Source organism: Argopecten irradians, chromosome 6, assembly GCF_041381155.1.
Source record: "Argopecten irradians isolate NY chromosome 6, Ai_NY, whole genome shotgun sequence".
NCBI lineage: Eukaryota > Metazoa > Mollusca > Bivalvia > Pectinida > Pectinidae > Argopecten > Argopecten irradians.
The window spans coordinates 18865237-18937325 of NC_091139.1; the positions used below are offsets into that span (position 1 = coordinate 18865237).

At 34.1% G+C, this 72089-nt stretch overlaps 4 protein-coding genes across 5 annotated transcripts; 2 read left to right on the top strand and 2 right to left on the bottom strand.

The window, feature by feature from the left end:
* The first annotated feature begins 6237 nt into the window (after window positions 1–6237).
* LOC138326299 (galanin receptor 2a-like) lies at window positions 6238–17305 on the top strand. The gene is made up of 3 exons (XM_069272417.1): window positions 6238–6719; window positions 15235–15330; window positions 15775–17305. Exons 1-3 carry the CDS (start codon window positions 6458–6460, stop codon window positions 16917–16919), a joined length of 1503 nt encoding a protein of 500 aa, XP_069128518.1. The 5' UTR covers window positions 6238–6457; the 3' UTR covers window positions 16920–17305.
* Window positions 17306–19442: 2137 nt separating this feature from the next.
* On the top strand, window positions 19443–26066 carry LOC138326384 (fibrinogen-like protein A). The gene is made up of 5 exons (XM_069272493.1): window positions 19443–19728; window positions 23391–23515; window positions 24392–24488; window positions 25218–25382; window positions 25810–26066. The coding sequence occupies exons 1-5, from the start codon at window positions 19443–19445 to the stop codon at window positions 26064–26066; spliced, it is 930 nt and encodes a 309-aa protein (XP_069128594.1).
* A 5045-nt stretch (window positions 26067–31111) lies between these two features.
* On the bottom strand, window positions 31112–58250 carry LOC138325229 (uncharacterized). 2 transcript variants are annotated; one of them, XM_069270729.1, is made up of 17 exons: window positions 58003–58250; window positions 55367–56048; window positions 45005–45268; window positions 42525–42660; window positions 41860–42053; window positions 40384–40532; window positions 39669–39825; window positions 39286–39386; window positions 38581–38821; window positions 37919–38070; window positions 37427–37616; window positions 35831–36001; window positions 35192–35353; window positions 34804–34882; window positions 34133–34226; window positions 33802–33874; window positions 31112–32966 (listed from the first exon to the last, which is right to left on the bottom strand). In XM_069270729.1, exons 2-17 carry the CDS (start codon window positions 55440–55442, stop codon window positions 31612–31614), a joined length of 3594 nt encoding a protein of 1197 aa, XP_069126830.1. In that variant the 5' UTR covers window positions 55443–56048; window positions 58003–58250; the 3' UTR covers window positions 31112–31611. The 2 variants fall into 2 exon arrangements, with proteins under 2 accessions (XP_069126830.1, XP_069126829.1); XM_069270728.1 differs by having other exon boundaries at window positions 35831–36004; window positions 58003–58248.
* Window positions 58251–64862: 6612 nt separating this feature from the next.
* LOC138325230 (uncharacterized) lies at window positions 64863–69521 on the bottom strand. The gene is made up of 7 exons (XM_069270730.1): window positions 69311–69521; window positions 68917–69090; window positions 68425–68586; window positions 67777–67855; window positions 67463–67565; window positions 66490–66556; window positions 64863–65785 (listed from the first exon to the last, which is right to left on the bottom strand). Exons 1-7 carry the CDS (start codon window positions 69435–69437, stop codon window positions 65688–65690), a joined length of 810 nt encoding a protein of 269 aa, XP_069126831.1. The 5' UTR covers window positions 69438–69521; the 3' UTR covers window positions 64863–65687.
* Between the last annotated feature and the right edge of the window lie 2568 nt (window positions 69522–72089).

Below are 72089 nucleotides of genomic sequence, written 5' to 3' on the forward strand. Positions count from 1 at the left end.
ACAATGATGTCAATGCAGTCTGAGTGCAAGCAAACGGAAAGTACATATAAACACCGAATCCATAACGATGGCAAAATTCAAACTGCGTGCGAAGATTGAAATATCAGTAGATTGTATTTAGTAGATTGAATCACGGAGATTAACTTGAATATATCTTTATCGTGAACTTGAACCATAAGCAAAATAAAAAAGTGACTCTCGTTCGCGTCAGTTATCCAAAAAATATACAATAATGACCGAAAATAAGAGTAGAAAAATGATGTTTTCTTTCTTTCCTTTCTAAATTATATTCCTGACTCTTATATTCTGTTTAAAAAAATATAAATCTCCCAGAGGACATTTTAACCTTTTGATTTTTGTGATTTTTTGTCCAGTTATGTTAATTTAATTTCATTTGTTACCTTTTCATAAACTTAATCCAAAATTACAATATCATGGCATCAGTTTTACTCTGGTATATAGCTTTTAGTACTTTCAAAAGGAAACGACAAAAAATCTATATAAGTATTGGCTAGACTGGCTCTTAGATTGCTTTTCGTAAATGGATTTTTTTTTTAATTTGGGAAATTCAATTTCAACTGGGAAGTTATATAATGCGCTATCTTGAAAGCTTGGCATCCTGGGGTATTATTGAGTGAACTTGAGATGATATGTAAGAAACGTTTTCCAAGTTATTCAACTCGTCTAACTATTTCATACAATCTATATAAAGCAAGTAAAAAGCCAATGTAAATGCTATCAAGCAGTTTCTTAGCTGACAAATGCATGTGTATTCATCCTTTGCGACTCTATTATGACATTAGAATAAAATATTTCTTAGACATTTAAACTATATTCAAGACGACGAACAAAATCCATTTATTTGTTCAGACAGCCCCAGGAATATACATTTTTAATACCCTAAAATCTCGTTGATATGCATTTTTACTAACAGAGTGCGTTGATGTTGCAATATACTGTGCACGTAGGTATTTTTGGGATGTGAAAACTTTGCATGCTGTTCATCTCTAGTCTTATTATCCGCATCAAGTGATCGGGTGGTGTAGTTGGTGGTTAAGCAGCTCGCCTTTCACCTAGCCGGCCGGACGTGAAAAGGTTAAGGGTCACCTGCCCGATGACATTAGTTTTATCCGGGCACTCCGGTTTCCTTTCACACTAAGACCTCTCGCGCGCTTACATCCGAGCCATCGAGAGTGATTTTCATAAGATTTATAACTTGTTTTTTGTAATCGATATAAAAGAGATAAATTTTATATTTATAGTTTAATAATCCGCATTTAAAATTAAAGCTTTTTGAAATGTTTGCGCGTGGGTACATCCGCGAGAATTACATCAAAGTAGAATAATCGAAAAAGTCCACCTTGTAAATAATTCCTCATTTACAGTAGTCATATTAAATAAGTTTATAAATTTTATCTACTTAAAATGTTTTATTCTTTTATAATTGTGTGCGATGTAATTTTCAAACAAATGGTTAAATATTATTTGTAGTTGACCAAAGGAAAAAATATGAGTCAATGACTCAATTTTATATTTATAGTTTAATAATCCGCATTTAAAATTAAAGCTTTTTGAAATGTTTGCGCGTGGGTACATCCGCGAGAATTACATGAAAGTGGAATAATCGAAAAAGTCCACCTTGTAAATAATTCCTCATTTACAGTAGTCATATTAAATAAGTTTATAAATTTTATCTACTTAAAATATTTTATTCTTTTATAATTGTGTGCGATGTACTTTTTAAACAAATGGTTAAAATATTATTTGTAGTTGACCAAAGGAAAAAATATGAGTCAATGACTCAATTTTTTTATCATTTGCACGTAAAAATTACATTTATTTTAAGCATTGTTACTCCAATTCTCCAACATATTTTTTTCTCATTTAAAATAACCTAGTATTGAAAACCCTTAAAACATATGAATCATCTCGATAATTTTGACTCTCTTGAAAAACGATACAATAATGATGAATATCGAACCCTTATTTGATAATACACTATTTGTCCTTTAACCTCAGGTTATCCTTATTTTCGGTCTAAATATAGGCATGACCTCCTGGCCTCCCCAACGTTGACTTGTGTCACTTTAACTAATGTATTGGTTTGGCATATATTTTGAGTATGTGATAATAGCCCACACACTTCACTTGTAGTAACAACTGCCAAAATTTCAAAGTCATTTCTTAATTGTAATTTGGATGGAGGTCAAAAGAGCTATAGAAGTAGTCGATAGTGATAGCCAATACAAATCAGTTTCTGTCGTCCTTATGTGTTATACGTAAGGTCACCAAAGAAGATTAAATTGTAATTTAGAACATATTTCTAGGTACGCTGTATTTGTCATACTAAAACGCTAGTAAGTCGTACATTTACGTCACGGCTGTACCACATGACCACAGATATCGTTACTCTCCGGTAATCATTTATTGGTTTTGTGCGCCAGAAGGCAGCTGTTTATTGCTTCAACGTTTCCTTCTACAGCGGATTTTCACACAGGGAAGTCCGTTATAAAGGGCATTAGTAGTCCTGATAAAGCACTGAAACAAAACTCACCGAAGTAAAAAAAAAAAAAAAAAACTAATATTTTTTTTCAACCATAAAGGTATGGAAATTCGGGGCCTGAAATTGATATGTTAATTAGCGTACTTTTTCAATAACATTAGTTTGAATTTTAAAGTTACTTTCAGATCTCTGGTAAAATTTGAAACCCAATTTTGACAATGAAGTGGGCCATGAGTTTCCTGTAATGGTTTCTTGGACTTGATTGATAAGACTTGTTATTTAATGAAAAGATACCTCATAAACAGACAGAACCTGATTTTTTTCATTTTTTTATATTTGTATGATTAAGACAACGTAGGCGAGATATGCGATATTGATGACGTATCAATCATTTACCATCTAAAAATAGCCCTCGAGCTCCTTCAGCTTGCAGTATGAATCCTTTTTTACTAAGACCTTAGTAACCCGAGTGAAGATCATTCCTGTCTGGTACTTGTCAGATTACCAGTGGACTATTTTACCACGAGAGAAGACAGCCCACTGATTACAAAATGTAATGACGGAGATTTCGGATATCTTCTTACTGCCAACTATAATTAGATGTCGGGTCAACTTTCATGAAAAACCGCTATTTCAAGGACCGTATTAACTTATTCACCCCCAAAGGCGCATTTGGACTCCTCTTAATCAAAGACTAGACTAGTCCATTGTGAAATTTCAGAGGTGAAATGAGGAATTAATAACAGATGTTAACAGAACATTGTCCAGAAGACCATCGATAGCCTTCTTTTCTGACTGGTTTGTAATTATCTTCATCAAGGTGTAGAGTATCGCCGCGATGACGTCAATATATGTTCCAAGCATCCGGTGTCTCCATATCACCGACCTTACGAACTTCATATTTATAAAGGTTCTATATCAAAACTAGTTATGGAAATTAACAAAGCCAACTGACGCGCAGTTCTAATATAATAACCCAAACAGTCTTAATGAGAAAAAAATATTTTGAAAGAAATAATAATACCAGTACAAGGTCAATACACTGGGTCAAGTCTGATGCATTATTTATAAATCAGAATAAAACCTAACTATTTCCGGATGGAAGTACAGCATTCTGTCGTGATTGACGTCAATGAATGATATCTTACAAATCAACGAAGTCATATAGTAAGAGTATCTCTTAATCATAATATCATGTCAGGTTTTAGTATCTTAAATTGCAAGACAAAGAATACTGTTTTAGCGATATTCGCGCTGGAATCGTTGCGCTTTCTGTATATCATTCATAAAGCCATTGCACGATAACACATAGCTAAAACTTGATTACGCTAAAGTTGGTAAGTTAGCATTAGATCATCATGCTGAAGATATTACCCTGCCCAATCACGCTACTTTTAGTGCAGTTTGTCCTATTAACGGAAAGGGTAATTATTTTAAAATGTCTCGGGTGTCATGGTGCTATGGAAACCGAATTATTCGAATGAAGACCACCGCCCTACGATCAGAACTTTGCAAAATAAAAACTGTCTGAAATTGGTTTCGAGATCGCAAACAAGTATTTTGGGGGCTTTAAGTAATATATCGAGACACCCTAATCACTCAGCCACGATGTGAATATTTATTTATAGCAATACGTTAGAAGGTCGAATGTTATCAAATATTTTCCTGTCGTTCTTATACATTGAATATAAAAATAATGTAACAACAAAAAATAAAAATGATGATGATAATAAATCCTTTCTCTTTGATCAGGCTCACGGCTGCTGTTAGGAATAGATCACTCTAAGAGTATCATCCAAAAATGTTGTTGCTAATGAATTGTCGTAAGTCTACATCTCTTACTGACGTAGAGTTAGCTGTACTCTAACAAACTTCTAATGCAACATAAATCGCACATGAAATTCGTGAAAACAAACTTATAGGAGAAATACATGTAACACATGCCAGAGGTTTGATGTTAGTAATGGATTTACCATTACCCCAAACATACTCCTGGTCCGACCGTATCTGTCATCGCCCTGAGAGGTGAAACACTTTATTGTGTGCCAAAAAATCTTTCTATTTCTTGTTATTTAAAACGCTCTCTTTTTGCTGTAACTATGAAATTCAAATCGGCCTCTACGACCTGTTTGCATTATTGTGTTTATCACAAACACTTCGTATCGTCTACATTGAAAATGTATCGAATTTTTCTGTCCAACGTCGATTTATTACGCTCGCTGCTGAAGATATTTACACTAGAGGTTAGTTGTTTGATATCGGCACGCTGTTTGTGAACTTTCTGTAGGAAATATGTTTTAACGGCGGATGCTCCATTAAGCTTGTAGGCATGTTTCATGGTGCATGTTGTTTTCTTAAACTGTAAATAAGCAGAAGAATACATCAAATTACCGTTAATGGACACATTGGCAGCTGGCAAGAGAATAGAAACCATAAAATTCTCTCACAATGTATGCATAGCACAGGCGTACCAAGGTATGTTGGTCAATGTGTATAGGGAATATAGGTCGAGGTTAAAAGCCTTTCGTATGAACCCAATATTGAAATTGACATAAATAACGTCAGTTTTCAAAATAAATGCATGATAAGATGTTCGACTGCAACAGGTTGATGTTGATGAGAAGTGAAATGGAAACAAAATGCCGACTGAATTGTTGATAAATATAGTTAAACTCTGTCGTATAACGCGAAGATGTTGTAGTACACATGATAGGAATCAACATTAGAGATGTGTAAGGTGAAGACTGATTTGTATAAACAAAACGTACCGCTCTAACGATTCTGTTTTAATGCATATCAACTTTTACTAGCACCGGTAAAATACTCATGTACCTTCTGAATGACGCAATACACTGAAACATACATATGTCTTTGGTGATTACAAGTATTTAACTATCCAATCCTACTGACGTTATTACAGATAGACTTTTGCCCAAAGATTATTTCTACCAGTTTTGTTAGAGCATTGATTTTCGTAGCTTCGTTTTCCCAGGTCTTATATACGTTCGTGATCTAAAGTATGTATGATAACACAGCCGTTTGGCTCACAGGATATGTTGGCTCGCTCAGGGACCGGTGTGCTTGTGACAATAGGGGATACTAGCTGTGATATACCATCCGATATAGGGAGCGCCAAGCAAGCGATACAGATACTTTAAGTTCGAATACTAACGTATGTAACATTATGATATTGTAGTTGTTGGTTTCTTGACACTTGGCCTTTTGCTACATACTACCTTTGAATGTCTACTACCCTAATGAAGGTACCCATTTGGGACAGTCTGCATACTACCTGCATAGACGCTACTTTGATGGGTTTGAGGACTATTTTCGCATAGAACGACTATAATGCTATCTAAAGCTATACGGTGATGTGTTCACGTACAGTATGGCTAAAAAAACCTAATGAGTTTTGTGCTTTTGAATGTTTGAGGATAATACCTATTCAGAGCGTCTACAAAAACGTCTTAAGCTCTCAAGTGATGTTTTCGAGTAAAGTCTGCCTAAAACTACCTGTTAATCTTACCCGGTCACGTTTCCGGTGCGATAAAGTAAGGTTTATCTATAACTACAATAACATCTATCTATAAAGAAGATGAGTTACAACATGACCATCAACATGGCTCCAATCTTTGCTTCACTGTTGACCAGTCTCTACCTGTGGGTGTGACCGTTAAGAAGGATCGTCTCCCAAGTGACAGCATATGCAATATGCCAGCCAATCGGATTGCAGCATCCCGGTGAGTTCGATGACAATCTGCTTTGAAAACAATGATTTTTTTCTAGGAAAGCATAAATACCTGACGGTATGGCAGTGTGTGAATGGAATGCTAGACAGATGTATTTAACATTTGCGATGTTAACGCACAAAAGATACAAAGGTGCTTAGCCAACAAATAGGTGGCTGTTCATACATTTGTGTTGCAAGTGCATTGCTCGGATACGGACTACGGAATGGAGGCTCAATGGATACGAATGTTGTTAACTTTTAATACTTCTACCAACATTACTGAGTTCCTTGGGATGTTGGACGAGTTTGGATTACATGAAACTCGTTTGGAAGCGGACACCATTACCCTAACATTGTTATACATTCCGGTATTTCTACTAGGAATAGCTGGAAACATCTTCATCGCTCTAATTATCGCATCTAATAGACATCTAAGGAACTCGACCAATTTATATCTTAGTAACATGGCTTTAGCAGACCTGTGTGGTAAGTATTTATATCATCATGGCCATACACAAGCCTTCTGCATGACATGAAATATTCGTGTGTTTCTTTTGTGGTTCAGAACTTTGATATAATTTCGCGGATAGAAACATTAGTAGTTAGTCAATGGAGCAATAGTGCTAAGAACACAAAAACACAAAAAAAAAATGTGTTGTGTTTAAATTCGTGGTTTCACAGTAATATCAAACAAACGAAAGTATGAACATAACAATAACATGTTATATAGTAAACAATAAGAGATGCGTTGTTTCGTAAAAGGTAAAACGATATAATGTTTGTATTGTCTGATATTAAGCAAAATTAAATGGCGTTGTTGAGACAGCAGACGACCATGAATGCATCTAAATACATTTGGTCTACAAACGTTATGGGGAGGTGAAGTATTTAGTCGTGCAGGCAACAATAAAAAAAACTAGAGTGGTAATTCCATGGAATTATTGTCCAAAAGCAACAAAAAATAAATAATCGCTGTCCAAACTCCGTCTCGCTGTCTGCAGATTACACATATCTGTCCATAAGCTTACTTTTTACGACTTGATGAAACATTCCAAATATGTATTTGTTTGTAACTGATGAGATTTTCATCAATGGAAACTTACAATAAAATGACCCCTTAAAAGATTGTATAGCACGAACTATTCGCTGTGTTGACATTTTCGTTGTTAGTGTCGTGTTTGCTATGAAAACATGCATATGGAAACACTTATTTTGTCTTTATATTATGATCACAATATCACCGTTAGTGAATCCTGATTATTTCTATCTACATGTATAATATTATATCAAAGATCTTTAACATGAGAGAGTACACACAAATATATCACGTTGTACATTATTGATATAACGCTCTTTCGTAGCTAACAAAGCATAAATATATTTGCTTAAAACAATTCTTTAAAGGAGCATGGAGTTTAATAGGACCAAGCGTCTAATGATTTAGACTTAAAAATACAAATCATTTATGTGAGTGACTATCTTTGAGCGTTTTTATAATGCATTGATAGTAAAAGAAGCTGTTCGAATTCTTAAGTTGCAAACCCTATAAAATGTTAGTTCACATGCGATTAGTCAATTGGTATCATGCATACACAGATGTAAACGCTATTCTTGAAAATCAATGTTAACTGTTACTAAAGCAATAATGTAGCATTAAAATAGAATCAAGGGTGTCGAAATCAGATATTCTTGAAAATGTGCCAGTAAACAGAATCCGAAGTATCATACTTTCTAATTACAGATATATTCCATATATATATATATGTACCATATATTCGAATTACTGATTTACAAATTTATGTGTGGAATACATATGCCTGATATTTCGAGATTCGGTAAATTGAAATTGTATACGTGCTTCGAAGAACTTGTAATATCAACCCTGTTATTGACTACAAATGAACTTAACGCTATCATTTAAAGTTTAACAATTGTCTTACCAATCTTGAAAGGCTAGTGTATCTTTCAGCAGACCAAATGACGTAATTACTTCTATAATGACGAAATCGATATTGTAAAGACAACGATATTAGACGTTGTTTATTAATTTGATGTGTAATGCCGCCTACGTGATGGAAGCTACATTGTTATTCTGCATGGCATACCTAATATACGTACGTAAAGCATTGGTTAGGGTCTTCCCGCCAGCTCATTAATGTAGACCGATATTACCAGGTATGCTGACATATTGACACAGGCGTTTGTGTTGTAGGATTCCAAAGTGCAATACTTCTGTACAATTAGCGATGATGGCTTATGAAAATTTGAGGCCTACTAGGATGGTTGACCAGGTCAGTGTGTTGGCTTTAAGTACAAACGACCTGGGGAAAGCCTCACTGATACAAATACGATGGAGAATAAATCCCTTGAGTCTACAGGGGGAAATAGATTGAAAACAAAATGGATCGTTCAATCGCAATAATGAATTGGTCAGACGGCCAATCTTTGCTTCGGTACAGTAATGACCGTTAAACATTTGGATATATATAGAGGTCTAGAGAGTTTTCAAGCAAATTGATTGATATCGATGCCTAATGTATATTACTATGATAGATCGGTGGATCCTGATATCAATTCTTGTACTGTGTTGCGTTTTCATGCATGCACCACGCACTGTTCTCAATGATACTAATATTCGGCAGTAGTATAAAAAAATAATTTAAACTAAACACGAATATATCATATTATCGGTGTAGTTCCTCTGTGGTTATCGCCGGAAGCGGAAGTGATGTCATCTCCATTTTCACCATCCTGGGAATGTTAGACAGCAATCATGGGGGAGATTAACTGGAGTGTAGTCCTTAATCGGAGGGGAAAGTGCTGAGACGGGTTATAATAGCCACTAAAGATAATAGGTATATAATCAGAGAAAATTATTAGATGATCAATAAAATGCAACTTAGGCTTCGTCAAAGATACAGGTATATAAATCTAGGTCAAGTAACACTTAACGTTAAAATTAGATTAATTACCATTACAAATCATTAAATAAGTGACACATAAAATCTCCAAAACGGAACATTTGTAATGTCATCCATGTTATTTCTGTAACACTCTATTCATTTATTTACATGCAAATAAACTTTTGTCAAAACTCCTTTATTGTTTTCTATGAAGAAAAAGATAGTGGAAGGTGAATGGTACATTTTGTATTAAGGTTGACCTGAAATTGTCATAAGATTTAATTCTCACATTCGCACATTTTGCCTTTGGCGGCTGGCTGCCCTAGAATAAGTGTTTTATCGAACCGGACATAACGAGAATTTCAGATGGGCAGATGACACTATCAAACAGATTTTCCAAATATAAAAGGATGTTGACAACCTTTTAGACAAATCGATAAGAATAAGACTTAACGGTGTCAAAAACCACCAGACAGTTCCCATCTTCGCTTGTCATAAGGGTACTTTGTTCAATCCTTTGTAAGGGATCATTGGTCAGTAACTTGTTTACGAGTGAATGTTGGCCCGTTGAAGAATCAGATGACAGAAACTGTGATAGTAACATGCTGTAAAACAACCAGGTATAAAATAAAACAATAATTGGTTTAATTAGTTTAACGTCTTATTGATAGCCAGTGTCATTTAAAGACGTACCAGGTTAAGGTGATGGATGAAAGCCGGATTACTCGAGGAAAACCCACGGACCAATGGTCAGCCCCGCATTGGATTCGAACTCGCGACCTAGAAGTGGATGGCTTGTGGTAATATGTCAACGATTAGGCCACCGCGACCCCTTAACCAATTTAAGCAAACAAACTGTGTAAAGTATAAATGTCTTTAGTTATTAGTTATGTCAATTAAGGTTTACTAATTTTGAATAAAATCATTTAGGATTCTTGTTGTTGTATAAATACCGTACGCTATCTAATTTAGTAATGAAATTGCGCAATCCATAGTGATTAGTAATTGTATGATTGATTAGCTGTCAGTATAACATTGCTCAACAATGGCGTTACAAGTTGCTAAACATAGTCATTATAAAAATGAGTTTATTTCAATAATGCATTTTGCAGTATACTTCCGTTTACTACTATTGCACTGATTTTCATTCGGACATCATAAGTGTAGATGTCAATGGAATACATTATTTATTCAGGACAAAATCTATTCCTATTAAAGAATATTGTTAGATTTCTAAGTGAATTTTTTTTTCTTTTTGACAAAAAAAAGGTCAATGTTTTGGTTCCATGTTTTTATTTACGTACTCCTGCATTCGTGGCAAAGCAGATTCTGTTTTCGAAGTCCGATGCCATTTAACCGACCGAACTTATATTAGGCCTTTTTAGACTACGATGTCGTTAACAGAGATATCACATTGGCTTGAAAGCTGTATGCGGTAGAAGAAATATCGGTCACAGGCGCTCTTCTGTCTTTATGAATAACGAGACACCTTCAGATGAGAAGACTCAATAAGCAGAAACATTTGTTGTGAATTGCTCCTTTTTTCGATGTTATACAAGATACAAGATTCACAATTAATATCATTCACAATTTTCAGTCATATCATCAACAAATTGCACATTCATAGCGCTGTGCATGCAAGTATTGTAAAGATATCGATCGATAATTGTGATTCGTATCCTGTAGCGATAAGATTTTGAAGTACAGATTCCTCGAGCTTTTATTTACATATTTTTCCCTGAAGATATGTTTGAACTTTTCTGATTCTTAGATTGGCACAATTCATTCTGAAATTTCAGGGTTGAATGGGCTAACAAACTCAATTACATGTAATGAAGAGAGTGTCGTTGATTTGAGCACAAATTGATATAGCGTCAGTACCCATGTTCTTTAGTTGGTATAAAATTAAGGAGAATTACTAGTATGACGTCATCTATTTGTACGTATCGGATGTTATTGTCATATACCCGTTTAAATTCGTCTGCGTATTACGTCACACACATCGTCTTGAAGGACAACAGGAAATGTCATGTGACATACTCCCCCGTAAGTCTCCGGAAAAGATGATTCGTCTGAAATGTTACTATCTAATTGTCTTTTTTTCTAAAAATACAACTGTACGTGTTCTTTGAATAAACATCGGAACACTTAAACTTGTGACAAAAGTCTTTAAGTTATTTTTGTTATTTTACACAATTCAAAACTTTAGCGATTTCAACCAAAATTAAAGAAAATTGAAAAAGGTTTAAAAATTGCCCCTGTCTGGCAATGAAGCATGTATGATTAAACCATTTGTTTTCATTTCGCAGATTAATTTTTCGCGATCATAGCAAAATGCGTCGAAATCGCAAAAATAACTGTCAATTCCTAATATACTAAGGTTAAACAAACTTTCAAGGCTTAAACATTCATATGAGTATAATTATGAAAAATAAACCCAATATGTTAGCTTTGATAAAATAATGCAATGAATGTTTTGCGATAAGCGCAGCTCTACTACTGAAGCAACCTTAGTTAAAAATTTATGGGAAAATAAGTGCTTCTCGCCAATTTGACATTACAGTGGTCACATTTTTTAACGGGAAGAATACATACTATTTACCAGGAGTTCTGTACCGTCTGCTGTATACCGAAACTAATATATCAGTATTTCGCGCATTGCCTAAAGTATCGATAACTGATTTTTTTCATCTAGAACAAATCTAGAACCGGTAAACTCGCACCAGATGATGGATTTTAAAGATCTCTCTTTGGAATGTTGATCTCTTGTCGGACCATGCCTGTGATGGATGTGGAGGGTCATTCATTAATTTTATGTTCTTATTCACAAATAAGCTAATATTGAAAGAGGTGTTTTTGTCTTTTAGCATTCAATTCGTGAGTGTTTCCTTCTTGTATTTTGTTTTCATAAAAACATTGATCATAATAAGTACATTAGTTGAGGATATTTGCGAATCATTTCTATCATTTTTCATTTGTTATAAGCAAATTCAAAAATGTGTTGATATAATTATCGCCAAATGTTATTTTAAGTGACTAGATTAAACATCATTTTATGAATAAAAAAAAAATAGTAAACGATATCAAGCCAGGGCCAAGTCATTTTTCCATTCAAGAATCATATGGTAAAAACGAAATTAACCGGGGGTAATACAAAACACTGAACGGTTTAAACAAGGGAGTATTTTCCTTTCAGGGCATGATGTCGACCGTAAAACTATCCTATAATATTCATAATTATACATAGAACGACTATACGTACCAGGCCTACTATACCTTTCGGCCGGGTACGAAATGGTGCCTTTGTGTCCTAGTGGAGAACTGCCTCAGAAAATCACTCGGGCACAATTTTCTATACTCTTCTTGTAGGTTTCCAATAATTTCATGCGTATACATGCATATGAATTTTGTCAAAACAAACATAACGCCCATTCATAATATCTACCGTACCGTTCACAAGACGTCAAGTTCACAGTTTGTTGACTTGCCGTATAATTTTCCTTCGAAAAGACTTTTTATATGTGAAAAAAAATCATCTTGTGAATTTTATAGTTTTGCGGTTCAGTTTTATTTCCTAATAGGTAAGTGATATAAAATAAGTACGATAAAATGCATACATAAGTTTTAATAATGGTTTACTAAATCATTACTTTGCTCCATTAGCTGTAAAAGGCACCAGTTGTAGCTCTAAAGACGACACAGTGATCTGTCTTTTGAGCTACTTTAACAATATTGCAACTAAATTATACATAATTTGTAGAAAATCTCCTACCTAAATAAATCAGAGGTTAATATACGATTTTTGCCGCATATGCTTTATACCGACATTTCCTGGGAGGAAAAGTTGGCCACAATATCTCTTTTTTTCCAACAAAATAATCCCTTTACCCAGGTATATATAATCAACATGTAACTGTCTATACAGATGTAGCAGTCTACTACTGCATTACCTAACCTTACTTACTATCTATTTTTACTTAACCATTGTTGTATTCATTATTCATATGGAATATATTATACTTTGGAAGTCTTCGCATTGGGAGAAATTAAAAAGATATAATAGAAGTAGTATATATATGAAAGATTAGCGTCTTCGTGTGAAATCAAACACCATTCACATGCAGGATAACAAGGATAGCGTGTATACAACGTTTACATTTCACCAGCAACAACGGAAGCAGTGCTAACGACTCATAACAGGCATCCATAGAATCAATAGTCACTAGCAAAGATACACAACTCTTACTTACTTGTGTATACTTTAGCTGATTCATAGTTCAGCAACACGATCAAGCCTTATTTTCAAAAGAGATTGGAAACAAGCGTATAACTTCTATAAATTAATGTTATTAGCAGTTCTTGAGAAGATAAGATTGTATGGCTGTCTAGTTAGGGGCGTACATCTGATGCTTACTTGTTTGCGTAATACACCCTTGTTTTTTTTAAGAAGAAAAAACACCAACTTACATTGGGTACCTGGCAAATGCCCCATGTGAGATTCGAACTTAAAACAGTTTTGAATGGCTAGTGTCAATATGTTCATTTGGACATTGGCAGAATAAGCACCCTCTTCCTTTTTTTTGTTGAATACCGGTTGACCAACCTCTTCATGTATATTTTTTTCCAATTGACTTTTATTTCCTTACCTTCAAATTGTCCTCTACTGTATCTGTGCATTTGTCTTTGAGATGATTATTTCTTTATAAGTTGTTTCCGTCTGGTTGTCTATATGCTCTAATAACTATAAGTAATCTTTATACTGCGGTATTGAGTTAACACACTGTAAGAGAGAACAAACAATCGAGACGAAGACAATACCTTGGTGTTGTTGTAATTGTATCATACAAATATCCACGTATGCATTTCTTCCATTTTTCGAAACAAATTTAAGTCAAAAACTGACTTAAGTCATAAATTTTCATATAGGTTACATAAGGAGGAAAACTTAAGATTAAACTTAAGTCTGCACTTTTGTTTCGAGAAACCGGGGCCTGGTCACCTTACTTTTATTGGTGACACCCTTATATCTCTACGGTCTAATAGTCCGAAGGCCCGTTAGTCGGAAAATTAGTAAATAATTAGCGTACAGTTGTATTTTCAGAAAACATTTTTCTACACTGCTGATCTGACAATATCTGTGGACGAAAAGTTGTCATTCCTTCATGGGGTATTGCAAGGTCAAAATTACATCAAAATAAAAAAAAATTAAAAAAAAGTTTGAAATATGTTATATTCGATAAGATATCTCACAAGGATAAGTTCTATGAATTATCTAACAAAAAAATGAAATATATTATATTTGATAAGATATCTCACAAGCATACGTTCTATGAATTATCTTACAAACATACAAGCTTTCAGGTTACAGATTGTAAGCCTTATGTACACTGTAATTTGATTGCATTAGGATTAACGTTTCTCCGTGAATAAATCATGTATATAATCAAATTTACCGAAAAATGACATTTATTATACCTGTAAACGTCGTTATATTGTACAATATGTACATGTATTTAACGACTTATTTTTGCGATTCCTTCTCCTTTCTTTGACTTGTGTATTCTACCCTTAATGACGGAAATGGTTCGCATCATGATTTTTTTTTTTTTTTTTTGGGGGGGGGGGGGGTGGGGGGGGGAGATGTTACACAGGATTTCCAAATTATACTCTTTTTTAACATTTGAAACATTTCGTTGTTTATTATCATTTTTCGTATCAAATCAACACAGGCACATACATGTAAGTTTACCTTAGCAAATTTACAACATATCTTTTGCATCGAAAACTGTAATAAACGTTTGTTTCATTTCGAGTGCAATACTGTTCGCATATAAATTCCAGCTATATTATCTGTTTTCGGACAATCAGGCCTTCGGACTATTGGGCATTTGGACTAACGGACCTTAGGAATAATGGGCCTTCGGACTAACAAGTCTTAGAACTAAAGGGCCTTCCGACTATTGGGCCGTTGGAATATAAGGCGGTCATCCTTTTTTTCTATGTTCCCCTCTGTTATCCAAAAAATGTTTCAATTTGATATAAGCACACAGTGAAATATACGAGGTTCAGTTACCTTTAAACGTTTCGTTTTGTTACAGTGAGTCTAATATGTGTCCCTATGGCCGTAGGACAAGCTCTCTACAGAGTATGGATATATGGGGAGTTCATGTGTAAAATCACGGTCTATCTACAGGGTAAGTATGTAAGGCATTAGTTCTGCCGCAGTGGCTTTATTAATACATTGCCTTCCAATACCGGTTTTTTTCTGTATTTAAACCAGAGGCGTGTGTAATCACAGAGAAAAACCACACATTTACAGTATTGATTTAACGAGATTCCGATCGATGTATTTTGTAGTAAAACATATGGCATTTTCTGACTTTGTTGATATCGTTTGATATCATTAAAATTCCTATTTTAATTCCCACTCTAGAAGTTGATATAAATAATATGTCAATATGGAAGATGCAGAAACATATTCTGACATTTTGTAATAACCAATCAAAAGATATATCCATATATCCTTTCTAAGAATAAAATTGAATTGTCTAAGGTACAAAGAAATATTTGTGATATTTGTATTAATTACGAACTTAAATATGAACCTATGTTGCATTATGTAAATTTAATGTCCATAGGTGTGACTGTAGCGGCCAGTATCTACACTATCGCGGTTCTCAGCGTGGATCGGTTCCTTGCTATCAGACATCCTATGATATTCCGGAGAGTGAGCAACACAAAATCGGCCATGAAGCTGATCAGTGCAATCTGGGGCTTGTCTATAACTATAATGTGCCCATTATTGTTTATGAGGCGCGTGGACGTGGTTTCGGTCATACCAGGTGAGCCGCTATACCTGTGTAATGAGGTGTGGCCACAGACTGGACACAGACAAGTGTATGACCTTCTATTGTTCGCCATCTTGTACGCGGTACCTGGTGTCATCATAGGAACCTCCTACAGCCTTATAGGGAAAGAGTTGTGGACAGAGGATAAAGATTTACAACGAACTGAATCAGAGACTAGTCGGGGTCTAGGTAAACACGTAATGAACGGACGCAAGAGGGTAGCCAAGATGTTGATAGCACTAGCTGTGTTGTTCGCTGTGTGTTGGCTGCCCTACCACATCGTTAGCCTCTACCTGGACTTCCACAGACGGCACGTGCAACCATTCCTCACAGTGCTTCCGTTCACAATCCTTTTGGGTCATGCTAACAGCGCTTTCAATCCAGTTCTATATTTTTATTCAAGTAAAAGTTTTCGAAAATATTTATTTAGATTTTTAAAATGTAAGAAACGAAGTGCCAAAAGAAATTTTGCAGTCCGATACACACCGCCTAACGGTGCCATGGAAGTGCGAACAACTAATCGACCACGCATGCGCGTGATATCGTCCAGTACGTTAACAAGAACACGATCTACAGATAGTTTCCGGTTTTCACGATCGTCAAATACAAGTTTTAAATCGACAAACACAGGGACACGATCCCGAGACACAGGTAGTTCATCTAGAGACAGGTGTATATCTCGAGAAAAGTGTTATTTCAGAATGGACACCAAAGCCTTCAACCTTAGTGTACCGGGACAGGAGAAAAAATATGAAACTATCAAGGCACTGGTATATGCTCATAAAAGGGAAATTCTTGATAGATCACTCAGTATTCCTACAACCATAAATGAAGAGAGTAGTCGAAAGGAATCCCTAACACCCGGAAGTAAGGCACAGCCAAATCAACAGATCATTCCACAGATTCCTGAAGTCGAAGAAAACGCAGCTCAGTAGTAACATAACTGACACATGTATTGATCTATTTTACCAACAAAATCATAATATTTTTCTCAGTTTCTAAAAGGCACCTTTGTACAAATTGTCCAATCTTTCATCATTATATGAACTACTAATACGCCGTCCCTTTTTTGGGCAACTGAGCCACAATTGATAAAGTTTTTCAGTACAGGATATAATTTGGTGGGCTTTCTCTGGGAACTTGAATTTCACCCTTTTAAAGCCTTGATGTTACAAAGACAAATAGGAAAGAAAGCATAAGCAAACATCACCATCACACAAATTCAATATTAGGACGTGGCATGGTAAGGAATCTAGGTCAATGAACATCGAATGCTGTGAGAAAGGAAGTGTTTAATATATCGACAATTGGTTGAAACACAAAACAGCATTAAATGATATATCATCCTAATCAATTTTGTCTTATTATTTCTTTTTAATTAGATATCCGTATGTCTAAGGAGTGTTTGAGGTCTGGATATGACAATAGGTACAGTTCCCGATATTGGTAATAATATTTTGAAACATCTATAATCAGTACTCTTTAAAGCTGGTGAACCGAGGGCACACCATACAACAATGCACCTAATCCACATCAAATCCAGGCCAATGTTTTCAACAAAAATAATTTGCAATCGATTTGTGTTACTGTTAATCAACTGAAATTTGCGTCGACTCAATTTTGCGATTTCATATGAAAAAGGGTATTTTGTCGTATTGAATTCGCGATATTTATTCTTTAATAGCTCTACCGTATCTGTTTTTGCATAATGCGCTGAAACTGTTTCTCATGATTATATATTATCGCTCGAAAAATACGTCAAATGTAATCGCACGTGAACATCCGTTGGTTTATAGTATAAAATAAGTTGGTGTACATTATAACAAAAGTTTGTGTACAGTATTAAACAAGTTGGTTTGCAGTATAAAATAAGTTGGTTCACAGTATAAAATAAGTCGTCGTACAGTATAAAACAAGTTGGTTTGCAGTATAAAATAAGTTGGTTCACAGTATAAAATAAGTAAGTCGTACAGTATAAAACAAGTTGGTTTGCAGTATAAAATAAGTTGGTTTAAAGTATAAAATAAGGTGATTTAGAGTATGAAATAAGTTGGTGTACAGTATAAAACAAGTTGGTTTGCAGTATAAAATAAGTTGGTGTACAGTATAAAACAAGTTGGTTTGCAGTATAAAATAAGTTGGTTTAAAGTATAAAATAAGGTGATTTAGAGTATGAAACAAGTTGGTGTACAGTATAAAACAAGTTGGTTTGCAGTATAAAATAAGTTGGTGTACAGTATAAAACAAGTTGGTTTAGAGTACAAAATAAGTTTGTGTACAGTATAAAACAAGTTGGTTTGCAGTATAAAATAAGTTGGTGTACAGTATAAAACAAGTTGGTTTAGAGTACAAAATAAGTTGATTTAGAGTATGAAATATGTTGGTGTAAAGTATAAAATAAGATGGTTTACAGTATAAAATAAATTAGTTTACAGTATTATATAAGTTGGTTAGCAGTATGAAATAAGTTTGTGTACAGTATGAAATAAGTTGGTTTACAGTATAAAATAAGCGAGAATGTCAACCATACAATTGTCTTCAAAATCGTTATACTGACGAAATTGGATGAAGTCATGTTATCAAAATTAAAAAAGAAAAATTAAGAAACCTCGACGTAAATATAAGCTTTAGCTACTTTTAGTGCCGATATTTTCATTCTGACATAGGACCAACGTTCGTACATATACTGTATAACACAAAGTATATATATATTCGTTGTATAGAAATGTTGGCTGTGTTCTTTGGTGATGTGGAATACAAATATAACGGAATTGTTTAGTACATTATTAATGGAAACGCTTATTTAGCCAAAAATATTTCTACACAGGAAATGCTTTGGAACCACGAAAATAAATACCCACGATTATTTCTTGGCAACAGTATCATGTTAACATCGACGTATATGATTTGTAAACGTGTTGATTGCATAGCTGTGATATTTTGTTTCGCAACCCTTAAGAATGAACATAATGAGGACAATAAAATCTTAGGGTTTTAAACAAAGATGTTAAGCACATGGATCAATCGCTTCTCAAAGCACAATTACTTATTTATGGTAAAGTTGATTAACCGATTCATTCGAACCTTTTTTGAATTAAAAATAGAATTCTATGAGTCATGCGTTGTATCATGAATCCATGCGCCAAGAGAAAAATAGACGCTACGCTTGAGCAAACATAGTGATTATTCATGAAATTTAATGTGATGAAGGTATCGACAGTAATCCTAGACCAGGACTAATAGTGCACACATCATTGCTCATGGGAAGCTTAAGGAGATAAACACCTCGTTTTTGTATGAGATATAATTACTAATAGACCAGATGAATAGTTAATAGGCTTACCAGGACAGAGCAAGTACAATCACTTGGTAACTATGTAAATTCGCAGTGAAGAACTTTTCGATTCAGTGATATGTGTATATAGAATTCATGTTTCCAAGTCCTGAAAACTATTGCCATGGGGATTTTACCTTTAATGTTACTATTCTATTGTACATCAAGTGTTTTCTCCTTCACATTTTCTCGACTTTTACGTGTATCAACAGAAGAATACGACAATGCTCGTCTCGACAGTCATATTGATGTCCAGGAGCACATTGAATGTGCTAAACGGTGCAAATGGAATTGTAAGGCATACCTTTTTTCCACTACCACAAATCTTTGCCAAACTTTCAGCCGAGAATTTTGCCAGGACTCGAATGCCTTGGTTGTAGATCCAAAGGTTTTGTACTTCACCAAGAATAGTAAGTATTTAATTTAATCAAATTTAGATAATATTTTTTTGGTCGATAACAATCTTCTATTTACATTATTGATGTGTTTGAGAATATGCCGGTCCATTTGTTCCAAAGAATGTCACACACCGCTTATTTACGCGGATTTTTTTTTCTTTATTTTGTAATTTTAGCAGGAAAATGGTGTTTTTTTTTATTACATTATTTATTTACAATCACTTAATATTGAGTAATAATTCACGTTCACTTGTTACAGATAATCCCGTTGGCTGATGTTTTTTCTTTATCAGACCATAATATAAAAGAAAACCAAAACTACTTATTTGCAATTTCTAATATTCACGTTTTGTTAAAAGTACAATTTATGTTTTTCTGTATGGCTTCACAACGTAAAAATATCTTTCAGTTAATCTTTAGATATTTAACTTGAAAATAGGTAATGGAAAAGTAGATTTATTGTTAAAAGCGCTGTGCTTAACTAGTATGGAATTAACGTTGAATGTGAGACTGATGTCAAAACAATGAAAAGTTCTAGTAAGCTTGTACAGGAATATAATGGTCTGTGTGATGACCGTATGCTCACATGAAATAAATATATTGGAGCGTCGTTGCTAAATGAGCTGCAAATTTCATGGTTATAATATAAAAATACTAATACATAATGATATATCAGAAACGAGTTACATGGAGAATACCAGGTATCTCGGTATTTTTAAAACATAATTATTTAAGGGCTGCCAGGTTAAGATGGTAGAGGGAAGCCGAAATACACGGAGAAATCCACCGACAATCGATTAGTATTTTGAAACTGCCACACATGGGATTCGAATTCGCGACCGATAGGTGAAGGCATGTTGTAATATGTCGGGACAGCTTCACCACTCGGCCATCGCGAGTCGAAAATGAGATAGAAAAACGAAGAAGGAAAAGTTTGTTACTATCGGAAGAAAAGAGTGCAATAGTACTCATCACTCATGTGCCGTTCTTGTTCAGCAAAATCTACTCAATCCAAACTACATAATCGTGTTAAGAGATCATAAGACAACTCAATATAATCCATATCAGGATTCACATCTTGAGACCTGGTTTTAAGCAGAATTATACCTTTTTTTTCATTTCTCAGCAATTTAGTTTCGTGTTAACCTTTATTTTTAACACAATTCCCATATTGATTTTATCTAATAGTTTCCTTTTTAACTCATAATCATACCTTCTTCTAAAGGAAGGAAATATTTAACATCATAATATTCTATCATGACATGTATTTCTCAATATTGAAATATATAAGAATTAAATCAGAAAAAAAGGTTTGACATTTGAATTGTCTTTGATAGATGTTTGTCCTTTTGTATCTATTCTTCTCCTGTTTCTACTATAGACACTCCTTACGGCCGATAATGATTGGGAGCTGGCTTGTATCATCATTTAACACATTTCTACAATGCATATGGCTTCACATCGTTTCCATCACAAATGATGTACAAACAGAGGAACTGACATTTCAATAATCGCCTGTTCAAAAGCAGTGCCGTAATAAAACTATTACGCTTGAAGGTTTTGACATTATACCAGAACCCGTTATATCAGACCTGAATCATGATTTTTTATATCAATCATCGTTCAGCAGAAAGCCTTGTTCTTCGCGAAAATAAACGAATATACAGAAGCCCACGGTGTATGCTTCTGTCAGATGAAACATAAATTGTGTCATATTGGATGTAAGCATTTTGATGGATTTTGAAATGCAGTTTTTGTATCTGAACAAAAAACGTTAACAAATTCATTACGCTTCACTCTCGAATTTGTACGAGAATCGACGATTTTTATGAGTTTTATAAATTCCATTGTGATATCTCTCGTTGACAATCAACCCTCACTAGTGCAATAAAGTGTGTTAGATAATAAATATTTCTGTAATTATTTCGATTTAACGTGCAGACTGTTACTACTTTCATTATATCATATCGCAATGTATAGTTCATATCGCATTGCAAAAGCTTTGAAAATTGATAGTTGCAAAAACCTTCGTCATGCCAAAAACAGAAAATATTGATATAGTATGCTCCGGAGGAAATACTGTATAGCAGGTTGTTCACGCGAGTCAAAATTTTCCGAATTTAACTTAAAATGAGAAAAGTAAGCAGTTGTATATTGTTGCTATCTGGATTTAAGGATCAACTTAATCATTTTTGCGAACTACGAAAATATCCTCGCGAAAATAAGAGCATATACGGATATCTTTATGTTTAAAGTCATTTACAAAAAAATAATGGATTGATAGTGTCTGTGAGTTTGAAGACGATACGGATTCATATTGCCATGCGGTTTTTATGTGAGTTTTTTGTTGTTGTTGTTGTTGTTGTTTTTCCATCAAAAGTATTTTTTGTATTTTCCAATGTAATTACCATTTGATGCAACGCAGGATATGAAAAGGAAACACTCCTGATATATGCATTTGATAAATACAATTGTTAATTACAATATGATGTAACAAACGAAAAACAACTATCTTTTTGGTAGAACAGTAAATATCCATGTAATATCTTAACTACACTAAATGTTATTACTTAAGGTCGGAAAGAAAACAGTTCGGAGATGTAATAATTCGAGAAATATATTCATCATGCCTACATACACACTTGTCTATACAATATGTCATTTTAAAATCAATACTCTTTAACAATTTTCTTCAAAGTGTTTTCTGAATTGCCGATAATTTTTGGAAAAAGCAATGTTTATTTGGGATTCTGGAGCAAGCCTATCACTTTTGTAATATCGAAATATATTAATCAGAGCTCCGCGCGTCGAAAATCGAAGCTCTGTTCCGGTAACATGTACGTTAGCAATTTAAAAGTACATATTGAGATCAATGACCCTGAATTCATGGATGGCTAAAAAAAATTTCGTACTTCCGGTTTAACCTGTTCCGGTTTGTGCGTTGCTCCGGTACTGCTCTCCCCAGTAAATATATATTTAACTAATGCGAATGCATAACAGGAGTAATTGAACATTTTATTATTATCTTTTTAAATAATAATAATAACACTTTGAAAATTAAAAACTATTGAAAGCAGTTAATTATCCACCAAGCGAAGATGAGCACAAAGAATCATGACGTCACATCACGTCAACAAATGGTGCGAAATCATGGGATTCGCATACGCGGCACTCCAGGCCTTGCATGGACACAGAGAAATCCGAATCTTTCAAAAGTTGATCTTTTTCGAGTTTATGCTAGACAATTATTATATCATAAACTTCTATAGTTGAAAGTACGTTCTTTTATTTATAAATTATGTCTTCAACATGAAATAGTAAATAAAATAAACAAGTAGAGCTTCGCTTTTCCCATGCCGTGCATGATTCATATTATCGCACTTTAATAACCACATCTAATAAAAAGTTTAGATTTCAAACGTCATATATTTTTCGCATGCATGTGACAAGAAAATAGTAATGTACTAGGAAACAAATTGAGATAGGATATTCAATGAAACGGATCTTGATGCCTAACTGCAAAGTATGCTAAATATTTTTGGTTGTTTGTTGTTGTTTTTTCTGGTTTCTTTTATTATTATTTATTTATTTATATTTTGAAAATCCTTAAAAGTCTTAGAAATATATTTCAAAATTTGACTTATCTAACCAAAAAAACATTAATGCCCAAATAGATTACCAGAGCTGTGATGACGTCAGTACCAGCTGTCCTTCCGGTGTGTACCCTGTTACAGCGACATCTGACGGCAATACCCTGAAAGTGTTCTGTGAACTTCAATCTCCGCAAGGACCATGGATCGTACGTCAGGCTTAGTATGAATAGAACGAAGTTCGTATGGTTCATGAATCATAACAATATGTTGTTTTTATTCATACGTTTTGTGCAATAACTGCATGTGCAATAACATACGTGTATCAATTGTGTTTTTCATAGAAATTTTGGAAAAATGTAAACAATATATACATGTTTTATTCATACGTTTTGTGCAATAACGCCTTCATGTCCTATCATGATTTCTGTATGAAGAATTATATTGATTGAATGTTCCCGTTTTGATTGAAACACTGTCTATTGAATATTAACCTTACCTGCGCTCACGATATATCATGCTTTCCAAGTAGTAATTTGCTCTATGTGACAAAATATATAGTGATAATTGCATACGTGGTTTAGAAATGAAATTATTATTTTCGTAACTTATTTACCAAAAGTCCAAAATTGAATATTGAATAATAACAGTTGACACTGCATATGGATAAGAGTTATGGTGAATTTTATTTGACATAAATATAAAATCATTGAAAGATTACCTAATGAAACATTTTTGTGTTGAGTTTTCTTGCAAAATGTTTATTGTCGAAAATGAATTGTGCATGGCACAATGATTGTTTGCATTATTTAATGAAAGAAGAGTTGAATGCATTATTTAATGAAAGAAGAGTTGAATGTATTAATAATAGAGCACAGTCAATGCCTATTCTCTGTTACCCGCAACGATAGCTGCGATTAATTTCAGCAGACGCCATTCTCCAGAAAATTCATAATTGTTCAAAAGAATGGCTACGTATGACTTTCTACTATATTACAAACAAAAAGGTAGTTTTGGTTCATATTTACCAGCGTTAGAGATTTTCATACTGATCTTAAAATAATTCAATGATATTTTCTTTTCAGGTGATTCACAACCGCCAGGATGGTAGAGTGGATTTCTATAGAGGCTGGCATCAATACAAACAGGGATTCGGCGACCTGAACGGGAACTTCTGGCTAGGTAATACCAAAGTGTAATTTGACAATTGGTACTTACAAAGCAATGGCTAAACCTTTTTGTGAACCGTACGTCATTTACATTGGTTGTAAAAGGTTAAATTCATAAAGAGTCATGTTGAAATGTAGTAAGTTGCTAAAGGCTATGCGTTCAATTCAAGGAGCACATACGGCAAAGACTACAGACATACTCCGCATATGTAATCCATGAAATTAATAATAGTGGGTGGTTGGCTACAGAATCAATAAAACTTTTATGTGTTAAGATTGAGCTTTTGAGGTTTGAGCAAATAACAACAGTCGTAGAAATACAATTTAAGCGTCGAGTTATAACCAATGAAAATTGCAAAAAGATGATAATTTCAATACAATTCTTCAGTTTAAAGTTGATGAAGGACTCCAGATATTAATGAAACTTTAATATGTTTCTAAAAATGGAGCCACTATTATGACGTGACAACTGGGTCGATATTGCACTTGTGAACTTAAATGTCCAAACGTTGAGATTGACGTCCTATTGTCACCATGTATATCAGATAATCCATTTGACATTTATCGAAAAATTCATATCTAAAATAAAAACAGGGACATTTGATTCGGTAAATATGGTGTTATATCATCCCGGAAGAATCTAAAATAATAATCCCCGGCGTATGAATCTCAAAAAAGGTCCATGATTGATAAATACGAACTTTTGATTCTTTTTGTATTTCATATTTTTGTACTTGCACAGGTAATGAGATAATATACAAACTAACTACCGTTGGGTACACCGTGTTGCGAGTAGAACTTGAAGCTTGGGATGGTTCAGAGTGGTATATTGAGTATAACACATTCAGTCTTTCCAGCGAAATGGACGGGTATCGGCTCACAGCAACTGACACCACAGGAAATGTCTGTAAGTAACTAGTTAAGTGTGAAATCACAAGCAACCTTGACCATTCTGAGACGAATTTAACAAACTAGAATGATTTTTATGCGGGAGAAAAAATTCTGTAATTTAGATATGTCCAAAATCTACTTATGACGAGTAAATGATAGGTCTAGATATCAGGCCTGTTCCCAAGTGTTGCTATCAGCGTATATCATAAGCCCCTTTTACGTGTGTCTTTTATTATTATCATTTTCCTCTGCTAATCATATAGACATATGGTTTTATCCGTATATAGGGTATTGTCTGGATTGCATGCATGGTCCGAATATCACGCTTATGTTGCTTTGATAGAAAAAAAATGTTTACAGACTTCGCGGTTTCATACAGGTTTGCAAACAATATCTTTTATACAAATCTTTCACATCTTTGTCATTTTACTTTTGTGTTCCAGATGACGCCCTTAGCTATCACACTGGACATAGGTTCTCGACTTTTGATTCCGACAACGAGATTTGGAATTGCTGCTCCTGTGCGGAAGCTCACCACGGTGCGTGGTGGTACGTGGAGTGCGTAGACTCGAACCTTAACGGTCTGTACCAAGAGGACAAGGGTGATGATATCGCAGACTCCATGTTGTGGTATAAGGTATTTAACGGTAGATTTCACGTACCAATGAAGAAAGCACGCATGATGATAAAAAAACCGTAGATCGTGCTTACTGTTCAATGACTGTAACAGGATTGGGTTCACTAATGTAGATTTCAATGCTATAAATACATGTTTGGATGTTTCAAGCGAGATTTTCGCTTAGTCAGTTAGTTAACTGTTCGCGCTGTGACAATGTTTCCGTTGTTTTTCTATGTGTTATATATATATAGTATTTTATGATTATCGTAAACTATGTATTTGATTATATATTTTTGTAATTGTCAATATATTCGTACGTCAACATATTCGCGGACACTCAAAGAGAGCGAAAAAGGCGAATATTCCAACATCGCAAATAATACCATGTTTACAGTATATATATATATAGCCTAACACGTTTTTAACTACCTCCTAAGGGGAACATGTTCTTGACTAAAGATAAATATACGGATACCACTTGGTCTCATTGAGAAGTTGATCTTTACACCAATGTGGTCGCTATTGGCAGGTGTACTGCATACATCAATGCCGTTTTAAATCATAATTAAATGGTAATATTTGGTGGTAATACCATGAGGTGTGTGATTATATTTATTTCAGGCTATAATTATAATCATAACACAATGATTAATTTTTCTTTGTTTTCATACCAAATCTGGCTTTCTGATTGGCCAATATTTTTTGCATACCACTATAAAAAAAATCCGCGCGAAACCCCGACGTAATCGTGACGTCACAATAGAGATATTGACGTTGCGTATTGATTCGGAAAAAAAAATCCCTTTAAAAACCACTATAATGTTACATTTAAACATACTTCGTTTTATCAAATAGAGTATAAAATTGATTATAAGTATTTATGTCACTATTTTTTAATTTTATCGGGTTATGAAAAAAAAATTGTTTGCAAACTTTTCTGAGAATCCGCTACGCGGATTCACACAGTTTGCAAACAATTTTTTTTTCATACCTCGATAAAATTAAAAAATAGTGACATCAATGCTTAAATATATTTCCTATTAGTCTTTACTAAAGACCATTGGTAGTTACAATGGGACTTATTCAAGTACCACATGATACCTGATAACTTTTGTGCGGGACTATTGTTTATATTGGTATTAGAATGGTGTCAAAATATGATATCCTGCGCTATATGCATGCGCTAACGTCATTTCCACGGGAAGATTAAAAAGAGTTACGTTCGATCACCACTGGAAACGTTATCGGGTATCATGTGGTAGATGAATTAGTCCCATTGAAGTTAGACGTTTTATAGAGATTTTAACTTCCTTACAATGTATCCCATACCGTTATGATATTTACTAATAAATTACGTCAATTTCCCACACCTTGCGGTGTTTTCATTTATGCTAATGGCGGTTAAAAAGTATTGAAAATGACCAGAGTTTTTTGGGATGAAATTAATTTTAGTGCTCTATATGTCATTTCGTTTTGAAAATAGACTGGTTCCCATCCCTTAGTTCTTTACTCTCCACAAGGCAAGGGAGGTAAATGAGGCGGGATCCAGGCCAGTTTTGAAAACGGAAATATATCTGTATGTTTCCTGGTTCTTTTTTAATTGTTGGATACCTTTAATAGAACGTAAATTCCAGGTGATTCTCATATTGGGCATAATTAAACACTGAGAAATTGAATATTTCCATCGTTGATGAATTAGTCTAGATCGATAAGTGTGCACAATATAATTATCTGCATATACATTGTATATGTATTACATAAATGAAACTCATATGGATTAAGACAAACTAATCGTTTAATCCTTGGTTAGAAATATCGCATTGGGAAAAACTATTTTTGGTTTTGTGGGCACTCCAATATGACAGCTTCAAAAGCACAACCGACAATTCATAACATCATTTCACGCTAAATATTTTCATTAATGTTGCACTATAGAAATCCATAGAAAACGATAATGAGCGACGGAGATGAACAAAAACTATTCATTTCAAACGCAGACAGTATAGACAGTATTAAATAATGTATTGTTTAATTTTGTAACCGTCAATATATGGGACTCGTTAATAGATAATTACACCATGGGATATGCAGGTTAGGAGCAAGGATTACCTGCAGCTACCTTCCTTCCTGAGCAACTACACATTGTGTAATTGAGCTCTCACGACTGTAATTGTGACTCGATTGTGATGTCATCGACACTTGTGATGTATGTCATTATTGCGTTTATAACGCATTGTCCAAAAGGAAAGATAATCAGAATGTGGCAGGAGATAATCTGTCAACAGATTTAGTTTGACTTTTGCTTGTACCCAAATGGAAAATCTTTATGAAAAACTGGATATCCAAATCAAATCTGATAATCTAGTTAATATCTTTCCGTTACACCAGTAAACTATTGTTTTAATTAAGATTTTAGGTAATGGATAATTTCCTCAACATGCCCATTTTAGAGAGAAAGGACAAGTTTGGAAATGTATCCTACTTAAAACCCATCATACCACTACCCACCACCTTGCGTAGCCTGTTTGAGAAATGGGACTTCCCACATCAAGCATTGCACATGTGTATACTCGCCTGTGACAAATATCGGACGATACATGCACAATCATTTAGTTTTACATCTTTTGAGGTACAACATTGTTTTGAACATGCCTGATAGTGATTTATTTCTAACCCAGTCATTATTTAGGAATGTACGCAGCTGTGATTCAGATGATATACGTTATAACTTGAATAATTGTTTCGCTGTGTGTGGGGACCTTTTTATTCGCCCAAGGACAGGTGCATTGTCTAACTTTACATCAAATACATACATAGGAAGGAAGTTTTCCATACCATTTATTCATAACTGTTATTTTTTTTAAATCGACTATGCGCATGGTGTAATATTTATATGATAAAAGAACCGCATCTGATTGCTATGAAAACATTGCATGAGTATAGTTAGTTCGCTAAAACTGACCATGACGATCGAGCTACCTACTGCTCTTGAAAGAAGGGATTGTAGTACACATCTCGCGACGGCAATTATATAACTTCTGTAGGTTTAATTGGGGTCAAAGAGGTCTGGTCAATTCAAAGAAAATCAAGATGGATTCTGAATTATTTGTTTATACGTGGGAAATGAATAGAGTTTAAATATAAGTTTGCATGCATTTTTCTTTAAAGGAACCTCACACGCTGAAATGGTATTGATAAGTCATTCAAATATGTTCTTCGTATTGATGTATTATAAAAATGACATTTAGAAAGGAGCTGCTATTGAATTAAACGTTCGTCATGACAATGAAATAAATAGGAAATTTAACGTGTTCGCATTACTGCAATTCTTTTTTCTCTTCATTCGCAAAAGTAAACAGTTACTTATATCATAACACATAGATAAATTATAGAAAACGATTGAGTATTCTCAATATTTTATAAATACATTCAGTTTTTGATACCATATTGAAATGTGCATATTTTTATATAAAAATAACACTGTATTAGGCATCAAATATTTTCACTATAATGTTGTAATATTTCTATAATATCACTTTTTGTCACATATTCAAATATAATGCTGCGTGATTTTGTTCGTACTCGTATTTATATTCTATGTTGTTTTCTCTACTTTTTCCTATTGTGGACAAAAATGAAAGATGTTCATAAATTATGTTTCATATATATAACAACTTACCGATGTGTCTAACTTGCATGAATTGTCAGGGTTATGGAGCCCTGGAACCAGCTCTTCGAATAATAGATTTCCGTTTTTGCATGTTCAAGATTTGTCTCCCTTGTGAAAATGTTTCGGTCGTGACATCATTCTTTTTGAGAGAAACGCGTGTCTTTTTCTCAAAATATGACGTTACGAACAGAAACACAGTACACGACTGCATAATCAATATACCTATTCGCAAGGGGAGATAATTCTATAATATACAAAGACGTAATTGTTGTTCTAATGCAAAGAGGGTTCTGATATGTAGCATTCAGTTCGAATCCGTATCACTGAATGTTACCTTCAATTGATATGTTTCGACCAAAAATGATGAGTCAAGCGAATTCAAGGGGGCAACATTTGAGTAGTTCATAACTTAAAGATAACATATGAAAAACTAATCAAAAGTGTTTGAAATATAGTAATTTTCTTCATTTTTACAATATGTTTAAGTACCAGTATACGGTTAATGTTATGTATTGATGTCGTTGTGTTTCATTATATTTATTTTGACTTTTAACATTTCTTTTATGTTAATAGAGCAGACATTATCCTAGTGAGTTAGCTATCATTTTTATAACATAACATATATGATATATAAATCTATATTATCTATCATCGTTCAGTATTAATATTGTTTTTGTTAAAAGTATATGGAGCAAGTTTAACAATGAATGTTTCATCTTATTAATAGTACATTTTATTATGTATATGTTTAGTTTTATATATTTTCTGCATAAATTGAATCATAAATGTTTCATCATTATCACTTCTATTGTTTGTTTAGTAGTATTTTTTCAGCATAATTATACTCATAAACGTTTTATCAACATTACTTTGTGTTGTATGTAACAGGTTTTAATATATATTGTATTAATATTTCAGTTTTAACTATTAAAATTATTTGCATCACATTCCTTGAATCGTGTGTTAAAAGTCATCATTGACTTTAAATTTCTTCCGAAAATAGGGATCAATATATAAGAAATCACCACTAATGTAAAATGTTATAAATAATACGGATTTTGAACTTATGTCACATCAAATATGCTTTTATTCAAAGCAGTAACATAATATAACAAACCTATTCCGCTAAAAAATCCGGAATGTGATATTAAAACTACTATAAACCACTATATATTCACGAGATACAAATTTCGCTTAATTTCACGATATCACCAACGCGAATTCAAATACGTCGTGAATTCATGATTGCCCAATTGTCAGTTAGAACCGCTGATCGCTAATTTATTTGTTCGGGAATGTAATTAAAACAAGACTATTCTATACTCAAAAATACTGTGATTTACAGTAAACGTCAAAAGACGCATTTTTGAGAAAAACAAAAACAAAACAGTGATAAATTCTCTATTAAAATAACAACACAGGAATATCAACAGAATAAAAAAAATTATTGTCTAAGCATTATTAAATATGATTTTAATTAATTATAGTAAAGCGAAATACCTTTCTCATAACATACATTATTCACACATTAGCCTAAGATATAACTGCTAATTGAATTAATTGGAACACTATGTCTATTGGTAGAACAAAATGCATGTATTTAACCTAGGATGGAAATTCGCAACAAACATGCATGATAAGCTGTAAACAACAATAGAAAAATTGTTAGATTCAAATCCAGGACCTCTGATGCGAACATTATGTAACAGCTGCATGCAGGAATTATCATATAACATCCCCGTTTGTGGGATGATCAAGACTATCTGATCCATGACGTTCAATCCAGCTCCAGTCCCGCTACTTATCAGAAAGATTATTAATTGAGCCTATTGAAACAAAACTTTGTCCGTATTATCTCGTAACCACTACCTACCTACAAATTTACTAAATGCGGACACATTTTAAAAGTATAAAGCAACGTAACTAACTACCTGAGTGGGATTTTCGTACTAAGACTCAGCAAAGTTTAGCAACATAAGTTTTCTTTTTTATCCTACTCATATCAACATGTCCATCTGATGAGTCTGGTTCTGAACTTTGTAATGTATCAGTAAATACACTAAATTCAGATTCCGATAACAGTCTATGATTTTCACAATCGGAACCAATGTGTTCACTATCTATATCATCAGCAAAACTTTTACGCCTTTCAAGACATAAACTGGAGTCGTATTCGACTTGTTCAATCTTCGCTGTCAACGAGTGTTGCGTATCACAGCATGGGTCGTTAATATTCTCATGATACCGACAACATGCTTCGTTCAAAGAAACACTGTTTTCACAACATAAACTTGAGAAGTGTTCGGATGGTTCCTTATCAGATCTTGACCAGTGTGTATGCGAGTCAGTATCATGTTCCTCTGTGTCAGATCTGGAAACAGTGTTCATGTGGTTTTGAATTAAATCTAGAACAGTGTTCTTGTTCCTCCGTGTCAGATCTGGAACAGTGTCATGTGGTTTTGTATTAAATCTAGAACATTGTTCTTGTTCCTTCGTGTCAGATCTAGAACAGTGTTCATGTGGTTTTGTATTAAATCTAGAACATTGTTCTTGTTCCTCCGTGTCCGATGTGGAACAGTGTTCATGTGGGTTTGTATAAGTTCTAGAACAGTGTTCGTGTAACTCTTCAACAGATATGGATGGCTGAGTTTCGGACGTAGAATGCATAAACTCTGATTCACCACTAGTATTATGAAGCCGTTCAAAATAGGATTCGTCCTCAGATGGACTGACTTTGTTATATACATTAGAAGAATCAGCAAGAGTTTTCACGTAGCGTTTCCGGCTGTCCGACTTTGATAAAGGAATAGATATGTTTTTCTTCAACCTTAAACATAAATGTGAGTTATCTTCCTTTAGTTGGCTGCATTGATCTTTCCGTTTGCTGCCCTGATAACCATGCTGTTCGTGTTCTGTTACCATATTTAGATTATCCTCAAATAAGCCAAGCCCAAGATCACTCAAGGATTCGTCGCTAATCATATCACTGTCGCTACTAAGACTTGTGTGGGTGCTTGCTTCCAGATTTCCACATCTCGTGTCTAACTGTGCCTTATACGGCGACCGAACTATAATCTCTTCGGGATCAGGAGGAACTAGTATGGATGTACTGTCGGAACGGTTCAGGTCTGTTACATCGCTTTCTGTGTCAGTTTTCCTGTCTGCCTGACAGTAAGTAAGCAAATGTTGATTCACATCCTTGTGTACGTGCTTTATTTTGTTTTCATTTGAGTTTCGTTTCCTCATATCAAGATCAGACGAATCCTCTCTGTCTTCACTTATCTCAGATGTTGGCTGTCTGGTTTCATGATCTAAAACACGTTAGAATGTCATAAATATGTTATTTCCTATAACTTTGAAACTAACTTAAGTCCACATTTTATTCAAATATTAGACGGGTGTTTAAGTAAAACCGTTCTGATTCAAATGTTGCCTTATCCCTAAAAGATGATATAGAAAAATATGATGAAATAATTTTCTGGTAAAATGATGTAATTTAATATCCAAAAATCTATGATTTAAGGATGTACTCCTCTGAGAAGTCAAAATTTTCTTGTGAAACCTCAGAAGAATACATCCTTAACCTGAAGTTCATGTCATCTATTTTGCCTAAAATCTAAGTGCAACAATCAGTACAAATCTCATGTGAAGACATTTTTGCCTTCCTTACATTTAAGTAGCTATAACAATGGTAACACAACCATAATCTGAACTGTCATTTCTACTTACACCACTTCTACGTAACTTTTACGTTTACTACTATTACCAGTACTCTTAATAAAGAGTTCAGTTCTGTGCATAACCTCAGTACTATAAATACACAGACGGACCCGTAACCGGGGGCTGTATCAAAATTAAAACATATACTAGTAATAAAATAAGCGAAGAACTGTGATATTATTGGATTACAAGATACATGTTGTTTGTAAAACTCGTGTTATTGTAGTTTTTCACTAATTTTATCACAACTGGTATACTTACAATGCACAAAACATTTTGGTATGTGTTCATACTTTGAGACGAACCCCGAGTACGCGTCCCTCAACGTGTATTTAGCGCGTCTATGCTAAAAACTGGAGCTATTTGGTACAACTGATAGTACTATTTTTATCTTCCTTCATCATGAGCATGTTATAATGGACTTACTTTTATTTTCGGCACTTGTATATATAGTGTCTTCATGCGAATCAATTCCACTGTCTACGTTCGACTCTTTGCTCTATAGGAAGACACAAATATATTGCAATTATGGATGGAAGTGAAAACTCAAAGCACTCAATGTCGGTGGCAAAACGCTTCTTATATACACTTAAATTTCTTATTACGCACACCATTTCGTTGACAAAAATGTATCTAATTTTTATGAAATGTATGCAAACACTTTTAATATGCAGTAAATTTAAGCTATGTTAAAATAAAGCATCTGCATTTTAACCGCATTTATTACACTTTCAAAGTTGTATGTAGAACACATTACCGTTATCAACTTTTCCGTGGCAGATTGGCAATCTTTATCAATGTCTGGGATGTCTATGGCTGCATCCAGAGCCTTATACCTCCGACGGGAACACCTGAAGCATTGTAATACACATGATGTTACATCAGACGAGTCACACTTCGTTCATTCACTATTTGCTTATATAGTAAAATATACTATTTGGGTCCTTACCGTACATAAATACCAATATCTTTATGAATACTCATGTAGCGTAATGATTAACTCATTCACCTTTCCCTAGCTGGTCGGTTGTGGCTACCTGCCGACACGGATGTGAAAAGGTTAAAGTGAATGGTCGGGCTACGAAAACCAGTCTAAACCTTACATATCAAAACGCCGGTCAAGTTCTGCTTATATTGTCCAGTTTTGACCATTTTACCGACTTTAGCCTTACTTTGCACGACTATTCACTTTGATTAAGAGGGTTTACTCCTGGTACTTCGCTTCTTTTCTCCGACAATAAGACACCTCTCTTGAATTAATGTCATCGAAATGTCGTGTATAAATTAAACGATGCGTTCTAAGTCGAACAGATCTTTCATACTAGTAGTTTATTCTGACTTTATATCACTTCCACCACAAACATACGGAAGCTTGTACAGATTGTATCAAAAACTATTGATAAAAAATAACGCAAAGAAATAACTCACCACGCTAAAAGAAGCAATAATATCAGCCCTAGCATAGACCCTATGGATGCAAGGGCTATTCCAGCTTTGCTGAAATTATCTGAAAACAAAATGAACCAATCTTTTAGTAGGTTGTATTGAGTTTAGTCATTTTACTATTGATCATTGTATCAGACATAAAAATACTTACATTACCATGAAATACTATTTTAGAAATCATAAAATGCTTTCCTTTCTGAAGGTGTTTTATCGGCAACAGTGGAAATTGGAACAACCAATAACACGCTCTGTCATAGTTTTCAATAAAACAAAACAAAAACACCCATTTGTACACGCCGCAGTTTCAACTATGTCTTTATATAAGGGAACAGAATAGCATTAGCTTCGGGAACATAGAACTAAATTGTACCGGGTGATTCTAACGGTTTTCTCCATCTGACGTCACTGAGTGCGCTGGTTCCGACACTGGTACGGATCCTCATACAGACAGAATACAGAGACATGGGGTCAAGGTCAGGAAGGACGATCTCCTGGACACGTGTTGTCGCGGTCACGTTAAGAGATTCAGCTCCTACAAAAATATATCTTAATTGTGTCTTATGTTGTCTGAAATTATAGTCAGTAATACATGTCAGGTATTGACCGCTAGTCGGTGTTTTTCCTGACACGTCATTAAATGATACTGACTGTTAATATGACATACGTATGTAAACTGCGTTGCCACTGTTATTAATATATCAAAGACCAAATAATAATTATGCAAAACATGATACTAAAAACAATGATGAACGTTCATGTTCAGATAACGTTGTTATTCTGACCAATTTTAACCAATCTTAAAGAAATTCCACTTATAATACAAATTTTCTTATAGGCATAATGGAATTGGATATTCAGTATACGCCGTATCATATTGTAAAACATCTTGGCATTCTGGAAGGTGCAAAGCAAACTCACACGTGGTTCTAACATCTCTTTATTGAATTTCAATGATTTTAAAGAAGTTGGAGAACATCTATTACATAACATATTAATATATTGACCTTACCAATGATACAGTCTTTGTCTGCGTTCCCTTGGGTTTGTTTATAAAACACTTCGTACTGCTCTGGTTTTCTATATAGAAATTGGGCATCACAGAATCTGAAGGTCAGAGACACGATATCGGTCGCCTTCCCTTCCTTTTCACCTCGAGAAATAAGGTGAAATGAAGGTTTTACTGCTGAAAACAATACAATAAAATTAAAATTTTACAAAGGTATAAAGATGTAGTGTCTAAAAATAAATCATTGTTAGTTAAGGATGTACTCCTCTGAGAAGTCAAAATTTTCTTGTATTAAACTTTTTTTCTCATATAAATTTTTGGAAAGAGGAGTTCATACCATGAAAAGAAAATGGAAGAAAAAACATATGTCCGTGTGCTCGTTTTTAGAGTTATTGTCACTCAAAGATACCAAAATGACAAAATAGTGGATTTTTATTGGAATTTCGCCGTTTTGACCACATACACTAGAATTTAAAGTCATAATTTCCTAATGAGGTGTTTGATATGTATGGATGTTTGTAGAATTTATTTTCCAATAGTCTTCATTAAAAATATATCAGTTATGATTAATAAGAGTCATATTTTTTCTCAAAATAACAACATATGCTACCCCTACCCCTTAATTTTTGAGCTCCAAAATGCACCATTTTCAGCCATTTTTGTCAAATTTAATACTTTATAGAAAAAGTTCTGGTATTAAACTTTTGTCAATAGCTTGCATATCAATAGGGAAAGGGTTGTTCTTTTTAAATCAGGCAGAAAAATGGGGGGTCCGTGTGCTTACTTTTTTGCCCCATTTTAAATATATGTTATTTTTCAATATTTTTGACTAAAAAATAAAAGTGCTCAAATTACCATTAAATGTAAAAATAAAGTGACAAAAGTGTATCATTTCACACATTAATGTTCAATATTTTGATTAACATGAACCCAGTGAAGATTTACAGCAAAAATTAACTCGATACAACTGAAAATGCTGACGCGGTGATGATTTAAGTAAAAACAATTTAAGTAAAAAATGGGGAAACAATGGCTCTTCTCAAAGCCAAAAAAGACACAATTTCAAAATGGCCGCCAAATGGGCCATTTCTAAAAAAGGCTGTGTAAAAAAATCTACTAAAAATAGAAATGTAATTTTTTGACAAAATTTGCTACAGACCAAATGCTACAGATATTGATAAATCGTATTTGAAAATCTCATAACGTTTATGATCTATGTCGAAACGAGACTTTAACGAGACTGAAACCACAGAGGAATAAATCATTGTTAGTTAATATCAGGAAATAAGGGTAACACTGCAAATGTGTAATACTTGGTACCCAACGACTACTTTATACAATATCTGAATTTTTGAGCTGTCTTATACGGATCGTGTGGTAGTACCGGTATTAATCATGCACAATATTTCATCAAAAACAATTTTATATATTTTTTACATAGCATCTAATCAAATATATCCTTACGTACTTTCTCTCGGCTCGTCTGTTTATGATTTAATTACACACTGACTTGAAATACTTAGACCATAGGTATTTTGAAAGATTATACAAACATGAAAAGCATAGTTCTCTTTGTATAGAGGCTTATCTCATTCACACCTGTGCCCGTTGTTTCACCAGATTGGCTTTTGTCATAAAGAAACTGACAGTCTTCAAACACCATCCCACCGCTGTCACCATTGTGAGTTATGAAGGATACCGCAAACATCCAGTCACGGTAGCTAGACTGCTTAACTGTAACTTCAGCCGAACTCACAAGTTCCTTGATTTTCTTCCATGACATATTGCTCTAGAACAACATTTAATTGCTGTAGCATTTTTACATTAACATGTTATATTATATAAATATTCCATGGGTTACTGTGCTCTAGGTTCGGCCGCGTGCAATAAAATATTTGTTGATTACCAACACCGAGTAAAGCGGAAGCGATAAAAGTGTCACTTAGAGATAAACAGTCCTTATATCAGAATCGTTACGCTAATTAGTCCACCATTGCCTGGTTCATAGTGACACTTTCTATCTCTCCCTCTACGTGACGTTTAATTCTAATAATGACATAATCGCAACTATTCTATGACGTGGTTGCTTACCTCACAGAAATGGTCCTCCTTGCTCCCTCGGCACCAGAATACAGTTACTCCTCTGATAAGATGTTCGTCAACATCTAGTGGAATTGTCCAGGACACTTTGAACCTCGTATCTCCAAAGCCTTCAGCAATGACGTCAACGGGTCGTGGGAACGCTTTAGATAGATAAAGTCTCATTAATAGCACATAGAATAACAATTATGTTGTGAGATGAAGAATCGAATCCCTTATCTTCATTAAGGTCCTAGAATGTGGTTTAAACATATTTTTCCCCGATGTATGATGAAGTATCACCATCATTGTGTTCTGTAGAAGTTGACATGACTTGTATACAAGCGACTTTGTGCTTAAATGTGCTCAACATTCACGTGGAACCATTCAGGAATAATTTGCATGTGGGGATGTTTAACCACAGGCAATATTTTCTCGTCTAAACCTATAGCCTGGCGCTTGTCATCGCTCTGTGCCTTACTAACGTATGGTAATAAAAATATACAAGGTAATAGAAGATGCACTTTATGCGATGTAAGTTCTAAGAACTTTTACCAGCCAGTATCGCATGTTCTTATGGGATGGTAAATTCGCTATTTACATATACACAGATGTATAGGAGTATGGGAATCTTTGCTGGATAAGCGTATGTTACAAATCGTATAACTATTTACCGTCATTGCTGCCCTTGTCGATAAATGGGATGTGCACGAATGTTCTCTTATGTGAACACAGTAGTGCCCCATTGCACGCTCGAATGGCTATATCGTATGGACCACCCCAACAAGATGGCAGATTTATGGATATGGTAGTAGTAGGACCTGTATGGGCGTAGGTTGGGGCTTCTTCGTCTTGTAAGGACATGTGGTAACGTATGTCAGACAGCCTACCATTCCTCTGCTTCGGTGGTACGGGCTAGAGTACAGATATGTAATAGGGTTACCAAACAAAGACAAAACCAAACAACAGTGAGACATAAGAAAACAACTGGAAAATTTGTTCACATCTTGAAAACATGACGTCAGCATATTAGAATTTACACCACATCGTAGGTGAATATAAAACATATACAACGGTATGAGGTAAACCAACACTCTTCCGTGTCTATTTAATTTCACGACTTCCGTTTCAAATCGAATTAACGGAGATAAACTTTTGTAGATTAAAAATGTATTGATATATATATCTCAAATTAAGGTTAAATATTTACCTGCGCATAGCAAGATTGATTCATGGAGATAAACTTTCCGAAATTTACTTTGATCGTGAAATAAGCAAAAGTAAATCGCACGCGTAACAAATGTTTAACATAATGCAATTATGTACATTGAAGCGGTTGATACTTTCTATATAACTTTGACACATCGAAATGAACATACCTTGGTGTAGATGTAAACCTTACAGCTCTGTTCCGTCAAGATGCTCTCACGTCTCGGGATAAAGTACCCCCCTATGGTAGTCCTTGGTGCGGCTCCTGGGGCTGTGGGGTTAGAATGCTCTCTTATTAGACGCGGTTCCTAAACAACACATATATTTTTGTATTTTTGTATTGATCAGACATGCGCTACACAAGCAGAACAAATTGAGATGGATGAGAGTAAATATGTTGGTAACGGATGTTTTCCAAAACATGTCATCGGGCTACGACCGGATATGTGTGGTTAACCTTACAGGTAGGGTTCTATATGGTACCAAAACATTTTAACCAAAATCTTTTATAAAATAGTCACATATTTCAATTTTTTATTTTGACTTGACTTACCGTCCTTCTTCGTTTTAAAGGAAATCCTACTGACTGAACTCCAACTTCGATCATCAGATACCAACTGACTTCTTGCCCGGATAGATACATTATACTGTGTGTTTGGAATAAGGCTATATAGTTTGGTAACCATCTTATTCTTGCTGCTGTATACTACCTGAATAACAAGAAGTAAAGTTGTTAGTTATTGAAGGACATTGGAAAATCATTTAACCATTGCAACAAACTTAGAGGAAGTTCAATGCGTGAATGCGTATAATATACTCAAAGTTGCAGAAGAGTGCAGAAATTATTCTTCCATTGCAACAAAATTGGAGCAAACTAATTTAACTGAGTACGATTCAAATGTAGGTAATCATGAACCTGTTCATGTATAACCGGGAGATAGTATTGGCTACCCCGGTCAAAGGGGGATGCTATCACAACCCGAATTCTTCCTCGGTATACTCCGACTTTTGGGGATTCAGATAGATTTTCCACTCCTGCGTAACAACTTTGCCTCAAATAGACTACTTAATATTCCCAGCTTTTGGCTAATCTCAAAGAATCCTTTTCATTTATCTTTAAATTTAGGATGAGATGTAGTAGAGTTACAACTTTAGCAAGTCTTTGACATGTTCCACTCTACTTCAGACTACAGAGGGTCAATTAAACAAAATTTGAGGACACATAGAAAACATAGCTTTGCATGATTCTGCATTGACGTCCAATATACCTTACTATGGTCCCATTTGGATGTGTATCTGATGACAAAGTCAATGACGAATGTGACAGGTAATAGGCTCTCTGGAACCATCCAGGTAAGGTATGCATCTCTACTGGAAACATTGGTCGCTCTGAACTGGTGCAGCTTGGTGATTTTCACTGCACGGTAAAAAGACAATACAGATAACTACAATAATAATATCTAAGGATTTTTCGACTCATTTTAATAGTGCAATCGAATATATGTAAACGCGCTGTGAGAGTAGCTTATAGCATGAACAGCAAACACAAAATATCAACAACAACAAAAACACGTTAGAAAAACAAAATGATGTATGTATAAATAAATCGAGTAATGATTAAATGATAAGTTAAGATTTCATCAATGTCAACGAGAGTACGCCTGCAATCTTTATCACAACGTTATTGAAATAAGAAAAGAATACCTATAGAAAGATATTGTTTCTCAGGATATCACAGAAGGTATATTTGTCGCGAACAGATAATTTAGGTCCTTACTTTTCACATTATCTACCTAAAATTTGGAGATTACTTCATCAAGAATGACAGTTAATAGAAACGGGTGCCTGAAAACAGGTGCTATGTGTATAGCGGCCCATAGGTTGACATAGTTAGTTTTCAGTTTGTTCGTAGTTGAGTTTTGCAGATGGAGATATTTAACAATATTGCATACCACATAGGGTCTTAGGGACTCGACTTGCCGCATTGACTACTATTTCCCAAGAGTTTTAAATGCATCGTATTGTGAACTACAATTTTTTGTATAGTACGTATATGTCTGGGCCTCCATACTAAACCACACACCTGTCAAACAGGTTAAAGTGTGTACCCCACGACCATGGCATTATATTACATTCACATTTGTAAATAACACACAAGAAACTTCGAATATTGTAAGAACATAACTTAAAATGTAGAAAATGGCAACAATTGAAGATTCTGTGATATTTCATGTATATGATTTTTTATTTAATGCCGTTGTGAAGTTTTCTGGCGAGTTACCATTAACAGTGATGAACGTTAGCTAATTAGTTCATTACAAGTCTTTGTTCACTTCGTAAATCACTGTGCTGTTTTTATGTTGTTTTTTCTTCATTATTTAGTATTTGTTATACTCAATATACACCACCATCGGCTGTCTCTAACAATGATTTTACAGATTTCACTCTAACAACATGACTACGTGCGATTCCGGGCGTCCTATAAAACACTAAATTAAATGTCCTTTGTCTGTTGTCTGAAAAAACTTTAAATATGACTAAAAATACATTAACTCTACCGATTCTAACCGGATTTCTCTTATTTACTTTTGACATTTCAGAGTACAGCATATAACATTTGACCTTCCCATCCTAAACAACTAGTATTTTAGCCTGAATGCGAAGCTAGTGTAAGCAAATTTATGTAATTATTCCTCCCTTTATATTCATACCCAGCGTACTACCTCCCTCTTAACATATCTGACCTATTTCTCTAGTGTCCTCAATACGTCGTTCCAGTTGAACACTTCCCAAAACGTTCTCCATGGTAACCATGACAGTATATAGTCTGTTGATCACAAAGACATTGTCTATGACTTGTCCGGAACTGCCTGGGGGACTCCAGTAGCAGGAATGGTACTGCGGCTGATAATTAGGGCATTCCAGCCAATGTGTAAGCCTGGTCAATAAAAGTAAAAATACATATTGTTACACACACAGCAATGAATCAAATATTACACAATACTTCATAATTAAATACAATAAAAATTTTGTCTTTGTTCCTTTTTACCAAAGCAATATTTGAACCATGATTACAAAGAAGTTTACGTACAAAATTATCAACTTCCTTCAAAACAACTTTAAAAAATACCACATTAATGTAATATAAAAAAATAAAAAACAAACATGAAACATATTTAAACAAGACATGTTTTACAATAGAACAAGAGGTCAATGGCCTCGTAGCACGATGGTCCAGTTAATTAATGTTCAATGATTGGTTTTGACTAATATTCTTGATTATCACTTATATGCACTGTTTAAACTAATACTTAATTATGACAATTCAAATGACCACTGGTATTTGTTATCAAATAATGCTGTTAATTCAAATTTATCACAATATTGTAATAATTCTAAGGTCTTTTACCTTAGGGTTCGGAATTGGAATGTGATGTTGAGATAGAAATTTGATTTGATGTCCCTCTGAGCCAGTTTCACTGTACAATTCATGTCTCGGTGATTCAGGGAGAAACAGTAGATGTCCTCTGGAGGAGACGGTGGGTCTTTTAATGAAAGAAATCACCAATCAAGCATCTCCATAACATCAATCAAATTATAACATTGATCCAATATACTAATCTGTGTTAGAGTTATACAATAAAACATGGTCATAATAAACCTCCGGGTATCAACAAAATATTTCCGTTATAACGAACCTCTGGGTATCAGCAAAATAATTCCGTTATAATGAACCTACCGGGTATCAACAAAATCAATTCGTTATAAAGAACCTCTAGGTAACAACAAAATCATTCCGTTATAATGAACCTCCGAGTATCAACAGAATCATTCCGTTATAATGAACCTCCGGGTATCAACAAAATCATTCCGTTATAACGAACCTCTGGGTATCAACAAAATCATTTCGAATAGTTTGTTATACACACACTACAGACAGAAGAACCTCAACAGTGAATGAACAGTACTACGGCATAACTATGAATTCATTGTAACCATGAATTACGTGTTTTACTACATACATTCCTAAAACAAGACTCAATCACAATTATCATTTCTCTCTATTATTATTTACAAAAATATAAACGTATAGAAGACATCCACTTGGTTCGTTCTACAAATTGTTTACTTTTCAAATCATTTTTGGAGTAAAATCGTTGTAGTATTTGCAAAATCAAACGTATTTACAGTGTATTTATCAAGTTCATATCTAAAAAAAACAACATTGAAATTATATAAATACCAATTTAAGAAGAGTCTGTGTAAAAAACAGCAACAAGTACACGTAGTACAAATAATATTATATAAATTTGTATCTGTTCATAGGAAGTGTTTTTGTTAATCAGCGTTCTCGTTTTCAATTCCACCAACTCCGCCGCTTGTTCTTTGTTACCTAATTGGGTTTTTTTCAATTCATATCACATCATATTCAAAAGCTCAAAGCTGCATAATTATAAAATATTGATTATTTTATCTTATGTATAGGCGTATTAAATCACTAATCACTTAAACCTTATTTGACTCTTAACGATAAAGTCTATTTCATTGGAGAATTTAATACATTATTTATAGAAACTCTTTAGAGAATTAGACTTTAATACAAAGAAAAAGTGTGCTTGACATTCCTAATGACAGTTGTGTTTACTTTCTAAAAGAATATTTAAGTTTAAAGATGCTCCACCGCTGACAAATAGTATTTGTTCACTATTAAAAACAGGAGCAGACAATTTAGTATTTCTCTTCAGTTACAAAAGTTACTTACTTTACACCATTACCACCGTTGAAAAGTTTGAGCTTTCAATCTTACTTTAAGTTAAAAATATCAAAAATAATTAATTGCATTCCGAAAAAATTCCGTGGCACTATATCCTATACGGAATGATGTACCGATTGCACATGCACAAAAGGCAAAATAAATTACTTTATATTATTTTTGTGTTAATTAGACATATACATGTATATACACGATTAAACATCAATTATTGTTCAAATGATGAATATCATTTATGTTCTATCGGCGGTGGAGCATCTTTAAATTTCTGGGTGTAGTCTCCTATTTACTTTAATGGCACGCAACATTAGCAAAACTAATTTGAAATGAAAACTGAGACAATTGTTTATCTTATGAACATGTGATTTTGAAGGAATGTATATCATGTCCATGTGTCTGCAAATGAAAACTATTTACAAGTGGAAAATGATTTGTGTCGTGCAACCCGACGCGAAATGGACAAAAGAAAGAAAACGAAAAAATTATAGCCAAGATTTCCTACCGATATACCACGTTAAGACATATTGAATAGACGCACTGGAACACAGCCAATTCTTTTATTGGTGGTTAAAACTTCTTCTTTTGTGTGTCTGCAGGCAATGTATAGTAAAAAAAATTGAATACCTCGATTGAAAAAAAATGTTATCTTTTTCTTAATAAAGTGTTAAAAATGATAATGCAACTCACAAACATGTGTATAAATCTGGTGATTGAGTGTAAGAAACCGATAGAGAACATACGTGGTTATGATGTAATGAAAATTATGTTTTATAAATATGCAAAAGGAGCGGATCGGTGGTTTGTACATAGAGTTAAATATGGTCCTTTTCACTTAGGTGACGTGGCTTTGCCTCAGTCGGTAATTACATATAAGGGTCGTAGTTTTTCACACGGGAGACCCGTGTTCCATTCCTGGTCGGGGCACGCGATATGAAACATATGTCTATTTTCCCTGTTATTCTACAAATATACACTGTTCGCGATAGAATGTGGGGTGGTTAATGTGTGTAAGTGATGGGTGTCGAATGAAAACCCGCCTACTCCAGCTAATGTGAAAAATATATAAAAATGATTTATTGATTAAACAATTTTTGTCTAAAAATGATAGTCCAACTCACAGCCAACTCGAACGTAGGTTATAGACATCCCCGGCTCACGCTGATAACTACATGTGTATGTGTAGTTACCCTCACCCTGAAGACTTGGAATAAATGCCTGGATGGAGGACGAGTTGACTAATTCTGACGACAAGGGATTACACTTTCGGTCCCTACAGCGCTCAATAGATAGATAGTGTGACGAGTTGCCTTTTCCGCTGTATGTACAAACCAGTTCAAATGGGTCGCCGACGGTTAGGTAATTATGTCCTGAAGGCTCCAAATCTACAATACAAATTACGTGAATAGATCAATTAAGATGCAGCCTTAGGAGATTTAACTGTGAAAGGAAAGTTTAATTAGCATTTTTCAAAACACTTCAAATATTCATTATATGACATTTTCTCTTTTAATTCTAAGGAATAATGTGCAATTGCAGCTTTCCTTAAATGGAAACCCACTTTTCCAAATTATTCTGCCGATCTATTGTCTTCTTATACTATGTCAAGTACACAGCTTTATATAATATATAGAACAATACAATTCGTACTCAACCCCTCCAATACACATTTTAACCATTTGAATCTTATACTAATAATACACATTTCCAAACGAAAAATTTATTCAGCCATCCTCGAAAATCTTCGAAATATCTCTTGCGACATTTTCTCTTTTAAATCTCACAAATGAATTATAATTGAATCTTCCCACAGAAATGACCCTTTGGATGATAGCTTTGCTAAAAAATGTATTTTCAATTCTCCTAAATAAAGTTTATTATTCCCTTTAGTAACAAACAAATACCTCGTGTCACAATTATTCTGTTGTTCTAGCGTCTCTCTATAGAGACACGTATATACGTATTAATATATAGAATGTCTGAGTTCGGAAAACCCCCTTTTTATTGCGAAATAAACCAGTGATTCCAAAAACAAAGCGTACTTGCAGATTTTCATATAGACTTTCAAATTAAATTGGTATGGTTACGTTTCTGCATCCAATTTAAAAAAAATTGTCCTCTCAGCTAAAAATAACAATCTGATGGCCTTTTATTTGTTTAAATTATTGTTGAAGTTATTCTATTATACTTTAGTATCCCTGTGTAAATCTATGCTTGCAATGATGGTTCGTGTCGCTGTTTCACCGTGAAGCGTTGTGATAGCCAACTACTGCCCCGTAACTACTGCGACACCGGGAAACACGAGAAGAAAATTATGAAAAGTAATGTTTAATTTATCTCTTAAAAAGTAGTCCAGGGTATGGTATCATGTGTAATATCAACAGTATGCTAATACTGTTTTGAACTCTACGAAATTTTAAAACTCGTTTTACAAAAATGAAAAGCAGTTTAAGTTTAGGTGTATACCTGTAGGAATGATTGTTATTGTCCTTATCATTATATTTGCACTAAATGGGGTTTTATTTTGGTTTTTTTTCTTTTTCTTTTTTTGACATTTTTTTCCTTTTGCCAACATCCCAAACCTAAATAACAATATAAAAATCTTCAAACATAACGGTAGTTTTGCTTTATAAACTCCCATCAGACATTTAAATAATAGTTATTTCCATTACAAAGACTGGAGCCGTGTTATACGTATTTCGCTAGTTATATGATATTCTCATTATAGCTTACTGGTGTTGAAAATGTCGTGGCATCAACAATATAAGGTGGTAGAAAAAATTAATGTCTGACCTACTAGTTTTGAATTACAATATGTGAAAGGATTTACATCAGTCTCCAATTGTAAATCTAAACGAGTATCATATAAGGCTTATTTTCTCGCCAAAACTTGAAATTACCAAAACAAAACATCTAGCATTCAAAACTAAACGTATTTTATGTAATATATAGTTGATGTTCACTTGTCGTTTACATAGTCTAACAGTTGGCGTTCAACTGTCGTTTTTATAGTCAGTTGTCGGTCACCTGTTTTTTAGTCAGTTGTCCGTCACCAATTGTTTATATGGTCAATTGTCGGTCACCAGTTGTTTATATAGTCAGTTGTTGGTCACTTGTTGTTTATATAGTTAGTTTTTGTCAAAAACTGTTTATAAGGTCAGTTGTCTGTCACAAATAGTTTATATAGTCAGTTGTCCGTCACCTATTATTTTGATGGTCAGTTGTCTGTCACCTATGTTTACATGGTCAGTTGTCTGTCATTACGTTACATTTTTTCAGCTTTAATAGGTTATAATTTCAGTTTAATGCTTGATATTTTCATCATAGTTAATCTTGAAAAGATTTACAGCTATAACGAAAGAAAGTCGTCGCACAAACGATTTAGATGAAAAATATACTGAATTAAAAAATAATTCACCTCCTAACAAAGTGTTAGAAATGCATTATTTTTTTTTCAAAATGACCGTTAAATTGATTATTTCTTAAAAATGTGTAAACAATAGAAGTTAAATTTTTTACGTCTTTTGTATGTGACAAATAGAGATAATTTTTTTTCAAATTAATAAATATCTTTAATTACTGTTGAGACGAGACTTCAACGATACTGAAACTTCACCAGAGCAGATCCTTAAATAAATAGGAAAATAATTTTTAACTAATGCGAAATTGTAATCATAAGCTATTTATGGAGTTTATAGGAAATTGATGACTCTCGACATTGTACCTTAAAGATGGAGTGCGCATGACAGGGTGGCAGGTTGGTGTTCTAAGCAGCTCCGACAAAAAATGAACAAATATGCGGTCAAATTGACTTTTTTCCTGAATTTATTTCGTCGCAACGGTCAAGTACAAGGTATGTGTAAAACAGTGTATTTTTCATCTACGAACAATATGGGGAAAAGTCAAAAAAGAAGGAGAAGTAAAAACTCAGGTGATACCCCACCGAATAAAAATCAACTCACCACACGTGTGACCTCTAGTGATACATGTACGACACAGGTGAATACTACTAGTACTTGTACAAGCACAGGTACGCAAATGCAAACCTCACAGGTAATTACAAATGCTCATGGATCACTGTTTGGAGACATCCCTATTTCTCCTGGGTGTTCAACTTTTGACCAGAACTTTTCCCATATGTATGGTTATCACAATACGCCATCAATCACAGGTGTACCTGGTCAACCTGTCACACAGGTAAGCGCGCGCGAGACATCACGTGCATTACATCATAGTACTCCAAATGGAATGTGTGGCCCGCCACCAGTACCAGGGAACATGATACCGGGGCTCCCCGCTCCCCCACCTTTCCCGTCTCCACCCCCTCCACAGTCGGCTTTAGCGGCGGTAACTGCTTCTCCCATCCCAGTTCAAATCCCAAACATGGCTTTTCAGATGATGACGACACATATAAATATTCTAAGTGACAAAATCTCCAAAATGGATTCATTTATAGGAGAAAAATTACCAAAGCTTGATCTTTTGGAGTCCATAAACGACAAATTTGTGAATTTTGAAAGAAAAATCGAAACTATTATGTCTGAAGTGGAATTGATAAAAGAAACCGTAAAAAACATGGTGGTGTATTGGAAAAGGAAGAAAGTCATCATTATGAAATTGAAAACAGTGTTGCTACCATTGAGCATAGAAACAGAGAACTACTGGAAGAGAATGATCAGTTGAAGGAAGACTTTCTTAAATTGAAAACGCACTCGATGAAATATAATTTGATTTTTAATGGAATTACGTGCAATGAACAAGAAAACACCGAGCAGGTATTGAAACATTTCATCGATCAGGAACTGGGGATAGAAGATGCAGGAACCATTCCACTTCAAAACGTGCACAGGTTGAGGAGGAGAAACGACGGTAAACCTCCGAGAATCATCGCCAGGTTTGCCAAGTATTCTGATCGCGAGCGCGTGTTGAGGGCCGTACCTGAGAAACTCCGCGACAAACGACATCTCTCGGTGTTTCAGCAATTCCCCCCTGAGATAGTCCAGAGACGAACCGCGTTGACTCCACAGCTAAGGGAAGCCAAACGTAGGGGTGAAAACGCGAGACTGGTCTACGATACGCTATATATAAACAATGTCCCCCACTACGCGCCTCGTCCTCACCACGAACCCCGACCCCCAGTAAATCGTGAATAGGACAGTCACTCAGACACTGCTCTTAATGGACCAACTAATGGAAAACAATTAAGCTTATGTTTCTTAAATGTGTGTGGCTTAAAATCAAAATTAATTAATCCAGACTTTTACAACTTAATTACTGAATATGATTTAATATTATGTGTTGAATCTAAAACTGACCTATTAGATGATATTAACTTACCAGAGGGTTATACGTTCCATGCTAAACACAGACAGAAATGTAAGAAAAAGTCAGGTGGTATTGTTATATTATACAAATCCAGCTTGTCAAATATTTTACTATTTCATCAATCTAATTCTGAATTTGTTCAATGGGTTGAATGTTAGATAACAAACGCTGGCTCAAACATTTTAATTGGTTGTACATACATCCCCCCCGGAAAATACTGTTTATTCATCAGAAAATGCTTTTACAGAAATAGAAGAAGAGCTACTTATTTATGGTAATGGAATAAATAATGTAATGTTGATTGGAGATTTCAATGCTAGAACTTCCACAACTCCTGATTATATATTACCTGATGAAAGATTATTTGATATTTTGAATGTGGTGGAAAGTTATGACGATGTAGAAAATTTGTGCTCTGCACATGAATTGATTGAACAGAATATTCCCTTACAAAGATATAGTGAAGACAAGGCCAGGCCAAATAGATATGGTAATCTCTTACTTGAACTCTGTAAAAGATCTTCTCTGTATATAGCTAATGGTCGAATAAGTAAAGATAAACAAGTTGGCCGAGTGACATGTAAAGGCATTAGTGTAGTAGATTATCTCATATTAAGTAGTCAAGCTTTCAGACTAGTCTCTGAATTTGAAATATGTGACTTCAATCCTTTATTTTCAGATGTTCATAACCAAATCCATTGTATTTTGAATATGTCAAACTTAACCAATGCCGTAGTAAATGATACTGATATGTATACTGTTACAAATGTAAAATGGAATTCTTCTAAAAAGGACGAATTTGTAGAAGCCTTAAATCTGACTGAAAATATTAATTTGCGTGCAGTTCGAAACTCTTTAGACCAGCTGGTCGGTAATGATGAGGTTGATATTGACCAAATCAATGATGTAGTCACAGGCATTTGTCAAGTTCTTAAAGGGGCGGCCAGCAAAGTATTTGTGTCTCCGACGGTACGACATAAACAAAAAACAAACATGAGTAAACCATGGTTTGATAAAGAATGTGGTTTAACACGAAATGCTTTTAACAAAAAGTAGGATTAAATACAAGTTTAACAAAACAGTCCTTAATAAAACTGATATGAATAAAAAATCTAGCGAGTACAGAAAACAGCTTCGAATAAGCTACAGGAAATTCCAAGAAAAGCGTTGTAAGAAACTTTGATCTTTGTCTAAAAACAACTCTAAAGAATTTTGGAAAACTATTAATAAATTTTCGTCAGTGAAAAAAAAAAACAATTGATATACCACTAGATTCACTGTACCAGTATTTCAAGACCCTGAATGATGATGATGATGATGATGATGATGATGATGATGATAATGATGATGATGATGATGATGATGATGATGATGATGATGATGATGATGATGATGATGATGATGATGATGATGATGATGATGATGATGATGATGATGATGATGATGATAATGATGATGATGATGATGATGATGATGATAATGATGATGATGATGATGATGATATGATGATATGATGATGATGATGATGATGATATGATGATGATGATGATGATGTATCGAACAATGATGATGATGATGATGTACTGAGATGATGATGATGATGATGATTTGAACGATGATGAGGATGAAGATGATGATGATATATTGAATAATGAAATAACGGAAGATGAAGTTAAAAAAGCGATCGGGCAGTTAAAAAATGGTAAAGCCCATGGTTATGATAAAATATTGAATGAATATTTAAAACATTCACCTCCAGAAATGGTAAACATTTATTGTAAACTTTTTAATATTGTTCTTAACTCTGGTATCATACCGGAAGATTGGACAATCGGAGTAATTAATCCTATATATAAAAATAAAGGAGATCCACAGGATCCCGATAACTACAGGGCAATCATCCTTATAAGCTGTTTAGGAAAGCTTTTTACATCTATAATAAATAACCGCCTAAATCTTTATGTAAAGCAAAAGCAAATTCTTTCTATTAATCAAGCAGGATTCCGTAAAGATCATTCAACAGTCGATAATATTTTTATTTTACATATGTTGATATCTTTTTACCTGAATAGTGGGAAAAAACTCTACTGTACATTCATAGATTTTAGAAAAGCTTTCGATACGGTTTGGCGAGCTGGACTATGGATGAAACTTCAAAAATCACATATTAAAGGCAAATGTTTTACTGTTATTAAGAATATGTATAATAATATCAAGTCATGTGTTAAACATAATGGAAAAGTATCAGATTTTCCCCGTGTTTAACTGGTGTAAGACAAGGCGAAAATCTTTCCCCTATACTATTTTCATTATTCTTAAATGATTTAGAAACTTTTTTAAGTCAATGAAAAGTGTTCCTCTCTCAAAGATAACTGAAGATATATCATCTGAGTTACAACTTTTTGTTGAAATCTTCGTCTTGTTATATGCCGATGATACACTTCTGTTTGCAGAAACTCCCGAAGGACTTCAAAAAGCGTTAGATATTTTCCAACATTATTGTGATATTTGGAAACTGAAGGTAAATGTCGACAAAACTAAAGTTATGATTTTCTGTAAGCGGAAGTCAACACAAAATCTTGAGTTTTATTTGCGAGATGCAACACTTGAAATTGTGGATAATTTTATATATCTTGGTGTAATATTTAATTACAATGGAAACTTTTTAAAAGCAAAATTTCGACTTATGGATCAAGCGCAAAAATCCCTTTTTGCATTATATAAAAACAATTCGTAACCAGGCTATTCCAATTGACTTACAATGAAAGATTTTTGATTCGGTAGTTGAGCCAATTCTCCTGTACGGCTCGGAAGTCTGGGGGTTTGAAAACTTAAAGAAACTAGAACAAGTGCATTTGAAATTTTGTAAAAGGATATTGAGAGTGAGATCTAGCACTCCTAATTTCATGGTATATGGAGAACTTGGTCGGTTTCCAATGGAATTAAATATCAAACTTAGAATGGCTCGGTTTTGGAATAAATTGTTAAGTAATGATGAAAAATTAAGTAGTATTTTAATGAAGTTAGCTCTTTGTCTACAAGAAAATGGAACTCATTCCTTCAAGTGGATTAACAAAATAAAGAGTATATTTGATGAAACTGGTTTTTCATATATATTTGATAATAAAATTATCATGCCTAGAAGCTGTTTTTCAAACACTATTTAAAACAAAGGCTCCAAGACCAGTTTATCCAAAACTGGTTTTCTGATGCCCACAACTCATCGAGAGGACAATTCTATTTAATTTTTAAAACTGAATTTAAATTTGAGAAGTATTTGACAATATTGTCCGAAAATAACAGATTGCAAATAGCCAAAATACGTACCTATAACTTAAAGTTTCCCATTGAAACAGGCAGATGGCGAAATATTCCTAAAGAAGATAGACTTTGTAATATGTGCTTGGAACATGTTGGAAATGAGTTTCATTATTTGTTTGTTTGTAATAATGCGGTTGTCCAAAATTTGCAAAGAAAGTATATTCCAAACTACTTCCGAATTAACCCAAATGATAATAAGATGAAAGGTTTAATATCAGTTTGTAATAAGAGTGTCCTAAATGGACTCTCCCATTTTCTTAAAAAACTTAATCCTCTACTATTATCGTAATAATGATGCTACTATGAAATCAAAATATTCTACATTTATGATTTAGGTGGTTTTTTCTTATTGCACCATGAATGAAATATTTATACTTTGTGTTTCGTACATGTGATATGTAAAAATGTTGAGAGTAATTGCTATATAATAATGTCTTAATGTTATGTACATATACTTGTCCATCCTGTCATGCCTATACACTTGTATTTGTTTTATCCCTCATGTTACACATTATAATGTGTCTGGGTGTAAAATAAAATCGTTGAAATCGTTGAGGATTGGCCTGACAAAGGCCTGACAAACATATACGAAATGTCAAACACGTCTAAACCAGCGTAAACTTTTAATCTTACAGCGCGATATCGGTAACGATATAAAGACTGTAAGGCTGCCGCGGTAAACATTGTATTTTTACTTCATTATAAAATTTTAATGTCGATTTGAATTATTTGTTTTACGCCAAATTTAGGATGAAAACTAAACATGATTCAATCCAATTTCACGCGTGAACAACAGGTGGTTGACGCGTGTCCCATCAATTATATATGTGGCTATAAAATGATACATCCTATATTAATTTACGACAATACTGTAAACCAACTTGTTTTCACGGTGATATCATTTCACGTTACCATATCCAACAGCTGATTCCATAAGATATAATTTCACGTTACCATGGTCAACAGCTGATTACATACTAGTTGACATTACGATGGCCACCAGCTGATTCAATAAGATATAATTTCACGTTACCATGGTCAACAGCTGATTCCATACGATTTAATTTCACGTTGCCATGGCCAACAGCTAATTTCTTGCAATTTAATTTCACGTTACCATGTCAAAGAGCTAATTCCTTACGATTTGATTTCAAGTTATAATGGCCAACACCTGATTCCTTACGATTTAATTTCACGTTACCATGACCAACAGCTGATTCCAAACGATTTAATTTCACGTTACCATGACCAACAGCTGATTCCTTACGATTTAATTTCACGTTACCATGACCAACACCTGATTCCAAACGATTTAATTTCACGTTACCATGACCAACAGCTGATTCCAAACGATTTAATTTCACGTTACCATGACCAACAGCTGATTCCAAACGATTTAATTTCACGTTACCATGACCAACACCTGATTCCTTACGATTTAATTTCACGTTACCATGACCAACACCTGATTCCAAACGATTTAATTTCACGTTACCATGACCAACAGCTGATTCCAAACGATTTAATTTCACGTTACCATGACCAACACCTGATTCCAAACGATTAATTTCACGTTACCATGACCAACACCTGATTCCTTACGATTTAATTTCACGTTACCATGACCAACAGCTGATTCCTTACGATTTAATTTCACGTTACCATGACCAACAGCTGATTCCAAACGATTTAATTTCACGTTACCATGACCAACAGCTGATTCCAAACGATTTAATTTCACGTTACCATGACCAACAGCTGATTCCAAACGATTTAATTTCACGTTACCATGACCAACAGCTGATTCCAAACGATTTAATTTCACGTTACCATGACCAACACCTGATTCCTTACGATTTAATTTCACGTTACCATGACCAACACCTGATTCCTTACGATTTAATTTCACGTTACCATGACCAACACCTGATTCCTTACGATTTAATTTCATGTTACCATGACCAACAGCTGATTCCAAACGATTTAATTTCGAGTTATTATGACCAACCGCAGCTTATTCCATATTATTTAAAGATGCTCTATCACTGACAAAACATAAACGATATTCATCATTTGGACAATCATTGGTGCTTACTCATGTAAAGGTATATATGTTAACCCAAAACTTCATGTAATTTTTTTAAATGCTGGCGCATAAGCAATCAGTCCTTCATTTCATATGGCGCAAATTGCCATTGACTTTTGTTGAGACGCAAATAAATGATAATTTCATATTTTTATATTAATTAAAATAAGAAGTTCAAACTTTTGCATGGTTTTAATAGTACAAAGTAAGTGACTTGTGCTTAATATAAAAAAAATTAATAACAAAAAATATAAATTCATCTGCTCCTGTTTTTTATTATTACCATTCGCCAGCGGTGGAGCATCTTTAAATTGAATATATAATCTGATGACAGTATTATACGTTTTATTGACACACACGTTCGCGACGATGAATTTTCGCTATTTCCATTCGCACGTGAATTTCGCGAAATGTAATCGCACGCAAAAATTACTCTTATATACTTCCGATTAATTACTTTAAATTGTAACCTGTTACGTCATTTCTGGTATTAATGTCTATGATGATAGGTTTAGATCATAGAAAAAGACATCCTACCAAATCTTATCGAGTAAAGTCAAACCTTTCTATAAAAACCACCCATAGGACAGAGACAAAATGGTCTTTATAGCCAGATGGCTTCTATAAACAGTCACTACCAGGTTTAATTATGTTGTAATTGACCATTTGGAGTCCTAGACGAGTGGTTTATTAAACAGGTGGTCTTTATACAGAGGTGGTCGCTAATGTAAGTTTTACTGTATATACTTACGGGTATAACCTCCGGAGTCAGACATTACAAGAATCACCTGGCTGGTGAAAAGAAGTGACGCTAGATTCCAAATCATTGTGAAAAATCCTCTTAAACAGCCAAACACAATGCTTTATCACTTAAATACGAGTTTTTGTCAGCACATAATATTAATCAGATATGAACGATAGTGATCCTATTTCGGCAATTAATAAGTAAATGCTTCATCGAAAAATATTCTGTCACAACAATCACAGAAATATTTGCTTCATCATCAAGTATGTCTGAATTGTATCGTGCAATTCAAGTCAGTGTCCAGTGAATCGTGATTTTCATATCTCTATAACTTCATATTCTGTTATAACAATATTGTGATGCGGTTTCGAAAGTCAAGTGTCTGCTTCATCGAAAACTATCCCATTATAACGACACGTTTCCGTTTAGAACACAACAAAAGTTCATTTCAGCACTAAAATGTTCACAGTTATATATCAATGTGCCTGTCATAGAAACCATGTCAATGTCCACTTCGTGTACTTTTTTTCTTGAAATGTGCCGCGGCATTAGTTCAGATCTCCTGTCAGTTTTCACTATCCATGTAACATCACTGTCAGTTCAGCTTCAGGTGATCATTTGTGGGTTGTTTGGCGCCCCTCCAGGTTATAGGAATCTTCCATATTGATCTCAGGTTACCAACTGCATACTGCAATATAAGGTTTCAAGTTTATAACAAAAGCCTAAACAAAGCTAGTAATAAAACAAAAACTGCCATTTGATAGTGTAGCATGTGTTATCCATATCCATATTGGTTTGTACTAATAATATTAGTAACGTATAGCTTTGGGGTTCGAAATGTACAAAAAAATATTTTCCACTTGTCCTGGGTAATTGACTCTCAAATCTACCTGTGTAATGAACCTAACCTGTACCTGTTAAAATGTACGTCACCTGTTCATGTACCTCACCTGTACCTGTGTAAGTGTACTTCACCTTTACGTGTGTAAATGTACGTCATCTGTACCTGTGTAAATGTATCTCAGCTGTACATGTGTAAATGTACGTCATCTGTACCGTGTAAATGTATCTCACCTGTACATGTGTAAATGTACGTCATACGTACCGTGTAAATGTATCTCACCTGTACATGTGTAAATGTACGTCATCTGTACCGTGTAAATGTATCTCACCTATACATGTGTAAATGAAAGTCACCTGTACCTGTATAAAATACGTCACCTGTTCATGTATCTCACCTGAACTTGTGTTAAATACCATCACCTGTACATGTGTAAATGTACCTCATCTGTACATGTGTAAACGTACCTCATCTGTACATGTGTAAATGTGAAAATATACCTCACTTTTACACGTGTATATGTACCTCACATGAACCTATGAAAAATGCACCTCGCATTTACATTTGTAAATGTCCCTCGCCTATACCTGTGTAAATGTACCTCATCCCTTTGTAAATGTATCTGTGTAATAAACCTCACTTTTACGTGTAAAGTAATAATTTACATGTGCAAATTTCACATGTACCTGTGTAAATGCCCCTCACATGTACCTGTGAAAATATACCTCACTTTTACACGTGTATATGTACCTCACATGAACCTATGTAAAATGCACCTCGCATTTACATTTGTAAATGTCCCTCGCCTGTACCTGTGTAAATGTCCCTCATCTGTACCTGTGGAAATGCCCCTCACATGTACCTGTGAAAATATACCTGATTTAACATGTGTAGAATCCCTCATCTGTCACAGTGTTAATATCCCTCACTGTTAGACGTTATCAGTGTACTATATATATTTGACATCCATTGTCGACAGGATGATGTCAAGTAAATATTGTTTAGGTTAGCAAGATATAGCATTTATTTTGTGCAATTCTCCTGAAAGTGTGCAGAATATTTTATCTTGAATTCATTAAATAAAGTATTCCATATATAGTAGGGCATTTAAATTTTAAATTATATTAAACACATAAATCATATTTCGTTGTTTAACACTAACGTACTATTTACGAATGCATGCCGAAACTGACAAGAACCTATGACGCACTAAATAAACATGAGTTTATGTAAATAAAAACAACGACCACAATACTAATATGACCAATGCAGATATTTTAGATAGCACGTACCGTTTTGTTAAAGGTAATCAGTGCATGTAGCAGTAACATCAATATACAGCAGTCACTTTGCAAATAACTCTAAAATCGGTTGTGTTAAATATATAATGAATTAATATCCGATGCACATCAGAAATAAACGTATTAATTAATAAAAGGTGTTAAAACTAAAACGTGTCTTAAGACAAGTACACTTTATATATCTACACATGCCCATGTGAAAATCTTGTTGACCTACTTTCCGCGGCTACATTAACTTCCTACAAGTTACCTGATAGAGAAAGTTTAACATACATTTGTGAACGAGGTATTTTGGCGACGAAATTGTGCAAAATCACCCGATTGTTAAAACTATCGCTATCTCCCATAATGCAACTATACCTTGAAGACAGTATTATGGTATGGAACAGTTGATTTTAAAGTTATATATAGTGACGAGTAGATGACATAAGTATAGACTCTAAACTAAATCACCATACCGACATTGACATTGATTTCAGTAAAGTTAACAGACAACTTACCTTTTAGGATGAGACGACGTCTATTGAAGTATATGTCGACATGGGTAAAACCACTGCGTGGTATGTTACTAGTGTTACCCGGAAAGTGACACTCCCGACCACCGATAGAATACCAGGAACATATGTAGGGCATGTCAATCCCATACAAATCGAAAGTAGACAACGATAAAAGAAAACAAACCTAGAGTAAATATTATAAAACAATACAGCTAGTAGATCATGATCAGCTGGTCTAAAATTAAAGACAAGCGGACTCAACACCAGCGATACTATACTCTGCTTCTTTAGATATCATGTCTTATCGGGTATACTCGGTTGACAACGCTTTACGTTACGTACGTAACACAACTACATTAGGGAACATGTGGGCAGACACGCCAGGATATCATTTCGTGCCGTTGTTACATTGTATAAACTATGTTTTTATTCGGATAAATAAATAGCATGTCATGAAGGTATATTGCTGAAAATAAACAATAACCAGCCATTGAAGTGCTGGGAAAGAGGTGGCGTGCTATCTCAAAGAGATTTTGGGAAAAACTCAGAGGTAAATATGATTAAAAGGTGGCAGAAATACGATACCATGCTAAGGTTGTATGTTTAAATGTGTTTTCATGCTTATTATATATCGTTCATTTAAGCAAAAACCTGTTTATAATAAACCATACTATAATATTTAAATTATATAAAAATAAGGCATTTAAACCAATTCATTTAAAAATAGTTAAAGGTAAATAAATAAATAACACGGAGGTCCCTCTGAATATGGATAGTATTTTAATATCTCTTATGTATGTTTCTGGTCAATGCTGAAAAAATTATTTAGTATTACGATAAAAATACGATATGGTATGAATAAATAAACCGGAGACTCCTCTGTATTTATCAATGAAAAGTTTTCAATCTCTCATGCATATGTTCCTGGTTAATGCTTAAAATATATACGATAAAAATATAGATTAATAAATAGATAAACCGGAGGTCCCTCTGCATTTAACAATGACCATGAAGAGATTGTTAATGTCTCATATATATGTTTCTGGTTTAAATATAAACGATATGGCCGACAGACATGTCATAGATTTATAATTAATGCCCATGTTCATGTGTCTCCATTCGCCTTCTGTTACCCACGATATTAAGTTACCCTGATACATATCACAGGATGTTGTATCAATTTTACAATACTACTTCGTTTTAGCAGTATGCATTTCACAGCGATACCTTTCTTCTACCTGACTTGTATCTCTAAACTACAGTATACATTGATAGGTCAGGTCAGAATATTAAGTAAATACTTTTTTTCTGAACACATCAAAGTCGTTTCATTTTCATTTTCTCAAATATCAAAATGAAATCAATATCCTCTGTTGCAGATAGCATTCATACCATATGTATAGAAAGCATAAAACAAATAAATTTTTTGAGATATTAAAAAGTGTACACTTACTTGATTCATTATTTTAACATATCTACCCAGGAGATGCCCTAGCATAATTTTACCTTTGGTATCCCTCACAATATTAAACAAGACAGGGTCTGTCTTTTTGTTTGTTTGTTTTTTTATTTTATTATTTTGTTTTGTTTTGTATTTTATTGTACTCATCACATCTATACAGTGTATTTCTAACAATTTCATATTATCATAGGTACACAATATCTTTAAATAATCACAGGAAGGTTTTAATGAGAAGATAGATCTACATAACGTGTGTTTTTATAATTAATTGGTTTCTTTCATTCGACATTTTATTGTGCTAAATATAATTACACATTGAGTAGTTATTTCAGTATTTCTGTCCATTGTACACACTCGACCACACAATTCATGCGATTTGTGTGGGTGATTATTTTATACCGCGCTATTCATTGGAAATATTTGCATGGGATAGGTAAACTGTCAGACACTTTGAGTAAAATATGAAATAAAGCCGATTGGTGGATTGTTTACATGACTTGTATATATACCGTTAATTGGGATATTTTGGCATCGGGAATTTTGGCGTTTTTGTATCAGAATAAGGTGGTTAAATTTTGTGTGCTTATATCTTGCGTTTTCCTGTGTTCTGTAATTGGCACATAACTCTTATATTAACAAAAGATAAGAATTATGAATATTTATTTGTTTTATCGGCCCATTTGTGGCATAGCTCCCTTAACAATGAAAATCGTATGTGATTTGATTTGAAGCCATATCGATAATTTAAAATATAAGTATTCAATAGAAGTGATTAATAATCACATACCCTTATATGTATTTTCACAAAAGAAATAATTACCTTTACAGGTATTTTTTTCCTGTTGACAGAACATACCTTAAATATATGTTTACAAAACCTGATTGAGCACATGAGAACATACACGTAAGTGATCAATAGCATGTAGGTGTAATGATCCTAATATACAAACAAGCAATGTGGTCAAATTTTGTTGTGTTAAATTTTGGCGCTTCCTTGCCAAATGCCAAATAATCCAAAATATCTCAATTTGCGGTAGGTGATATTCCTTGTTTCTTGATGAATGATAGTTAAATTTCATTGAGTGGGGTGGAAATTTGATATTTTTCACAAGTGCGAAGTCTCACCTCACAAGATGAAAATATAACTGTTATCCATCGAGAAACAAAAATCATTTCTATTTATTACATTTGTATGTCTGTATTCTGGGTCCAAACTGATACCAGTACATCTCACGTCCAAGATACTCATTTAATAGAAAGGATATAGCACAAAGAAAAGTACTATACATTACATGCATTTATTATTGACTACCAAAATGTTAACAGCCTTTATTTTTATCCAAATAGTCATTTTATTTTATTCATTTTTTTTTCTTGTACTTGTCATTAATGTTAGCCATACAGCGTTTTCATTTTTCTAGAACTTGTCAGTGATGATAGTGACACGATATAGATGTTTCATTTTCCATGTGTCATTACTGTGGGGTTCGCCATAGTTTTTTTCGTCCTTGTAAATTTCATCAGTAATATCAATGACATGTGCAGCTGTTTTATTCTTCTAGACAATATCTGCGATGTAAGTGACATAATGCATCAATGCAAAGTGATATCACCTCCGTGGGGTTTTTTTCTCGATAAATTTATCACCTCCCTGGGTTTTTTTCTCGATAAATTTATAACTTTTCTAGTTGAAGGATTGCATTGCATACATTTATATTTACATTTTGCCACAGCGACTCCGATTACTCTAATGATAATCGTGATCTGCATTATGAGCCAATAAATGCAGCCTAGGCTTGGTGTAGTAATATCTATATAAATGGATGTGAGTCTTGTTTACTAACACCATGTTAGTCCGCGCGGTAAAATTGACATTGTTGTTGAATGAAGCAGTTTGTTTATGAAACTTTCAAAAAATCTTTTAAATGTCTGGATATTTGAAAGCAAACTGAAACGTTATTGATAAACATAGAAATTTTGCTGTCTTTTCATTTTTTTGGTAGGGACTATTTTTTATCACATTAAACTTGGCTGTTGAGGTTAAATGGCTGAAACGGGAAATTTAAATGTTCACTCGCATCTGAATTATGTTTTACTTTGAACTAGAAAGCAAAATGTAAATATAACAATTAAAGGATTAATTTGCCTACGGGCGCTATTCTATTTATCTGCCATCCAGATAGCATTTATATCTCCAATAAATGCAAATTAACAATCCTTTAATTGTTAAGTATATTTTGAACTGTGTCGTTATGTGTATCAATTAGGAGTAGAAAGCATGTAAAGTTAATCTCTATCACTAATTAGAACACTGACATGTCAGAAAAAAGCCCCGCTCAGTGTGCCTTACAATAAGAAAATGATTGATGACAATATTGTACAAGAGATCCTAGAGTGATATAGAGTATAGAGTATACAAAGGCGCCTAAAAAAGAATGATCTATGTCTGAGAATGGAAAGAGGAATCTTTTCTCTGTTTTTTAAACTTTAAATATCAAAATCCAATGGCTGCCTGTAGGCCGTCCTGTTGATGCTCCCAAATGACTTATACATAACTAGGGTCCTAGGGAAAGAAATTTGAGACAGATCCCTTCAGTACTTTCGCAGAAGCACAGGTAACAGGTCAACTACCAAATTCCAAGATGTCTGCCTGTCAGCCATCTGATTGGTCCCAAAATGCAATATGCACAGCAAGGGCACTAGGGAAACCTACATATGAAAATTGAGAAATATCCCATCAGAACTTTCCAAGAAATAGCGGTACTAATATTTAACTATCAAAATCCAAGATGTCTGCCATTTTGTAGCCTGAACGGTCCCAAAATGCAATATACACAACTAGGGCCATAGAGAAACCTACATATAAAATTTGAGAATGATCCCTTCAGTACTTTCTGAGAAATAGCGGTAATGATTTTTAATTATCAAAATCCAAGATGGCGCCTTGTCGGCCATCTTGTAGCGCGATCGGTCCTAAAATGTAAGTTAAACAACTAGGGCCTTAGGAAAACCTATATATAAAATTTGAGAATTATCCATTCAGAACTTTCTCAAAATAGCGGTAACCATCTTTAACTTTCAAAACCCAAGATGGTGGCCTGCCGGCCATCTTGTTGAAGAATCGGTCCCAAAATGCAATATGCAAAATAGGACCCTAGGGAAATCTGCCTATGGAATTTGAGATGGATCCCTTCAGTGAATTCTGAGAAATAGCGGTAAAAATATTTAACTATCAAAATCCAAGATGGCGGCCTGGCGACCATCTTGTTGACTGATCCGTCCCAAAATGCAATATGCGGAACCAGGCTCTTAGGGAAACCTACATATGAAATTTGAGACAAATCCTTTCAGTATTTTCTGAGAAATAGCGGTAACAAGAAAAACTAATAGACGGACAGACGGACGGAAGGACAGACAGTCGGACAGTCGTATTACTATAGGGCACCCGTATCTCAATGCGGGGCCCTAATAATATCACAGGATAATAAAGTAATTGCACAAAAGTCATGGAATAATACCATTGCAAAAATGAGATGATTTACAAGGAATTTGTTTGTAAACTCCAACGTATGAATAATGCATTAATCAAATCTATCACGGTCAGTAAGTATTCTTTAAATTGAATTTGATTAATATATATATATATATAATTATATATTCCCAGACGTTCATAATTTGAGTGAAAAAATCATGAAAGTCGATAATAATGAGTTCAAACCCATACATTTGTACAAAATAATGCATCTCTTCAACAGTCGGGTGACTAGTACAAAATAAACACAGGGAGACAGTTATTTGGTAAATATCAAATGTATTTAAATACAACTTTGTAAAATTTCTTGGAATAAAAAAGAATGTACATGTTAAGCACTTGGGTGATTAATTAGATGAAGCGCACTAGTTAATATTATATTTACATTTGATAACAATAGTATAACATTTAAAAACCTACGACACCTATGATAAATAAATCACAAATATAAATGTAAATAAAGTATTTTTGACTGTTTTTACATGAACTTGCTTTGAAATTGGTACAAATAAATTCTCAGAAACTATTGACCAGTTAATAGTTTGACCGGCGAAGAACGTTTGCATGCGCTTAATTGTTGAGGTCATAATTAATTGATGACGCCATAAACACCGGCGCGCCGGACCCAGTATTTCGACGAACGTCTTTCTCACCAGAATTCGAACCTGCGATAAGTTTAATATTGTGGTTCATGTAACAAAACAGTTGTTTCATGCCATATCAGTCAACAGTCAGAACTCTTTCCCCTCGGTGTTGGGACTAAACCTATCAACTATTTCCCTCTGCCTCCGGCCTCGGTTTGAAGCAAACACCTCGGGAAAAGAGTTTTGACTGTTGGCTGATATAGTATGAAATAACTGTATAACAGGCTATTATTGGCATGGACGGAAAAGCAATTTCAACAACCATCTCCCGTGACCACTAACACCATTGTGACTTCACAATAATAATGAGGTCAACATACGTATGCGGCTTGTTGTCATGCACTGGACAACGCCAGTTTGGTAGGAAAACAAAGTGGTGTTGTAGTGAAAATGTCATATGTACCGCTGTAAACGGAATTAATTTTATATATGACACTAAAATCTTATGTAATTGTGGGTTTGGATAAGACCAATATTCCTTGTTCGATAGGATTTTTTTCATATAAATAAAACTAAAAATCGAAAAGAATATAATAGTTTTTTTCAGCGTCAATGGTAATAAAATAAAAATGACAGAAATGCATTTATGTAACAGTGCACAAAAAGATTGTTTCCGTTAACAACAATATTGAACATTATTTGAATATCAATTAATTCTATATCATATCATTGAACCAGTAAATATGTGTATAAAAACGATAGAAAGGAATTTCCAAACATTCAAAAATATAACTAGTCTACATCGCAGGTATCAGGCATAACACAAAGAGTTGATTATTGAAAAAATAGTTTGATTTTATCTAATAAGAGAGTTTAAAGACTATGACTTATGCTGAAGTTACTGTTTGTAGGACTAGAATCGCCCATTAGGAAGTAATACCGGTCGTGCATCATCTGTGAGCTGCCATTCTATCAATAGTCATCAAAATGTCCACATTTAGAAATTGTGTTAATCAAAAGTATGTTAAATTGTGTCAAAATTTTACTGACGCGTTAAACACTGTCTAACACACAATCGAACTATGTATTTTCCGGCTGTTTCTGAAAACAATTTGTTTTACACCTAGGATCGTCTTCGGTAGAAATATAAAATGTAGTCAAATTGACGTCAGGTTTACTGACTACGTTCTCCCCTATCACCACTGGATTACGTATCCCAGTTGTGCAACTTACATTCTCCTCTGTCTGAGGTGGGAAACAATTCTCAGTTGTAGTTATTGTGGGAAACCATTCTCAGTTGTAGTTATTGTATACTCTCCATTTAGTATAGGGATACCATTCTCAGTTTTAGTTATTGTATATTCTCCATTTGGTATAGGGATACCATTCACAGTTGTGCTGATTCCATTACCTCCTTTCGGTAGTGCATTGGCGATTGTATTCGTCATATAATTCCCGGACAGTACGGAGTTACCCGCTGTTGGTGTTGGACTACTTTCTTGGGTTGTACCGATTACATAGTCCTCTATTGACTCCATGCTGCTTTCTCCCGTTGTACAGATTCCACACTCTCCGTTCGGTACTGGGATACTTTCCATATTTGTACCGATACTATACTCCCCTGTAGGCACGTTGTTTAATTTCCTACTTGCACTATGTCTATGCTCTTCTGGGAATACTAACATCCTTTCTCCAGTTGCACTAATTGTATGCTCCGCTGATTGTACTGAGACACTTTCTCCAGTTGTACTTTTAGACTCTACTATTGATACTGGGATATTTTCCCCATTTGTACTGATTTCATACCCCCCTGGAGGCATTGGGAAACCTTCCCCAGAAAGGTTGTGAGGCTTTGACGAGTCATTAGAACTAAATGCCATGATATCCCATTGACAATAATCCCCTGGACTAGCTGCACCATTAGTCGGATAACTTCTTAGTTCACCTGAACTGTCCCTGCTGCTTTCTTTATATTCCATCTGCGATCTACAAGTTTCATCAGTGTTCATAACCTGACACTTATCAGTGCTATCACTGACGTCATGTTTACAAAATGGAGATAATTCTACTACCTCTCCGTCGGTTAGTTTCTTATCAACAGTTAGACTAGCTAAACTATTGGGTATAACGCCACTGTCGGTACTGGCTCTTGTGGAGGTTGGTGCAATAGGCGCGGTGCCGGTAGTGGCCGTCTGGTCTTGACTATGCCTACAAGTAAAATTACAGTAACGATCAATATCCAATACATATTCGATAGCGTTTATATTATGGAATGAATACTGTCTTGTGCTAGTAATATATGAGTGAGATATTCCCTGTACCAGAAGATTATTTATATTTTTCATGGCAGGTAACAAGTTTAAACCTTTGCAGCCTTCCAATAATATATTTGGGGCATTAAAATATTGTTGTTATTTTCTGTGTAAGAAAGGCTTTAAAATGATCTCATTAAAACGTCCATGTATGAACAGAAACACAAAATCGTATAATTCTTCAAACGTGACCAAATAATGATAGACATAAGGTGCCAACATAACAACAAAATCAAAATTCAAAACTGTTCGATAAATGAGAACATGACATGAAGACTACCATACTACGTAGTCATTTGCTTCTGAAAAATTGTCAATTTAAATATCAGGCTAACCAGCTGATGATTATGGCTAACTTGGACGGTATTCTAAACAGAAAGTTTCTCTTATTCTTTACAGGAAAAAATACCAATGATATAATACCACAAAAGTCTTCGCGTGAGTTTGGTTTGGGAGAGTTTGTCTAAATATTAAAAAATAGCTTTTAATGGAAAAGATTGTTTTATCGTTTAGACAAATCACGAATAAAGTATACATACAGGGTTTGAATTGCAAGTAAATGGTCTTGATTTTCCGATCACTTCAGATCGAGATACTCACTGTTGTTTCTGCTAATTATAATTGTGTCGTTTCTCTTTTCCTCTATCCCACTATCACTGCAAGGAATCTGTAAGTGCACATATACTTCATATCTGTCATAACTCAAATTTGCTTGTAACGAACATTTTAATTGGCTCTAATATTATTTCCTATCAGTACGTTAATTATCCTTCATTATGATGTCATCAAAATATCACGAGAAATATTTCAGTATGTTGTTCCATAAGCTGTTCATATTCAAATGTATTTCATTTATCAATAAGACAGTATTTACATGTTCAAGTTTATTTCGAGTTTACTAATATCAAAAATAGTTATAATTAACAATACGGTTTATATTCTCAGTAAAAAATAAACATTTAATTTCCATTTCCATGTACACGTTACATACATGTATAATATAGTGCATGTTTTATATCAATACCGGTATGATTAGCAGGCAATCCAATGACATCACGGTACACGGAGTTTTAGTATGGAAATATGTGTTTATGTATGAGTAAATGGGAAGGCTTTTTTGTTGTTAATAATTAATAAGTATGATCTTAGGGCGAAATTAAATGGGTAGAGGTAAAAAGAGAAAAAATATACGAGTGAAAAGAAGAAAATTTGTAATATTATACCAATGCTGTTACAAATAACAAGTTTAGCAAATATGCAAATGAAGGTAAAAAGTATGTAAGCACTGGAGAATGGTCTTAATCATACACAAAATGGTATGGATGACACATGAGTGGGAATGAATTTATGTACTTCGTGTTTTAAGCAACCAATCACTGATATCTAAACCAGGATAGCTGTTGGTAGATTGTCGGACATTTTAACCAATCGACCTCCGCGATTTAGATGAGGATGGACAGCTATTTAGAGATTCTCTGACACCTTAATTTAATGGGAAGACGTCATAGATTCAAAAGGATAATTGCACACACAGCATTAAGTCAAAAATGAAATAATTTTACAAAAAGATTACCAGCGATTGACTTTCCGCTTCACTCTGATCTCCAGCTGAATACTTGTCGACTGTGGGTAGTTGGACACGTACATCAATAGCTTTGTAGTTGTGTCTGATACACCTATCGAAATATCATCAAAATCAAGGTCATTATCTGCGAAAAATATTCAAGCATTCCCTCTCCACGTAACATATATTGGAAAACTATCTCCGAATAAGACATACGATACATACTGATTAATCAGAAATTACTTATTAATTGTCTTTTAATATAATTTACTGTGATATTGTAAAAACTAATTTTCTACATAAATGAACACAAAAAAACATACCATATTACAACTAAAAGCACTGCTACACAGATCAACGCCACAAGCACAACCAAAATAATGGGCATTACCTCATCGGCATCTATGAAAAGATATGTTATTGAAATCTACAAGTAATATATATAAATAATTAATGTACAAGGAACATATAAAATACTTCATCACTTACACGTTTGTTTCCCCAAACCCTCTTCACAATGTACAATGATCACAATACCAACTAGAATATAAACACAAATAATACCAAGAATTGTGCGTAATTATTACTATAGACACAATTGTTGATTTATTACATGACTATAATGGAATATTTAAAACCGTCTGAAAGTAAAAACAATTTTGTGTGTTGAGGTGATAATGATGGCATTTATTCCAAGATTGTTTAGGATTAGAGAAATAAAATTGAGAAAAAGTATAGTTTAGCATCACTAAGTTCCACAGCCTCTGCATCCTATGGCCTGAAATTTGTCCGTAACTATATTCAGCTAAATCATGTTTTGTTCTTGATTTATTTTAATTTCTGATAGTTTTGTTTTGCTGGTATGAGGGTTCACTTTTTCATCCCATTGATAAAATAGAACTTGTGTCTTAGTAGTTTAATATCCAACATGAGCAGGGGTTGACTTTCATAACTATACAAAGATTACACACCAAGAGATGCAAGTGGTTTTCTCCATCTGACGTCGCTGAGTTCACTATTGCCGACACTTGTATGGATCCTCATACAGACTGAATATAGAGAATTGGGGTCAAGGTCAGGTAGGACGATCTCCTGGACACGTGAGGTCGCGGTCACATTAAGGGATTCAGCACCTACATAGAAATATCCTTGATAACATATTGCTGCATTTACATATGAAATGTTATAAATGAATTTGAAATAGAATTATCAAAGGTATCAGATATGTCGGCTTTAATAACTTTGCCTGAAGAAGGCCCCATAGTTGCTGAATATATATTCCATAGAAATGATTTTTTATTTTACTTTGAATTTATTTTGGTCTTTTATTTCGGATTATTAATATGCTAGCTTTATACCGTTTTTACCTCATTATGATACAATTTACAAACTCATAAGGTATATGCTGGTAGATATTGTTATATTTACAAATGCATCTTTGTAAATGATATAAAATGTCTAACCGTCGCTACATCCATCGGCGGTCTCCCTTGTTGTTACTTTGTAAAATACTTCATACACTTCCGGTTTGCGGTAGAGAAATTGCACGTCACAGTAACGAAAGGTCAAGGACACGATATCTATTTGTTTCGTCCCATCTTCACGCCTCAAAAGGTTGAATGTCGGCTTCACCGATTCTAGTAAACAATAACATAATTTCAAAAGATGCTCAAAGTAAACAATCATTGAAATTCAATATAGTTATCAAGTAATGTGATAAGTATAAATTTTACTGATCGAACTGGGGGAAAACTACAAATATTAACTTAAAGGATTTACACTGTATAAAAAAATTGTCGTTTATTTTACAGCTGTCGGAAAAACATTTGGGGTTACTAGTGGATGGACCGAAATTACCGAAAGGGGTGTCCAAATTCCGCTGTGACGTCTCCTCCAGATCTATATCTATATAACGAAACTGGCAGTCCTCAAACACCATCCCACCGCTGTCACCATTGTGAGTGATGAAGGATACAGCAAACATCCAGTCACGGTAGCTAGACTGGGTGAGATTGACCCATGTCTCTGTAACGACTCCTGATAACTCCTCCCACGACAAATCGCTCTGAAATTGGTATGGATATCATATATATATATATCAAATGTATTCGATTCCCTGATTACTTATTCAAACTTATTCAATTTCTAGCTACTAATAACCATCAGAAATGGTTCAAAATGCATTATTATGCATCACAATGATCTAGTTGACCTTTTAATTGCTCATTAAGGGCCCATTACTTATTCGATTCCCTGATTACTTATTCGATTCCCTGATTACTTATTCAATTTCTAGCTACTAATTACCATCAGAAATGGTTCAAAATGCATTATTATGCATCACAATAATCTAGTTGACCTTTTAATTGCTCATTAAGGGCCCATTACTTATTCGATTCCCTGATTACTTATTCGATTCCCTGATTACTTATTCAATTTCTAGCTACTAATAACCATCAGAAATGGTTCAAAATGCATTATTATGCATCACAATAATCTAGATTGACCTTTTAATTGCTCGTTAAGGGCCCATTACTTATTCGATTCCCTGATTACTTATTCGATTCCCTGATTACTTATTCAATTTCTAGCTACTAATAACCATCAGAAATGGTTCAAAATGCATTATTATGCATCACAATAATCTAGTTGACCTTTTAATTGCTCATTAAGGGCCCATTACTTATTCGATTCCCTGATTACTTATTCGATTCCCTGATTACTTATTCAATTTCTAGCTACTAATAAACCATCAGAAATGGTTCAAAATGTATTATTATGCATCACAATAATCTAGTTGACCTTTTAATTGCTCATTAAGGGCCCATTACTTATTCGATTCCCTGATTACTTATTCGATTCCCTGATTACTTATTCGATTCCTGATTACTTATTCAATTTCTAGCTACTAATAACCATCAGAAATGGTTCAAAATGCATTATTATGCATCACAATGATCTAGTTGACCTTTTAATTGCTCGTTAAGGGCCCATTACTTATTCGATTCCCTGATTACTTATTCGATTCCCTGATTACTTATTCAATTTCTAGCTACTAATTACCATCAGAAATGGTTCAAAATGCATTATTATGCATCACAGTGATCTAGTTGACCTTTTAATTGCTCGTTAAGGGCCCATTACTTATTCGATTCCCTGATTACTTATTCGATTCCCTGATTACTTATTCAATTTCTAGCTACTACTAATAACCATCAGAAATGGTTCAAAACGCATTATTATGCATCACAATGATCTAGTTGACCTTTTAATTGCTCGTTAAGGGCCCATTACTTATTCGATTCCCTGATTACTTATTCGATTCCCTGATTACTAATTCAATTTCTAGCTACTACTTACCATCAGATATGGTTCAAAATGCATTATTATGCATCACAATGATCTAGTTGACCTTTTAATTGCTCATTAAGGGCCCATTACTTATTCGATTCCCTGATTACTTATTCGATTCCCTGATTACTTATTCGATTCCCTGATTACTTATTCGATTCCCTGATTACTTATTCAATTTCTAGCTACTAATTACCATCAGAAATGGTTCAAAATGCATTATTATGCATCACAGTGATCTAGTTGACCTTTTAATTGCTCGTTAAGGGCCCATTACTTATTCGATTCCCTGATTACTTATTCGATTCCCTGATTACTTATTCAATTTCTAGCTACTAATTACCATCAGAAATGGTTCAAAATGCATTATTATGCATCACAATGATCTAGTTGACCTTTTAATTGCTCATTAAGGGCCCATTACTTATTCGATTCCCTGATTACTTATTCGATTCCCTGATTACTTATTCGATTCCCTGATTACTTATTCAATTTCTAGCTACTAATTACCATAAATGGTTCAAAATGCATTATTATGCATCACAATGATCTAGTTGCTACTTTTAAATTGCTCATTAAGGGCCCATTACTTATTCGATTCTCCTGATTACTTATTCGATTCCCTGATTACTTATTCGATTCCCTGATTACTTATTCAATTTCTAGCTACTAATTACCATCAGAAATGGTTCAAAATGCATTATTATGCATCACAATAATCTAGTTGACCTTTTAATTGCTCATTAAGGGCCCATTACTTATTCGATTCCCTGATTACTTATTCGATTCCCTGATTACTTATTCAATTTCTAGCTACTAATTACCATCAGAAATGGTTCAAAATGCATTATTATGCATCACAATGATATATTTGTCTTTATACATTATACTAAACAAAAATACGCTGCTGGCACCGGATTCGTTAAATGAATCCTGAATACCGTCTCTCCAATACAGTGCTGACACCGGATTCGTTATTCAAGCTCAAAACAACTTCTCGAGGTTTTTAAGTTGTTTTTTTTGAGGTCGTAAAATTATGTTTTGATCTGGTTTTTAATTTTTTGAAATTGTTATCTATTTGCTCATTTTTTGATAACGAATAGGGTGCTTGGCACCGGATTCGTTATTCGAATCCCGAATCTCGAATACGGTGCTAACTTTATGTTGCCTGAGGATTGATAGTATCATAATAATCATAAAGACAAATATTGAATATACACGTGTCGTACATGAACATATAGACATACACGTGTTCATTAAAACTTACTAAGCATAAAATTAAATT

What these genes read in the sequence shown, in the direction of transcription:
- LOC138325229 (XM_069270728.1), bottom strand. Translation starts at nt 55,442, where the DNA reads ATGATTTGGAATCTAGCGTCACTTCTTTTCACCAGCCAGGTGATTCTT. An exon ending in TGACTCCGGAGGTTATACCC is followed by an intron (nt 45,269 to 55,366) that starts GTAAGTATATAC and finishes TTTGTATTGTAG; the next exon opens with ATTTGGAGCCTTCAGGACAT. An exon ending in TACAAGTGCCGAAAATAAAA is followed by an intron (nt 32,967 to 33,801) that starts GTAAGTCCATTA and finishes AACGTGTTTTAG; the next exon opens with ATCATGAAACCAGACAGCCA.
- LOC138325230 (XM_069270730.1), bottom strand. Translation starts at nt 69,437, where the DNA reads ATGTTTGCTGTATCCTTCATCACTCACAATGGTGACAGCGGTGGGATG. An exon ending in GTGCTTTTAGTTGTAATATG is followed by an intron (nt 67,566 to 67,776) that starts GTATGTTTTTTT and finishes ATATTTCGATAG; the next exon opens with GTGTATCAGACACAACTACA. An exon ending in TATAATTAGCAGAAACAACA is followed by an intron (nt 65,786 to 66,489) that starts GTGAGTATCTCG and finishes TTTTACTTGTAG; the next exon opens with GCATAGTCAAGACCAGACGG.
- LOC138326384 (XM_069272493.1), top strand. Translation starts at nt 19,443, where the DNA reads ATGGGGATTTTACCTTTAATGTTACTATTCTATTGTACATCAAGTGTT. An exon ending in CTCCGCAAGGACCATGGATC is followed by an intron (nt 23,516 to 24,391) that starts GTACGTCAGGCT and finishes TTTTCTTTTCAG; the next exon opens with GTGATTCACAACCGCCAGGA. An exon ending in TGACACCACAGGAAATGTCT is followed by an intron (nt 25,383 to 25,809) that starts GTAAGTAACTAG and finishes TTTGTGTTCCAG; the next exon opens with ATGACGCCCTTAGCTATCAC.
- LOC138326299 (XM_069272417.1), top strand. Translation starts at nt 6,458, where the DNA reads ATGGAGGCTCAATGGATACGAATGTTGTTAACTTTTAATACTTCTACC. An exon ending in GGCTTTAGCAGACCTGTGTG is followed by an intron (nt 6,720 to 15,234) that starts GTAAGTATTTAT and finishes GTTTTGTTACAG; the next exon opens with TGAGTCTAATATGTGTCCCT. An exon ending in AATCACGGTCTATCTACAGG is followed by an intron (nt 15,331 to 15,774) that starts GTAAGTATGTAA and finishes TAATGTCCATAG; the next exon opens with GTGTGACTGTAGCGGCCAGT.